The following is a 64,473-nucleotide window of genomic DNA, read 5'->3' as shown; positions in this document are numbered from 1 at the left end:
TTTCCCCTTTCCCCTTTTCCCGGGACGTGGGCCCTTGGGTCCCCCGTCCCCTTTGTCACGGAATCGGGCCTAACGCCCGTAAACCGTCGACATACCCTTAACAAATTTTAATGTTTTTATTTCACATTTTGTAATTACAGATATTGGGGATATTTTTGCATCTTGAAAAGTTAATTTAAAAACATTCAGCTTGTGACTGAGAAATTAAATTCTTTCGTTTCGCATATTCCACTTTGATATTTTAAAATTCTTCTCAAATACCATTCAGTACAATCTAAATACTCTTCTATGGAAAGCCAGCTTTTGAGTTTATGTTCAGACAAGCTTATATAAAAGATGAAACATGAAAAGAGGATATCATGATCAGACACCTTAAGAAAAGACAGAGTTAAAATGGTCAGCTTTGAAACATGTGCGTGTAAGTGTATGTGATTTTAAGGTAGTTTTATCCCACTACAACTGAAGAATTTATTTTACTTCTTATTAAAATTGTGAAATGTGACAAATGAAACACTGATGAACAATGACATCAAATGGTACCAAATAAAAAATGACAGCTTCCTCTTCATTACTTTCCAGACGCTCCCTCCAAACACTGTTCTCCCAAAACATTCTGTAGCTAACAGCTGTTTGGACACTCCTTGTTTGTTTTATATATTGTACTGCTAAGTGGTCTGTTTCCAAAAAGAATCAAACCTCAGAATACAACTTTTTAACGCCCTTGGTTTCCTAAGGCCCATCTTATACTTCACACATTGCACCTTGTCTTTCTAGAGATATTGTCCCAGATTAAGGCGACATCTTAACAATGAAGTTGACTGGTGGTCTGTCAGTTTGAGGCATGCGTGTATGTATAGGAAAAGTAGGAGTACAGCATTAGTTAAATGCTTCAATTTACAGCTCTAGGTAAATATCATACATAGGTAAACACACATAAAACATTTAATTTGGAGAAGAGCTTTGTATTTAGGTTTGTCGTCTATTATTCCAGTGTCTGCAGTCAACTTATGATTTCTATATAAAAACTGTGGTGACCTGTAACAGAGTTCCACACAGAGGATAAAATACACATCATGAGTGCTTGCACACTAGCAAGTAAAGAGTTCTAGAGGATGCTAGGATCTGTCTTGACCTCCTGAACCATCCAAATGAGAGAACAGCCTAAGATGGTCTTGGCCTGTGTGAACTGGCACTCACCTCAATACCTCCTGGGCACAGGCTGAGAGCCAGCATGGGCATTCCCAGCAGACACTCTTACAAGGGACATCCTGCCTGGGACTTCAAGAGAAGTTAATGGGATGGGCATGGGCTGTTCCCTGCCAGTAGGTCTCAGTGGCAGAGAGAGTGGCCGTAGGATCATTTAATTGACTGGTGCAGATTTTGCCTCTACTGAGTTGCCCATGCAGCATGCTGCAGGTTGGCATGCCCTGCTTGAAGCTAGTGGAGCACAGGCCAACGCATGTACCCTGACATTCCTGAAGGCTTTTTAATGGGGGCTCAACCTTGTGGTGATACAGCCATGGCTTTAGGCTGTTTCCTAGAACGGTCAGAATTTGTCCAGATCAGTTTTCAACATGTCATGTACTATGCTTATTACCAGATCACTGTCCAAGCAGTGGGATGACCTGCAGACTCCTTAACTGTGTTTGATTATTAACAAAATTCAAATCACAGTTATTCTGCTCGTGCCATGTCCGATAGCAATTCCTAAACTCTGACCCTTCAAGAACAATATTCATTTCTCTGTAGAGACACATGCTTTGAATTTGTGCTAGTGTGTGTTCAAGTGATTTACTGTAGACTAATTAGGTAATTTAATTGACACAATTAGCTGTAATATTTGTGGAAATAGCACATAATGCCTCACTTTTTGTGTCCTTGTTTTTGTCATGTCAATTATCCTCAGTTTTCTAATCAAATGATTTTGTGGGAGACGCACAATGAGATACAGTGTGACATGAGACTTTATCATTAAAAAGGAAAACTCTACTCCTTGCTTTTCAAGGAGACATTTTGAGCCTATTCACCTTTTCATATGCAAATAATATACTACACCATCCTAGCACACAGACCCCCTTATGAGGTGTATTTTTGTTTAAAATAAAAAGCCTAGAGCTCATCAGAAAGAGAGATGCTGATTGTACTGAATAGAGAAACAATATTGCAGCAGGTACTGTGGAAGCTTCTCCTCAGAGCTCTGCCAACAGAGCTGAAGTTTGACCTGCAGTACCCTCTGTTATTTTATTGCCACTGGATGCCAATTAAGTTTATCGCTAAAACTGCAGCAACCTGTTAATCACAGTTTGATATCTCTGATGAACAAACAGTCTCATTCCCATGCTGAAGTTCATGAATGAGTGGACTGATATTCACCTGTTCAGCACAAAATAAAATTGATTTTGAAATCAAGTAACTCTACCTTTTATCAGAAAAGTCCATTTGTTCTACAAGAGGAAAGTAATACATCTGCTTAAACTGTTGTGACAGTCGGAACATGTTATCCCAAATGTTTGTGCACTTAATAGTTTTTCTAGGAGGTAGGTAGATGTCTGTGCATCTTGAGCCAGAAGCATCCCAGCTCGGCATGTAAGCCGGTGCCTGCTCCCTGTTTTATGGTTTTCAGAGTGCTCCTTTGCTATTAGCCTACACACACAGAAATGGCACTGGAAGTGGTGGGAGTACACACAGTTGGTCATATGATAATTCAGGCACCAATGGTTTTGGAAGATATCACGGAAGGGAATGTGCTGCATGTTTGCTCATAGTATGTCTGGCATGCACATATACACACCAGATCACAAGGCAAGGGTATGGCATATCACTGTGACAGTAATATATATACTGCATAGAACTGACAGCATGAGGCACTGACATTGTCTAATCACTGACTCTGTGGCTTGTACTGTCTGAAAGATTAAGCACCGCTGCTTTAAGTTGATTCTCACAAAGAGAGCACTGGGTAGACAATATGCAAATTCTTCCCTTACCACTATGATTTGATTCTTATGGGAAAATAGCTGAGATGAGGAAGCTAAATATCATATTTATGATCATAAATATCATATATATATATATATATTATATATATATAATATATATAATATATATAATATATATAATATATTAAATATATATAATATATATTATATTCATATTAAATATCATAATAGCAAAATATCATATTTTGTGCTACTGACTTGGTAATTTCAAACGTAACATTAAATCTTAGGATGCATCTCATAACACAACTGTAAAATAGAAACTCTAAGCTCTATATGATTCTGCAAGTGAAAAAAAAACATTGTATTTTTAAAAGTAAAAAAATTGTTTCTGTTCGGATGTTTTCTTTTCAATATCTGGACCTCGATTAGAAAGAAAAAATAATGCATTTGTAAGTTTGCAGTACTTTTCAGTTGTAGCAGTTCTTTCATGAACTCATGAGCTAAGCAATTCCAAATTGGAAAAGTACCAACCACTCCTACTATTCAGCAAAATGTTTTCAAAGCTGTTAAAAATTAAAAAAAAATCCAGCCCTTGTGCATCAGTTTCAAACTTGGTAGTAATAAAAATAATCTGTTTGTGATCCAACTTGTCAAATACTATCTTTAGCACTCTAAATCCACAGTCAAATCCATCTATTGTCACCATCATCTTTCATTTTTTCTCAGGCTTCTTCAGATGGCAGTAAAACGAAACCTGTTGAAAGAACTCTAGTCCTGAGCATAGTGGTTTTCCAGCAAGCATGGCAGTTGATTAAACTAGACAAACTAGTCAACTGGCTCATGCATGATTTCCAGATCAAACGCAAGGACAGCAACTTGCAGGTGAGGTCAGTGGTAGCATCAGCTGTTCTTGGAGATACAAAACTGTAGTGACACACGTGAAATCTCAGTAGGTGTCAGACACCTGTGCCTGACAAGACCTTTAGGTAACAAGATATTTTACTGTGGTACTACTCCATGTTTAATAGTGAGCCACACAAAACTAAAAGCAATTCAGTAGCTCCTTACAGAAGACCCTTAATAGATAGAGACAGTAGAAGAGAACTGAGGTAGGATACTGTTTTAACATTCTGGTCTCTCACATCTGTCTCCATCTGAGGATCGAATTGATACAGCTAATTTTAACACATTCATTCTTTCAAGTTCATAGCATCTTTGTGCTGTGAGTAACTATTACTTCAACCATAGAATGCCTGCTCACATCTGGAGGGAGAGAATAGCATATGAATATCAGAACTGTGTTGTTCTTTTCCCACTTCTTCCTTCTCTGTAAATTTTCCCAGCTTCAGAAATTCACAGTAGAATTCATATGCAAATGAAATTGGTGTCCTATTTAAATTCATTAACAGTAATAAACAATAAAGTCATAGCCCAAGGTCCAATATAAGGCTTAGATGCCTATAAAAAGAGATACAGCAGTTTTCTAAGCATTGTCATTCATAGTGGTATACACAAGGATTTATGCAGTATACTGTGTAATGTGATCTCTCCAAAAAAGCCAAGCTGCACTGAAAGACACCAAGCAAGGGTGATCTCAGCTCCCATCTGTCACTGGAAAAGGGGAAACCTGAGTCTGTGGAATATTTGCTTTCATGTACCCTTGTTAAGAGCAGAGTTCAATGCATTGCTTATAGAACTCAGATGATTTATGGAACCTGTGCCCACTATTTACAGAACAGTTTACTTGTTAGAGAATTGAACTGGAAATTCAGAGCTGAGCTAAGGTTTGAGTAAGAAAAGGTAGAAGAAGAACTGAGGTTTTCTTCACTCAAACACCCTAAGCTATAGGATGACACCTGTGAGTGCTGTGTAGAAATGGGATCAGAAATATAATGTATAAAAGCAGGTATCACACTCAAATGTGGGACCCAAAGTTCCTCCTTCCTAAATTAATCTCCAAACAGCTAAACCAGGAATGACGAGCTGTAGCGGAAATGCTAAGTCATGGCCTGAAACAGTGGTTGAGCACCTGGTGGTGGCAGGACCAACCCAGGGGAGCTCAGGTGCATGCAATGCATCTGAGTGACTGGAAGGGGTGGACTCAAGATCCGCCCCTTCCAAGATCTCATTTAAGGGTTGGCAGTGGAAGTAAGAGCATTTTGATGGAGGTCTCTGCCTTCTTGAGACCTTCAAAAGGTAAGCTGCTTTTTCTCCTTCATTTCTGTATCCACAGCTGCTGCTTTTGGGCTTGTTCTCATTTGCTCTAGTCTAGGATTGTGCTGTTCTGCTCTTATTGCTGTATTTTCTGTCACATTACAGCATGATACTATTCTTCTTAGCTTTGTGTTAAAAATACATTCAGTCAGTCAACAGTTGTATGACACCTAGAGAGCTAAGGAGCAGCTATCTTAAGAGTGGCAGTAAGCAGGAGATGACGAGGACTCTTCAGGAGTGATGCTGTCCCACTATCAAACAGAACTGAAATTTGCTGGAACTCCTCAAATGCACTTAATATGACACCACTAAAATTCCATTCTTGTTATGGTTATATGTTGCCAGCAGATAGAGACACTATCTCTTAGCAGTGTTATTGCACTTAATAACTAAAGCAAAGATAAGTGCTCTGTTAAGATCTCTGATCCTGTTGATGCAAATCGTCTGTACTGATGTAAGCTGGCCAAATCAGGCTTTCTGGAGGATTTAATACAGTACTTTGATTGTGTTGGGTCCTAGTGTGTTTTAGGCAGCAATTTCTTAATTAAGTCCTGAAGTCAAAACAACGCCAGTAATCATCTGGAGAACTGAACAGAGGAGTGATCTGGACTTGCAAAGCCCCTGTTCTTGGTATGCATTTGCAATATAATATTTAAGGTAGCAGCTTTATGTTTAGGAATGATTTTAGATTCTGCTTAAATCAGAACTTGTTTAGCACTTGTGTTCATCTTTTCTTTCTTCTTATCTTCCATCAATTCATTTCAGCCAGTGAAGTCATTCTGTTTAAATAGGTCTTTCTATGCCTCAGTATTTCTAGAGGTAGAAAACCTGAAGAGGATTATCCCTGTCCTCTCTCCCCTTCCAGAAAACTCCTTTTCTAACATGCCTTTTAGGAACAAATATGCCAGGGCAAAATCTGTTCTTATTGAAATCTGAGAGGTTTGCACCGACTTCACTAGCAACTGTATTGAGTCTTTAACATGATTTAACCCAGAAAGGACAACCTTGTGAATCTGATTAAACACATACTGTAATAATTATTCTGACAACTTGTATCTTCCTTTCCACAAGCTGACACTGAGCTCTGGGGTAACGTGGATCCCAGTTAGATGGAGATTAAGTGATGCAGGAGATGGTATCTCATCTTTGACCTTCAGTACCACCTCCATAGTGAGATGCATTACTCTGATCTCTGGAAGGGGAACTCACTCATGCTTTGCCGAATAAAACTGTCTTTTTTCATTGCAAAATTAGACAAAAATCTCAAGGAAAAACCACACATCATTACCTTACACAAGAGCAGGCAAAGCAGCACATTTTGCCTGTTTGGATTGGAGATTTAACACTCATCTCTGCACAACCCTCCCCCTCCTCAGTGTTCTTCTGAACAGAATATCAATGTCACCAGAGAGGAGTCATCTTTCTTTTTTTTTCTCTTTTCCTTTTCTCCCGTTGCTCCTCGGTGAGTTTAAATTTCATTTACTTTGGTAAGAGAGCTTTTTCTTTGCCTTAAAAGTTTTAATCCACCTTGTAACACTACCTAAAAAGAAGTGAAATTAAGCTGCAGTGTGTACTAGCAGCGAAAACCTACTTTATTTATCACTCAGTCCTACTTTACCATAGACTGACCTAATTACAGCTCACACCACCAGGGTATGAGGAGGAGCAGAAGGAGCGCTTCTGCCACCTAGCGACACGCGCCGTCCCTTAGCAACCAGCAGCAGCCCTTTGTGAGCTTCGCATTTTTGTGTCCCTAGCGCTTAGGAGCGAATGTCCTTCTTCAGCCTGCCCGCATGGATGCTGGGCTTATCTGCGCGCCGCACTCCTCTTCTTTCACTGATTCCGAACAGCTTTCATGGGTGAGTTCTGCTCTTGCAGCCTGCTCTAGAGCTGGTAACCTGCAACAAGGCAGGTAGGATTGAAAAAAAATCTCTTGAAAAGATGTAAAGTAGGGCAGATAAACAAACAGGGCTAATACATGTCTAAAAACAGAAAATGTTTTGTATGCACGGATTTTAAGCTGAGGTTTTCAAAGGCAGCACAGAGCTGTGTGTCTGTGCCTGCCACAGCAGTCGGATGCACAAAAGATTTGTGTCTTAAGCACTTCTACAAGATTTTGCTTCTCCCTCTCCTGCAATTATAATTTAGGTAATCTTGCTCCTATTAAATGACAGGTGATCAAGCACCAATTAACCTATTTCTCCATGATACCATTTTCAGCATGAGCTTCTAGGACTGAAAATTATATATTTACCTTTTGCCACAGACATACAAACTTTACAGAGCAGAACAGAAATTGACTTTTTGAAAATTAAGGTCGTCTTATTTTCCAGGACATGCCTACAGATTCCAGTTATTCCATTTCAAAGTATTTCGATAGCTTTCTCCTCAAGTGCTCTGAAGGTCACTTTTTTAATTGAGATTCTGTTGCTAAATTAAATGTACATCACTGGCATCACTTGCTGTACATAAGTGAAAGGATTTGGGCTCTTAAGGATTCCTGCAAGCAAATCTTAACATTCTTATCCAATGTATGCACACTGAGAGAAACGTCAACTGTGAGCGCTGCTCCTAAAATAATGCACCCTGTTTTATTTTGTCCCTTGACATCGAAAGCAGATGTTAGTGGTATGACAGTAGAGGTTGAACTTTCCCACCAATGTAATAGAACATTTTATTACCATGTGATAGATGGCATAAGGGGGTGGGGGGGAATGGCAGCCATTGACATTCATCAATACTTGCTAAACATTTATGGAGACCAAACAGTAGATGTTAGCACACTGAGGCAGTGGGTGGTGTATTTTGCAATTATGCTGTCATAGCAGCTGTGGGTCACCTTCGATACAGATACTTGCAAGTTAACCATGCAGGCTTTTGTTCATCACTGACAAAAATGAATGCCTAACAGTGGTGACTGTTGAAAAATAGTGTTTTGTGGCTGAGAATTCGCTTTATCAAGTAGTATTGTTATGTTCTTCATATCTATTGTAATTTGCACAGAAATAAATAGGAGGCATTACTTAAAGTTGTAGAACCCTTGGAGTTGGAAGGGACCTCTGAAAGCCTTCTAGTCCAACTCCCCTGCAATGAACAGGAACATCCTTGGCTAAATCAGGTTGCTCAGGGCCTTATCCAGCCTTGCCTTGCAAGTTTCCAGGGATGGGGCATCAACCACACCTCTGGGCAACCTGTTTCAGTGCCTCTCCACCCTTGCTATAAAACATCTTTCCCTAATATCTACCCTCTTTGAGCTTGAAACCATTTCCCCTTGTTTTTAGCCACCAGACTCTTTAGCTGCTAAAGAGTCTGTCCCCTTCTTTCCTGTATCTCCCCTTTAGATACTGAAAGGCCACTCTCAGGTCACCTCACAGCCTTCTCTTCTCCAGGCTGGACAGCCCTAGCTTTCTCTGTCTCTCCTTGTAGGAGAGGTGTTCCATCCCTTGGATCATTTTTGTGGCCCTCCTCTGGACATGCTCCAACAGGTCCATGTCTCTTCTGTACTGAGGACTCCACACCTGGACACAGTACTCTAGGTGAGGCCTCACCAGTGCAGAGTAGAGGGGCGGGATTATCTCCCTCACTCTGCTGGCTGTGCTTTTTTTGATGCAGCCTATGGTATGTTTGGCTTTCTGGGCTGCAAGGGTACACTGCTTTCACAGTAACCTACCTATTTTAAACTGTGTGTGCTAAAACCTTTCATTTTCCTTCTATTTTTAGTATTTTAGTGAAGTAGTCCAGTGCAACTAATATTTGTATTTGCTTTCATATAAATGTATTGTAAGAATGAAAATTCACGTTTCAGGATGCAATGTTATATAATCAAGAATTACTCTGATAACTGCCTCCGCGTTTTCCAATAATTTCCATGACTTTTCATTGGCGACTAGGGTGCTACGTCCAAAGGCCTTACAAAAATTGTGAACTTTATTCTGCAAATCTGCCTTCTGACAGTAAAGAACTCTGTCACTATTTTTCACAGATATTTTCTAGTGAGTCACTAGTAAAACTTCCTCTGTCATCATAGATGCTCAGGTTTTCCAGAAACATGCCTGGTATGTATGACAGTTTCCTTCCAGACCACATTCCCCAGTTGCTTCTCCAGGGTGCTGAGGCAAGAAGGGGAAAAAACAAAGCTAGTTTTTCGGGTCAACAAGTTCCATTCTGTAAGGCTTCATTCTATCTAGTTGAGTTAACGAGCCCCTTTCAGTTTTTGGCACCACCTGTGGTTCAGATAAGTAGCTGACAACAGGGTGTGTAAAAATGGTGGAAAACCAGTATCTGAGTGAGGGTCCACTTTGGGTTGGAGTGATTGGAACAGTTCAGAAGTCTGGTCCACAATTTCTCTCCTCTTCACACAAGTTTCTCCTATGGCGGTGGCAGTACTATGAATAGTAATACAACATTTTCCCTCAGATTAGCATACTTCATACCCCGTTTCTTTAAGTAATAGTATATCGCATGCTAATGGATTTTTGCAGTGTAATACACATGATGCAATTTCACATCTTTAGGGAGTGAAAATGTTTGTAAAAGTTTGGGAAGTGTGGTGTAAAAAGTTGTGCGTGAGAGAGATAATTTGTTTTTCCAAGTCCACTATAACTTAAGAAATTCCATCCTGTGCTGCAATAGAGACTGGATATTGTGACACATTAGTAATTTTTTGCATTAAAAGAGTGTAAGGGCTGTGCAAAATACACACTTTATAGCTTCCCTGTGTCTATGGGGATTTGAACCAAAGTATCTGGCACCAAGGTCGACTGCTTAAAACTGTAACCCAAAATATTTCTGAGAACAATTTATGCCTCCAGAGTGAGCAGTTGACATACATTTTTCACCTCAGAGCCAGAAATTAGCTTTGGCAGTTTGGAGCACGAAATTGTTTCATTTCCATTGGTAATCTTAACTCTTTTCTGTCTGGTTTGTATGCTCAGCTTCTCAATTATTTATGAAGCTTTCATATATATCAGTGATAAACAGTAGAAAAAAATCACATTTTAGAAATACACACAATGATGAAAAGAGGTTGAAAACTGCTGGCTAAGCGAGTGTTGCCTCTTCTGTACATTGACTGGAACAGGGGTCCTACAGAAAGATGCAGTGTAAATGAAGCTTGTACAAAAAAGTTACTCTAGTTGATGAACAGATAGCCTTACTTTGATCCACACATGATCACAGATCTTAGCATAATTCTAGGACATTGACTGTCTCTTATGTTGCAGCTCATGCCATGTTCACTACTGTGATCTTTCGGGTGAAGTAGAATGAAACACTTCTTGTACCTTCCACCAGTCAGTGGATAGAGAGTGTTTGTTGCTGAAACTTAACAATGTTCTTTAGATACAATTTGTAATGTAATATTACACAAATTCTGATGCTGCTTCTTTCCCTGGAATCATGGCTCTTCTTAGACCATGAAGGAAATGTATTAAACAGCCCATTTGCTTTACCTGCCAAGACATTAGGCACTATCTCATCTATGATATCAGACACATTATAAACATATCCAAAAAAACCCTAAAGCTTTCCCTCTCGTCTATTCATCTAGATAGAATTTTCACTCATTAGTTCTTCAGTATGCAGTTATTAAAGAAGGGCGTGGTGATAGGTGAAAGAGATTATATTTCTTGTTCTGTTAGGAAAGGAATGATGAGTTAGCTTACTATAAACCACTCTGAAGACCACCCATGGCTCTTAATTCATTACCATGCTTCATCTTTGGATTCTCCTATATGCATACTCTCCCAAAGCTAGGCATGATTGTCAACATTTGCCGTTTTGGATCCGTGTTTTGATTCTTATGAAACTTGTGCAGTGGTCTTGGAGAGGTTTCAGAATCCATATACTGAATGCTTTTCAGGTTTCTGTCAGGAAGGAACACTCAAGGTGTGCACCTAGTATGATTCAATCTAAAATGAAAACTCAGTAAATGGGAACAGATTGGAAAAATTACAAAAATATTAACTTCTGAAATGGATCTAGGTTTGTTATTACATCCTTGGCACAAAGTATTTTACTTGCTGTTGTGGACAGACTTTTCCAAGAACATAGCTGTATAATTTTTTTCTATTCCTGTTATGAGTGCATTGGGGGGGGGGGGGGGAAGTATAATTCTCCAAGTACACAGATATTTTCAGAAGATCAGGAAAGGCTTCAAATGTAATTTGATGCTAAGCATAAATACATGCAGGGAACAGAGTGAATGTAGTTTTTGAAACTTCTATTATGTCATGGTATAAAGCAAATATTTGAGAGGGAAATTAAATCTGAATTTCTATGATAGATAATCTTCGTATCTTAAGTTATTGTTAAAATCTATTAATGGTTGTGTTCTTTCTACGTCCCAAGTGAGTATTCTGTTTGGCAAATTATAGGTAACTTGGGCATTAACAAAAATGTTCTTTTCTGTTGGGGGTCATTGCATTGTACAAATATGTACTTATTTGGGAAAGGCAATTTTCCTTATCCCAAACGAATGTTGAGTGTAATCAATAGAAGACTTAAGTGCTTACAAGTCAGGCACAGCAGAGCCTTTCAGAACACCTGCTGATGGCCATCAGCACCTGAGTATGTCTTGCTCAAAGAAATACAGTGACAGTATCCTGAGCAAAAGCAATTTTCTCTAGTTCCTCCGCAGAGAACTAACTCCTTAGAGATTAAAAATATCCTAAACAGAAACAAAGAAAAAACAGTGCCAGGTGTCTGAAAATAGAACATCTGCGAATAGGAATTAGTAGATGAATTCACTGGAGAATGCTTGATGTGTAAGAACAGGTCTGTTGTTTGCTGGCCCAGATGTGCTGAAGGAAGTCTCTTAAAGTTTGTATCTCCTTTCTTCCGATAACATGGACTTATTGACAAGTGGGGGGAAAAAGATCATGCTGGCATTCATAGGGAGTTTTAAGATATGTCTAGAGTACAAAAATATCTACACTGACCTTAGTATGAGCATGTCAAGACACAGGAATGAACGTGGGAGCTAAGATTTTTCAGAATATAGATGTACCCTTAGGGGACTTAGTGTTGTTTTTATAGCTTGAGATCCATTTTCAAAAAGTGATAGTGGACAGAGATCCTCTATCCTGGAAATGCATTCTGTAAGCTGGAGCCAAGGAATGTGACAGGAGAATCTTAGTGAAACCAGATGGGCTTGGCACATTAGTCTAAACAGCAAAGTCTGGTTGTGTCCAGAAGGAAGGGTGTACTGTGACAGTGCTCCATGGAGTAGGAGCAGAGGCTGCATTTCTTTCTTGCTGCAGACTGCTCTGCGGAATCCTCTTGGGAAATTGTTCTGACACAATGAGGTAGACTTGAGTTCCCTGCTTTAATTGGCAGATGGAGAAATAAATCTTCCTTCTAAAGTCACTTATCCTATAGACTCATGCATTACAGATTGTATGGTGAGGGCACCTCTTGTCTCCAGCCAGATCCGGTCTAACATGACTGGTACTGTACAGAGTAATCAATTTGTTTGACTTAAGTCTTTAGAATGGAACAGATTGTACTCAGTATGAGTAAGAACAGCAGTCTCAGGGAAAATGTTGCTAGCTACACTTAAAGTCCTAATCAGGTTATCCTAGAATCCTACCTCACAAACATTCTAAATAGTACAGCTTGAGAACTATGTTGTGTTATCAAGATATTCAATACATTTATGGAGCAGAGCACAAATGTTTCCACTTGAGTGCAGCTGCCATAAATTATGTTGCCAAGTGATAACAGATATTAGCTTGCTTGTGACTATAAGAAAGTGATTGTTCTTACATGGAAAAGGGGAACACATTTCTCATGATTTCACTTTCCTCTGCTGCACAGTCTTGCAAAGAGGGTGGACGGTAGATGAGGCAGTAGTACTCTTTTGTTGTGGAATTTATTTTTACTACATCTTGGTTCTAAAATGCTATGCGGAGCAGTATTGTATTTTTTTATTCTATTTTAATCTGCAGGTGGCTTTGTGAAGAATTATCCTCTCCAGGGAAATACATCTTTTATTCTTCTGATTTTTAAGAGGGAATATGGTCTGAGGCAAAGTTCCAGCAACAGAGGAAACTTTCTTCAATCAACAATAAGGTAGTGTGAGGAGCAATGTCAGAACCACTAAAGCAGAGTGACACACAGATAAAATGTAAATACCAAGATCACTGAACAAATCTGGTTATTGTTCACAGAATCTGCAATGTGCTGCTCCACATTTCTGTGAACTACAGAGTGACTCTGCTGCCTTCCATTGTGTCCCTGCATGCTCCAAGTCCTTTATCTGTTCCCATAGCCTTTACGCAAGTATATATGCAGCCTAGCTGTAGAAAAGAACAATGGGGCAGAACAGAGTTTCTGGTACAGAAACATACTAATAATAATTCTAATTTTGGCTGACACAAAATCAAATGCAAGCAATTCTTATATTTCTATTACATGCTACACAAAGGAACATTAAAATTTTCCAAGGATGCCGAACTACAGTTCCCTTAATTTTGTGTTTGGACATTCTTAATCATTAGAGAATCTTGTAGTCATACATATGACTCTTAAAATCCCAAGTAACATGTCACATCTCCTTTGTCACATCTTGCTGGAGAGTTTTGCTTTTTCCCCCTGTTGGAAATAAACTATTTGATATCTCACAATATCTGTTTCATTCATTGACTGAAGAGACATTCTGATGAAATGACCATAATTTCATCCCTATAGCACTTCCAATTTCAGACAAATGGGGAAATGAGAAGGCTTATCCCTTTTTCCTCTACCAGTTTACTGTATTTTGTGGATGATTTGGCTTACATTTTGATCTGAAAGGTCTTTCTGCATAAAATTCTGTGATCTGAAGCCTACAGAATACATGCTTTTAAAATGTCTTCAGATCTGTCTAAATAGTGCTGAATGTTGCATCTATTTTAATGTTTTATCATTTTGGAATGACAATGATAGATAATGATTTACTTTAAAGAATGCCCGCAATTAAACTAAGATCTACATTGGCAACATACAGCTGGGACAACTGAAACAAACATCTTACTTAGGCATTGGCTTTCTGGCATTCAAATTACACTTTATAAAAATGCTCTTGTTTCTTTTTTTCCTTTTGCCTCTTGCTAGCAGATGTAGGCTGAAAAATATCACAAGAACTGCACAATAGATCTATCCTAATACATTTTACATATTTCCTGTTTCTTAATGTTTCTTAATAGTATTGAAAAAATTTTAAGACTCCAGTGATTAATGGGGAGACTTTGTATTCTTTTTTTTTTCCATGTTCTGGGGGAAGAACAAATATTTGGACACTTTGTAATTTTCAGTGTGTTCAAGGCTTCCAAAATGTCCCTTAAGTGTACAATTTGAGTTAGTGTAGATGGACTAAAGTCATATAGAATGCATAGCGGGCTCTCTAAACCACTCCTGGCCAGAGTATGATGCATATAATCCTTCCTTCTTGCTTTCCTGTGAATTACCATTTTACTGCATCCACATACAGAAAAATTTTTATACTGCATTTTATTATCCTACTGTCTGAGAAGCATTGTATTTTAGTTCTTCTTAGTTTGTACAGAGCCCCAAGAAGCAGCACTATTCCAATTGGTGTGTATCCTAATAAATGGCTATTTTATCAATTATTTGAGCCAGTCAAATAATTCCCATTTAAAATAATTTTCCTATTGTTCCACAGGCAAGACTGCCATGAAGTAGTAACAGCCTGAAAGGACACTAAAAATGAGATCAAGACCCATCAGTCTGGATGAGTCTTATTCAGTGAATGACTGATAAAGTTAGTCAAAATATATTAATGGAAATAATTTCCTATCATAGAATTCTGCTTTGGAAAAGTATTCTACATATCAAAAATTGTTTTATTTTTGTATCACTGCATTTTTTATCTTGGAAAAATAATGGAATTTTAAGAATAATTTGTTAGCATAGGATGTAAATATAGGAAATACATCATTACCTTGCACTATGGGACACAACATTGTAGCTCTGAACCTCAAATGTTTGAAGTGTTCCTAATCAATTTTAGGGTTTTTTGACTCAGAAGGGAATGATGTTCTTTAGAACTGATGGAGACATTACTTCTTACTTTGTCAAACTGTTTTATTAAAAAATAACACACAACAATCATTTAAATAAGTTTTCTGATTCAAAGGAAACACTCTCCTCCTTATTCAGAGTAAAACAAGCTAGCAGTCATAAAACTTGTATAATCTTTGCATGAATAATAATATATCAGGGGTTTGTTTCATTTCAAACGTTTCCCTTGCAAGGACTGTAGGGATTGTGGGGGATGGATTTCTGAAGCACATCTATAGTTTTTCCCTTTCTTAGACCTTCATCATTTTGATTGTTACCTGTTGCTGAGATGAGAAGATACAGCTATTCCCAGAAAGCCGGGTACTTAAATCTTATTGGATATAAAGAATAAGCTTTCAGATCAAGAAGGTCTTCTTGAGTGAGGTGTACTAAAGCATAAACAGGTAAGTGTTTTTTGTCTTAGTGGGAAACAAAGGTTTAAACCCCAAACAGAAGAAACAAAGGTGTAGTAGCAGATATGTACAATAAATCAGCCATCCAGGAGAATGAGAATGGCTGAAACGTACTAAGGGAAATCATATCAGGACTGAAGGATGTAAAAAAATGTACATTCATTTACCTGACATGCAGAGGTAAATTAACTCACTAACACATAGCAGGAGAAATACACATTTAGACAATTGACACATGTTATGTTACCACAAGTAAATTCTGAGGAAAAGGAGAGAGTGCTGAGCTTGATTCAAAATCTTACAATCAATGCATTCTTGAGTATAGTGTATTTACACTGTGTTCTCATCAAGGAAACAAAACCCAAAAATCCAATGATAGTTTTATGCCGAAGAGTGAAATTACGAAGAAGTGATGAAACTTGGTGAGATATCAAATGGTTAAAAAGAGAGAGAGAGTAAAATTGTTACAGGTATCATGCAGGCTAGTTAAGCACATATGAATTGATGTCTCAGAACAAATGCATAAAACCTGAACAAAAAGACCTAAGGAAAGCTAAAATTAAAGATCTTTCTTAAAAGAAGGAATGAATGGAGTCTATTTCAGCTGAGAATGCATCCTCTAGAATACTGAAGTTTTGGCCACCTAGGAAAACTAAAAAGCAACAATAATAATAACTCAAAAAACCTTACTTCAGTAATGCAACAGCATCTCAGGAGCAGAAATCCTGAAACAGAGACATTAATGTCAAGACAATTGAGAGAAACATTTAGAAAACACAGCAATGCAGCAGAAAACTTAAAATACCTTGGATACGTATTCACCAATTTGGGAATTTTCTTCTTAGAGTTGACGCAGAAGAAGCATCTTGTATTGAAGTAGCAGTGGCTGTAAATATCTTGAAAATTCACAAAATGTGCAATACAGGATGAGACAGCATTTGTATAAAGGAACTTAGGATAAGATGTTGGAACTATTTTAATATATAAACTGATTTAAAAGGAGCAGATAAAATAAAGTTACTCAAAAATCTGAAATGTTTTCCCAGCAAGGAATCTAGCCTATCACTCGCACCAAAGATAAGTGTGGTAAGATTTTACTGAAATCCATATAAGATCAGGAATGGTATGTAGAATACGAGCATGGAGTGTTTCCCTTATTTCTCTGTTTGTAACAGAGGAGCACCAAACACAATCTGCATGAAACATGGTTCAGAACAAACAAAAGGAGGTACTGTTTCCTGCAGCAAATTAAATAGTTGAGCTCCTTGTCATAGGTGGTTGTAGTTTCTAAAAAATAAGGTCTTATGATTATTATAAAATCTTGGCATGAGGATACATAGTACTGCCTGGGGTCTGAGATCATAAAGAATAAACAGCTTCAGGTTTTTGAGATGTGCTCTGCCTGACCCATGACCGTTTTTGGCTATAACTTTTGTTACGTGCAAAGAAACACGTTTACAAGCTCCACGCAATACAGGAGTAATAACATTGCTCTCATTTCATCTTTAATAAAGTGTTATTTAATGTATACACTAGATATGTAAGCTAAATGCATTTATCAGGCTTATTATGTATTAATGTATTTTATATTCATTATTCACAGTTAAAAATGTAATCTATATACAGTTAAGTTTATTGAATTCCTCTACGTTAATTACAGTAATTATATTTGTGTGACATTTAACACATTTCAAGGTGTTATTAATAAACTTGTCCATGAACATAAGGAAATTAAAACAAAACACTCTATCAGCATGTGTGATTTAGAAGTGGAGAATATTTCATAAAAATTTGGTGTAATTCTGCATAATTTGTTGTCCTTCTTGAACAAAACAATATTTAAATATTTTCAGGGTGATAAATATAATCATCCATTGCGGATTTATTCATTCTTTCCCTATTGAGGGAAAGAGCGTTTTGAATTGGAAGATACCTCCCACAGAGTTTGAACTTCCTATCTCTAAATGCTATGGTACTATCAGTGCAATTTTCTCATTTGATCTAAACCATTACAATGAGACTCAGTATTTTTCAAGTATCTGTAATTGCTAAATGAAGATAGAACACTTAAAAATAGAATTTGAAAGAAGCAGTTTAAAATAATGACTCTTATTTGTTATGAACTGATGAAAATTGAAAGACAAGTTAAAGTAGATAAATATTCCTCTGCTTTAAAAGAGAAGGGAAATCCTAAATCTTTTAGATGGCTGCAGAGAGGGATGCAGGACTTACAACAGTTTCATGAAGAGAGACTCAAATTCCCTTGGTCTTATTTTGAGTACCTTAGAATGTAAATCTACCATTGGGTTTCTCTCCCTTTGTTCCTCTGAAACATCTGGTCAGTGACGTTACCATTCTAGATGGATAACAGTTCTGATCTGAGACTCCAGTTTTTTCTTTTCTGATCCCAAGTAGTTTGTTTGATTGATCCTAGAGCTATCCTGCATAAAGACTAATATTCTCTTTGTTAGGTAACAGACAGCAGTAACTGATATCCAGCAGGCATCACATGAACTGGGGAGCATCCTCAATCTCTAGCTGACAAGTTGTGCATGCAGCACTCTTCTTGCAGGATGGTGAGAAACAAAATGCAGGAGAAAAGAACTGAAGAAAAATAACCAAAGGGAACTGATGTCCTATATAAAGTGCTGTCCAGTGGGATAGGCAGCTATCTGAAATGTCATCTCACTTCCAAATTAGATTTGCGAAACCCCAATGCTAGCAAAACTGACTCACCTATTTATCACATTCCTACCCTTACTAAGAACTTTTAACCTAGTGCTCCTTCTTTATTTGTTTGGGCCTAAAATACTCCCTCAGCCTAAATAAAGATTTATAATTGGTTGATTTCTAGTTAGGGCTGTTTGAGCAGAATAAAGTTACTCACCATTCATACTGCACACTGGACTTTGTTCACTGAGTAAATTAATACAGTGTTAATAATAATGCAGTACTTTGTAGTACATCTGCATAAGCCAAGCTAGCAAAAACTAAAAAATGAAAGCTAATAGCAAGTTTTTTAATCTCTGAAGAATCTATAGTGTTTTGATCCTTGGATTTCTTTCAAGTGATATACAGCTTGTATAGTTGTTTCTCAGATTGAGAAGCCCCTTTCATTCTGAAAGTACTCTGATTCCTTTGCAAATGAAGTTTACTTGTTCTGAACTGTGCTTTTGTTGGTGTTGATAGAGTTTCAACACAATAAACACTTTCATAGCACTTAAATTTCTCCTGGCACTGGAGACATTAATCCCCCATCAATATTAATGATTTCCCACAATACCGTTTATTTTAGAATTAAAAAAAATAGAACACAATCTAAAACAAAGTTTCAGCTGGAAAGCAGATTTTACAAGAAAATGTGTTTAGACTGATTTCTGTCTTCCAAGAAAAAAAAACGATTTTTTTCTAATCCTATGGGTGGAGTTGGGAAGATTAGAAAGTAATAGTAGCTCTCTTCTAACCTGAGCACTCAGAATAGTAATGCTGGGCAACAGGTTGGAATTCTTTAATTAGCTGTGCATGGAGAATCATGGAATCATAATATGGCGTGGGTTGTAGGGGACTCAAGGATCATTGAGTTCCTGCCCCCCTGCCCCTGGCAGGGCCACCAACCTCCAGATCTGGTACTAAACCAGGTTGCCGAGGGCCAAATCCAGCTTGGTCTTGAACACCTCCAGGGACAGAACATCCGCAACCTCTCTGGGCAGCCTGTTCCAGCACCTCACTACTCTCTCTGTGAAGAACTTCCTTATGACATCCAATCTAAACCTTCCTTCCTTGAGCTTAAAACCATTTCTCCTTGTCCTATCATCGTCTACCCTTGTAAGAAGTTGATTCCCCTCCTTTTTATAATCCTCTTTTAAATATTGGAAGGCAATAATGTGGCATCCTGGCATCCTCACAGCATTCTGATTATGATCGAGTGACCCGCCTGGTGGATGAGGGAAAGGCTGTTGATGTGGTCTACCTAGATTTCAGCAAAGCCTTTGACACTGTCTCCCACAGTATTCTCCTGGAGAAACTGGCAGCCCGTGGCTTGGACAGGTACACCCTTTGCTGGGTAAGGAGCTGGCTGGAGGGCCGGGCCCAGAGAGTGGTGGTGAATGGAGTTAAATCCAGCAGGCGACTGGTCACAAGTGGTGTTCCCCAGGGGTCGGTGCTGGGGCCTGTCCTCTTCAATATCTTTATTAATGACCTGGATGAGGGCACTGAGAGCACCCTCAGTAAGTTTGCAGACGACACCAAGCTGGCAGGAAGTGTCGATCTGCCTGGGGGTAGAGAGGCCCTACAGAGAGATCTGGACAGGCTGGATCTCTGGGCTGAAGCCAACGGGATGAGGTTCAACAAGACCAAGTGCCGGGTCCTGCACTTCGGCCACAACAACCCCAGGCAACGCTACAGGCTTGGGGCAGAGTGGCTGGAAGACTGTATAGACAAAACGGACCTGGGGGTGTTGGTCAATGCTTGGCTGAGCATGAGCCAGCAGTGTGCCCAGGTGGCCAAGAAGGCCAATGGCATACTGGCTTGTATCAGAAATAGTGCTGCCAGTAGGAGTAGGGAAGTCATTCTCCCTCTGTACTCAGTTCTGGTGAGGCCCCACCTCGAGTACTGTGTCCAGTTTTGGGCCCCTCCCTGCAAAAAAGACACTGAGGCCCTGGAGCGTGTTCAGAGGAGGGCAACGAAGCTGGTGAGGGGTCTGGAGCACAGGCCTTATGAGGAGCGGCTGAGGGAGCTGGGATTGTTCAGTCTGGAGAAGAGGAGGCTCAGGGGGGACCTTATTGCTCTCTATAACTACCTGAAGGGAGGTTGTAGTGAGCTGGGGGTCGGCCTCTTCTCTCTTGTAACTAGTGACAGGATGAGGGGGAATGGCCTCAAATTGCACCACGGGAGATTTAGGCTGGACGTTAGGAAATACTACTTTTCTGAGAGAGTGGTCAGGCACTGGAATGGGCTGCCCGGGGAGGTGGTTGAGTCACCATCCCTGGAGGTGTTCAAGAAACATCTAGATATAGCATTGAGAGACATGGTTTAGTGGGGTTATTGGTGGTAGGTGGATGGTTGGACTATGTGATCTTGTAGGTTTTTTCCAACCTAGCTAATTCTGTGATTCTATGATTCTATGATTCTCTTATCCAGGCTGAATGAGTCCAGCTCTCTCAGCCTGTCTTTGTACGGTAGGTGTTCCAGCCCTCTGACTATTTTCATGGCCCTCCCCTGAACCCTCTCCAACAGCTCCGCATCTTTCCTGTACTAGGGGCCCCAGACCAGGACACAGTACTGCAGATGGGGCCTCATGAGAGCAGAGTAGAGTAGGGACAATCACCTCCCTCTCCCTGCTGGCCACCCCTCTTCTGATGGAGCCTAGGATGCCACTGGCCTTCCAAGCTACAAGAGCACACTTGCTGGCTCACATTCAGTTTTTCATCCACCAGGGCTCCCAAGTCCTTCTCAGCAGGGCTAATCCCAAGGATTCCTTCTCCCAGTCTGTATATGTATCAGGGATTACTCCAATCCAAGTGCAAAACCTTGCATTTTGCTGTATTGAACCTATGTGAACTGTGTCTCTCTCTCTCTAGCGGTTTTAGCATTCTGTTCAAAGCATTCAGGCAAATACTGTTTTTTGTACTCTGACTTAATTCTTCCCAGCCCACAACTTTCTCTTCCTTACTTATTCATTAAATGTCTGGTAATTTGGTAATATTTGGATGAAACAGATAAATGACTGTGATCTAGCTGTTTAAAATATAAAATGACAACTTTATGAAGATGGCAGGAAGTCTACCCTACCAGTATGGTTTGGCACTATTGTTAGTACTGTCAAATAAAACTTTCTGATACTGTCATTTAAGTGACTGTAATCTTTTCTTTGAGATACTGTAAACTTTTAATCTTTCCAACATAGTTACTATTAATTATACTGTCACACTGAGTCCTTCCCTTTGATGAATGAATCACAGATCAGTGTCTTGATCAGATCTTGCTGCCTTGGTCAGGTTCCCACTTCATGTGCATGTACTTATTCCTGCGTGACTTCTCACAGACATTCTTGGCAACCCACTGTCTCAAACCCTGCTCTGTTCCTTTGGCTCTGACTTTCCAGTTGCATGACTGAACTGCTGAATATCTAACATGACCTTTTCAGCACAATGTATGTTGCAATACAACTCCAAGATCAGACTGGGAGAAGAGTGGAGGATAGAGAATGTAATGTTGGTGTTTACAAACAGATTCTAGAGTTACGTGGAAATGCAAACTATTACTTCATTTTGTTAAAAGGGATAAAACTGGTATTATGAAACATTTGTGGTTAAACACAGAATAATAGGGAAGAGTCAAAGTGTGGATTTTTTTTTTATTTTTTTTTTTTGTAAACAGAAACCATCCCTCAAAAAAAAAAAGATATTTCTTATCCCCAAGAATCTGTTAGATTTTCTTGAAGGATTCAATAAGCCTGTGTATTATGTTACTTACAGACATATGCCTTTCAAAAGATTTTGAAAACTTTCAGATTCTGTGATGAATTTATGAGGCATAAAAACATAAGTGTTATAGAGGAAAAAACTGTACATTGGTTCAAAAAGTTACAGACAATTTTATGGAGTAAGATTGATATGATTATTAACATGATAAATGGTAAGCATCTATTAAATACAGTGATTCACTACAATGATTCCTGAAAATGTGAATTACTGGATCTCAAAGACTATGGAAATTCTGCTTAGAATTTGCTACTAGTTGTTGTTGGAGATGCACAAGGTTGGAAAAGACCTCCAAGACCATCCAGTCCAAACATTCACCTACTACCAAAATAATCCTACTAAATTATGTCCCTCAGTACCACATCTGAACATTTCTTCAATACTTCCAAGAGCAGTGACTCAACCTGGGCAGCCTGTTCTAGTGCCTGACCACTGTTTCAGAGAAGAAATTTTTCCTAACATCCAACCTGAATCTCCTCTGGTCTAACTTCAGTCCATTCCCTCAAGTCCTATCGCTGACCCCCCACCTTGCCACAACCCCCTTCCAGGCAGCTGTAGAGAGTGGAAATATCTTCCCTGAGTCTCCTCCAGACTAAACAATCCCAGTTTCCCCAGCTGTGCCTCATAAGGCTTGTGTTCCAGACCGCTCACCTGCTTCAGTGCCCTTCTCTGAAAATGCTCCAGTGTCTCAATGTCTTTCTTGCAGTGAGAGGTCTGAAACTTAACACAGTACTCCAGGTGTGGCCTCACCAGAGCTGAGTACAGGGACATGATTGCTTCCCTGCTCCTGCTGGCAACACTATTTCTGATACAAGTCAGGATGCCATTGGCCATGTTGGCTACCTGGGCACACTGCTGGCTCATGTTCAGCCAAGCATTGCCCAGCATCCTCAGGTCCATTTCCTCTGCACAGACTTCCAGCCACTCTGGCCCAAGTCTGTAGCGTTGCCTGGGGTTGTTGTGGATAAAGTGTAGAACCTGGCACTCAGTCTTGTTAAACTTCATCCCATTGGCTTCAACCCAGTGATCCAACCCATCCAGATCCCTCTGAAGGGCCTTCCTACCCCCAGGCAGATTGACACTTCCTGCCAGCTTGGTGTCATCTGCGAACTTACTGAGGGTGCACTCGATCCGTTCATCTGGATCATCAGTCAAGATATTAAACAGGACAGGCCCTAATACCAACCCCTGGGGAACACCACTCATGACTGGGCACCAGCTGGATTTAACTCCATTTACAACGATATTTACCCAGTCCTCCAGCCTGTCCTATACTCAGCAAAGGGTACTTGTCCAAGTCACGGGCTGCCAGCTTCTCCAGGAGAATACTGTGAGAGACATCCTGGTTGAAGTCTAGGTAGACTACATCAACAGCCTTTCCCTCATCCACCAGTTTGGACACTTAGAAGGAGATCAGGCTGGCCAAGCAGGACCTGTCTTTCATGAACCCATGCTGACTAGGCCTGATCCCCATGTTGTCCGGACATGCTGTGTGATCTTACTCAAGATGATCTGCTCCATAACCTTTCCTGGCACTGAGGTCAGGCTGACAGGCCTGCAGTTCTGCCGATCCTCCTTACAACCCTTCTTGTAGGTGGGAGTCACACTGGCAAACTTCCAATTCTCTGGGGCCTCTTCGGTTGAACAGGAAAGCTGATAGATAGTGAAAAGCAACTTGGCTATCACATCCATCAGCTCTCTCAGCACCCTCAGGCGGATCCCATCCGGCCCCAGGGACTTGTGGCAGTCCAGGTAGAGCAGTAGGTCTCTATGGTGATACATATGATGATAGGTTTTCTCTGGAACTGTTCCTCAACATGATCCACAGACAACAGATGCTTTTGCAGCAGCCAGCATGTCACTCCCCAGTCAGAACTTCTTGAAGGAAGAACTTGGTACTATGAAATATGTACTAGCTTTCTGACTGCTGGTGTATAATTGGATCTAAATATCCTTGAAGATGTTGTGAATTGCTTTGTTCTCTTCAGCCACTGTTACAAAGCGTCTTCAGCTGATGCTCACTCAGTCCAAAGTAGAGAGCAAACACAGTACTTTCCAGGGTGTGTATTAGCTAGGGCCTCTATTTTAATACATACAGATGCACACACTTCTTATTTTGAAACCACCTAATTCTGCCAGTCCCTGGGCACACTGCAAATCCTGGGCTTTTGAGATGGAAGGCTGATAGAGCAGCAAAGTCATTGACCTGGAACCTGCAGTAGACTGAAAAGTACTGACGATTTAATCCTGAATTTCATTCTGTTTGATAAAGTCTAGGACAGAGAGCTGTTGGGACTTTAAGGGCCTGTTTATTTCACATAAAATAGCATTGCTCTACAGAATTCAACTATCTAACTCAAAATGTACTCTCCTTGCATAGATAAGCCACAGAATCTTATTTGGTTCAAGTGCAAATCCGGTTACCGAGCAGATTTTAATTGTGTGAATTTTCTGCTGTTTATTCATTTACTCCAAATAATATTTTGCAGGATTTATCCACCCTTATCCCAAGTCCTCTCTTCTTTGGAGCAGTTTTAGCTTTGATATGCTGATAGAAATGCATGTACATTTGTTTAGGCCAGTCTCCCTTTGCAGAGCGTACATATGGTTTCCTTTAATCTTCTGTAGCAGTATATTTGTAGATTTGATTTTTAGTATTTTCCTTTCCAGCATGAACAACTATGTATTTATTATAAGGACATTCCCGCTGAATTAATTCATTTTGTCTGACTGAATATTTTTAACACTTCCCTGAACAAGCCACCAATTAATATGTGGATCATAATTGGTCACAATTTTGTTGAAGCACACCTCTTTTATTTGGTTAATGATTAATTCACACTGGTGACCTCCCTGAATTCTTGGGAATACAGGTTTTGATTTTATCTTATTAGAGAATAAACACTATACAAATAATACATTTAGATCTGTGAAGTATAGCAAGATTAATGGAGGACAGGCTGATCATCTCTCTTACATGGTTTGCATTTTGAAGCAATCTCTTCTTCACAAGTCATCTCTGCTTATTATCTTTATTATTTAGAAAATAAATATTATCCCTAGCATAGGAAATGCTCTTGGACTTTTCACATCCTACTAATAATACTTCAGAGAGTGGCATGCATCAGTAACATTCAGTAAACTATCCAAAATATGAGACCAGAGGATATTCTTTGTTTGGATCTCTTTTTTTCTTGGATGGAGAAGATAGTGCTATTTTTAAACTCAGGTCGCTTTTTAGCTTTCTCTGGATATCTGCTGCTTTTCTGTCTGCACTGTATATTCACATGTTGCCCCTTTCCCACATCAAAGTCCCCAGTTTGATAGGTTAGTTTCACCAGACATATGTGAGTGCCGATGCTGAGCAGGAGTTTTGATTTTCATGCTGTTATGCAGTCTGTACACTAGATCCTGAGGTACTGAACATTTCAATTTGAATTTTATATATTGCACTCTGCTCTAAACACTTGAACTAGTGCATTGCTCATATATTTCACTGTGTGCCAGAATTTTTCTTTCATCTAAAGGATGTGCTTTATTTCCAGATTTTCACCTAGCTGAAATGGCAAGAGTTTCACATAGCACATCTGAGAGCAATTAACCACTGCAGCAGCCTTTGAAATGACTCTGCAATAATTGAGGCTTTGAGAAAACTGCAAGATTTTGTGTAAACTTTAACCAACGCGTGTATGAGGTTCAACAGATGAGATATGAACCACGTATTTTCATGGTAACCACTTATCATTAAATCTCTCCCTCAGGCTCCACCTCTGGTGCTTTTTCCCTCAGACAGGCACCTGACAAGATCACTAATTCTGTTCATCTGCTCACAGTAGCTGTTACTATTGTGACCCTTCTGTCCCTGAACTGAGTCCACATCTGCAGATGCTTTTAGCTGCTACTGGCTTTTTCTGCTGCTTGCAAAACTCACTTGGAATATAAGTAGAAGATACTATCAGACCAAGGTTGCAAACTAACAGTGGAAGATACCAGGAATTAATTGAAGGAGTATCAGTAAAGTTTTAATTGCACGTACAACTGCAATTGTACTTTCTAAGTTAAACTAAATTTCCTGTACTACATCTGGGACCCAGGGTCAGGTATCTTATATTTTGGATAATTCCCATTTCCACAAGACTCTTAAAAACACAACCACTAGAGATTGTACATGCATCAACACGTCTGCTTATCCAGTTTGCTTCATTCTCTTATTTCCAAAAATATTTTTATTTCCTTTCTTACACTCTATAATTCTTCTTTCCTGTGGATGAAAAAGATTTTGGTAGGGTGAAACAGCATGCCAAAAAAAAGGCTTGGGCTTCTGCGTATCCACTAGATGCAAGTTTGGAATAAATCATTAACACTTCTCACTGAGTGATTCACTCTGTTAATACTGTAAGACAGTACTAGCAGCGAGGCCCCAGCTGATCCAGGTGGAAACAAGACTAGCCTATCTCTGGCTATGGCTTGGAACAATGGTTTGTTCCCATTGCACAGTACAAGCTAGCATCATTCAACAGTGGTCTAAGGCTCTCAAGGATCAACTCACACCTGAGCTGAGACAAGGACCTCCCTTTAGGAAAAGTGCCTGCCAGCTCCATTCATCTGAGGCTGAACTAGACCTTGAAGAGGAACTATGCTTTGAAATGACAAATATCTTCCTGGCTGCAGAGGGTACTAAATGTCCAGTACAAAGATGTCTAGGCTTAGCTTTAGTGAGAGTTGTGCCCCAGCTAGCCCCACCCCACTAGCAATGCAGTGTCTCACCATCCACTAGCCAGCACCCACCACCTCCACTGCCACTGCCACCATCTGTGATTAGTTTGGTGCTTCGGGTTGCTGTTTCCCACAGTGCCACTCCAGTTCTGCACAGTGCCCAGAATGAGGAGCTCCATAAGCTCCCTCTGAGCACTTCAAGAAGGCTGAAGGGTGGGCTGATCTACCTCAGCCTACAAACAGAAACAGTAACTAAAAGACATAGTCTCTGATACATAACAGGTATAACTTCATCTATAAATATTTGTATTCAGTTGCAGGGGAGACTTCAGCCCACTTGTCAGAATTGTCTTGCATTGCAACTAAAAGTCCATGCACATTTAAAGATATCACATCTCTCAGTTGTTTATATGAACTCATTAGAAAGCTTAGCAGGGCTCAAGTGCATTAAAAATTCTTAATTATTAAATCATGAACTATATGTAATCATTATGAGAAATACAATCACTCAGCAATACTAAACATAATTCCAGGGACTAACATAACTATTTCGAGTCTCTCAATATGAGAATAGGCATTTGTTAAGAGAAAGCAGTTCCAGTCTCCTCCCTCTGCCCATGAAAACTATTTTTTCTCCACTTTCTGCTCCATGCTCCTTTCCTCTTCCCTACTCTTCATTCCAAATACTCAATTTGTCAAAATTTTGCTTCCAAATATATGATTTTTTTTGGTCAGATATATTTGCTTATCACAGTCATGAATTTGTGAAATGTAACCAATGTCAGATCCATTTGGACAGCTACCAGCAGGTTGTAGTATGATGATAAACTGTCACAGCATAAGGAAAACATCCCACAAACAGAGTGTGTCACATAGCCATAAGCAATGCAGCTCTAGCTTCACTTTTCCTAAAGGGAGGTCCTTGTCTCAGCTCAGGTGTGAGTTGATCCTTGAGAGCCTTAGACCACTGTTGAATGCTGCTAGCTTGTACTGCGCAATGGAACTGGATTCTTTCACTAATAAATTTTCAATGAGAATTTATACCTGGCGCAGCTTTAAAATGACTTTAAGAGAACTGTATCAGGTACTTGTTTTGCCTCTTTTGCATTTTAGAGTCTTTTAAATTTCCACAAAATGTATAGATATCTCAGCAAGAAACCAAAGGCTAAAAAACATAATTGTTTAAATAAGTAAACTTCAATATTAAGGGTCATGTTTACCATCTATGTAATTTGTTGGGCTTCATTGCACTTGATGGAGCGATGCCAGCTTATACCAATAAAATATATTTTTTCTGGCTAGCTAGCAGATAGCAAGATTGTAGCATACAATATAGGATCCTGAGTTACGGGGAAGGAATGCACTGTGAACAAATGGAGGACAAAAAAAATGGCCTTTTTGAAAGATCTTTACTGCCTAAATATTAAACAAAAGACAACAGACTGCTGACAAGCAGGCAGAAAAAAAGTCTTCAGGAACCAACAGTGTAATAATCTAAAAAAAATGTGAATCAGTTCTGAAGTATCATAAAGGCTTGCTATTTGTGTTGAACTGATGAAAATATTCATTTATTTTTGAAATATCAGGAGTGAAATTCAGTCTTACTGATATTACAAGAGGCTTTCCATTGATTTCTGTGGCAAAAATTTCCTTTTTCTGTATGAAGCTCAACCTACACTATCTCTAGATAGAGTATAGCTATCTTTAAATAATAATAAATAGTCAATTTCATATTTTTGGTGATTCTTCTTTCTCTCTTTATTTAAAAGAAGACTAATTTGAATAATAGCCTTATAAAAATGCATGTTTTCTTTTCTCTCCCTCTGGCTTTCTTATTCTTTCTTTGTTCAGAATAAGATGTTCATTATTTGTCCAGTAAATGAGTAATGTGCTAATTAACTGCACTTCTTATGTGATGAATATTCAATTACTGCAATGAGAAGAGGAAGATGATGTATCATACCTAAGTAAATTAATTTATTGTTGGGCAATGAATTTGCATCCACCTGGTTGCAATTGCTCACTTAAAAAAGCTCTCTAGGTTTGCAGTATTTGAGAATTAAAGGAGTGCTATAAAAAGTGAATACCTTTCTTTTCTTCTTTCATCTCTCTGTCTCTTTTAACGGTATTATTCAAACAAATTGGGTTTGGAGATAACTCGTGTTCTGGCTAGTGATAAGAAAAAGAAATTACCAAGGAAATTACATTTATTTCCTGTCTTTGAAAAATGGTAGCCCTCTCATATCATGTTAACAGTGAAGTGAGAGCATCCCCTATGGAAAAGAAGGCCACTCACTTCCTACACAAAACAATGCAAGATGTATTTAACATCCAAGCCCCATTGTTTCACTTGGCTTGGTGATCTCAAAAACAATACCAAATGTATCCAGTGTGAAATGCTACAAATTCAGGATAATGGTTTGTACTCAAATTGTCATAATTTTCCAATTTGTCCAACTAACACATCAAGAGACAGAAGGGAATGGAGTCAGTTTCACAGAAAAGAGTGGTCTCAGTTCTGTCCAGTACTGGAACTACCTGTCTGATATTCGTGCCCATCATCTTCCTTCAAATAATACATGGAGTTATTATTAGTTTAATACATGAAAAGTCAAAGTCCTCCATTCAAGCTAGCTGTGACCTGAAACCCTCCTACCACAGCCTCCAAACCCATTATACTGCATATTCATAGAGCAGCTGCTTTCTGAGGATGACTGCTTTTTCCCTATTTACAACCAATTAAGGATAATTGTGATACTTAGGATGGCATACAACACCAAGACTGGAAATGATCCAAATGAAACAGATAACACTTCTCTCACCTAAAAAGAAAAAAGAAATCATAACAAAAAAATATACAGTGTTAGGGTAAAGAATGGAATTACTAATGCTACATATCATCAAGCTTTATGGCCATGTGCTGAGGAGGAAATAGGTTTTCTGTTCCTTGGGAGAGCAAGGAGGAGAAGCCTAAAAAAGAAAAAAGAAAAAACAAACAAATGAAAAAAAACAACAACAAACCAATTGAACAAGTAAAAACTACTGACGTAATTTGCACAAAAATCCTATTCAATAAGCTGTAGAGCATCCCTTCACAGGCTTAGATTTTTAAGTGGTAAGCAGAGAGGATTAGAAGATGAAGGGACATGAAGAGAGAAGTTGAGTTTTATGACAAAAATTTATTCATTGACAAATGTAATTCAGTGCAACGGTTTCCAGGGCTCCTGACTGTGGGAGATTTATCGTGAGATGAAATACTGGTGGAGACTTATGCCATACAGTAGAAATCTAGAGGGCATCTTCAGGAAGTAGAGAGGAGACCTCGATGTCAGCCAACACCTCTGATGTGACCAACACCTTCCTGGTCCAAGTCAGTGTGGGGTAGCATGCAGATTAGTGGCAGCACCTCTCAGCAGATTAGAAAATAGTTGTGCTAAGGCAGGAGAATTTGAGAGACAAATGAACTTGTAGAACATTGGCTTCATGAGGAACTGGAATTAAATGGGCAAGTTATTTTGTTCCCTCATACTTCTATCTTAATTTTGATGTTTTATATTTTCAAGTTCATGTCCGTGGTTTATTTCCATCTCTACTTGCTACAAAAATAGATTTTGATTTGTCACTGTAGTTACTCTCCTAGCCTCAAAGTCCAAAGTTTATGTACAAGTGAGCAATCAGTAACGGTTGCAGACACAATCTGCAGACACTCATGCTGTCGCAGACAGCAAGCTACTACTCCTAATCCTCTCTCCCAAAAAGGAAGGAGAACAGATAAGCTCAATGTGAGGAAGTCAGTATTTAGCAGCAGTGCCAATGCATGCATTATGTCATCATTTCTACTTCTTCCCACGAATATCTTTCTTGCTTTGTCATGGATTGACACGGCCATGTTCCTGTGTTGTAGCCTTCATAGAATAACAACAACAACAAGTTGTCTTATAAAGGCAAGAGTTCTGCAGGGAAATGTACTTAGTCTATATCACTCTTACTTTCTACTGCCACAAAGGGGAGGATGACCAGTGAGGAAATGCCAATAGTTTTCTGAAGCACTGATGAGGACAGGGACAAACTGTCAATACAGCAGAAAAGGAAGAAGGACCAAAGAGACGTTTCTGCAGCCCAGGTCCTAAAAGCACAAAAGATCTAATGAATTACATAAATGGATGTGAATCTGGAAATAGTGCAAGTCTCCTTCTAGGGACAGAGAATGTCACCAATGACAAGTATTCCCCTATTCACTGGTAGCTGTCAACAGCTGACAACAAAGATTTGTTGTGGTTGCGCTGACCAGAAGTTTTTGATCAGGTGTTTTGTTAGCTTGATGAAAACAAGGCTCAGATTAAGACAAAACGTGAGGGAAGACAGTTGATTCTGAAGCATTTCTGACTTAAAAATATAGTTGAAAATAGTTTCAGTTGCTGAATACATATTTTTTTACCTTACTTATCCAATAAAATATGTTAGCAAAAGATTTGGAGCTACCTCTCTCACCTTGTTTATGTCTTTACAAACATAACTTGTGAATTTATTTCATTTCTGGTTTTATTCTATAAAAAAGAAATTTAAGGAAAAATATTTATATTTTAAACATAATATTAAAATAAAAAACACTATTAATGTTCAAAAGTTTTCTCAAGAAGGATACAGAATATTGAATGATTTTCCCTTCCTTTATCATTAAGAAAGACAGAAAAGGCAAACATTTTAATTTAATGAAAGAAATGTCTGCCAGCTATAATGGAAATATATTCCTCTTCCTGCCATTGACAGAGAAATGTAAAAATCCTTTAGATAGTTCTGACTGTGTACAGACAGAGGTTAAATCCTTTGTCAAGAAGTCATTGCATTTATTTGCTGTTAAAGCATCACTGCCCAGCCTGTTTCGGTGTATGTTATGTATGTTAGTATGAAGGAGATAAAGCAGTTGTAGACTACAACATAAGGCGATTTTCTTTACTGCACAATTACAGTTTATGTTACCATAAAGCTCTTGCCAAGGATGAAAAGTTAGGGAGGATTAAACAAAATGTTATAAAATATATCAAAGTGGATTTCATAAACAATTACCATGCTCTGGGAAATGTCTGATTAACTGACTGAAGTGAGACATCTGCAGGATGTAGGCATTGTGGATATATCAAAGGATCTAAACTGCTTCATTTGTTTTAATAAAAGTGGCTTAATTTGTTGCAATAGTATAAAGCCTCCTGTTACACCTGTGTTTGTTGTCTTCATTAGTAACAGAAAGGGCATCTCTGAATACACAAGTCTTCTCAATCCAGTTCTGCTTGCACATTCTCCAGTACAACAGTGAAAGGAAGGGATTTTATCAGATTTCATAAATTAAAAAGAAGCCTCATGTAGGGAACAAAACAGGTACGTGAAGATGCTTGGAAAAAAATTTACCTGCCTCTCTGACTTCTGGCTCTTCCTTGATCAATATTAGGGGAAAAAAAAGTCTGCTATTGTCCTTTCATTTATCTTCCAAACTAATCAAGCATTCAAGACAGCAGTGCTTTACAACCTTAAGTGAACATTTCCAGATAGGCACTGTGATACAATCTCCTTGAGAGAAAAGTTAGATGCAACAGAAGCACATAATGCAAAGTCAAAACAATGATCTCCTCTGTAGGTGCCTAGCTCTTTCTGAAACCATACAGATTAGATATTTTAAAAATCTAGACCTTAATTATTTGTCCATATCACACAAGCATTCTGTGATAACGCAGACAACTAAATCAAAATTTTTGACTCACAACACATCTAATAGCACAAAACATCAAGACTAAATGTTTCTCCTGGCTTGAGTCCAGTTGTTATAGGGACATCCCACAAGAAGATTTTCCAGACCTGCTGAACTTGCAGCTAGCACTGCTCAGCTCAGCTCACATTCTGTACTGGGTGAACATTTCTGTAAGCCCGCCATAAACTTTAAAAGCTAAAAATAAAATAGACTGTGTAAAGCACATTGGCTTTCTCCTTGACAGTCTGAACACCTGCAAACCTTCAGTGTAATCAAAAAGTTAGCCTTTCTCCTCAAAATTCTCCTTATCTTTCCCTTCTAATTCCCTTTTCAAAATAAACTTTTCTTCCTGACTGGATGCTAAGGGAAAGCCAGGAAAAAACTGCTTCTCCCTAGAGGAGTTTGAGTTGAAAATTAGATATCTACATGTCACTCTTTTGACAGTCATCTTTGAGCTATAAGAAAGACGCTTGATCACCTGAGAGGGCTTGTCTGAACATTTTGTCCACAGATAAATGTGGACAATATGCTATTTAAATAATATGCTATTTAAAATTCCCTCCAAGCCTAAGTACAGAAACATAAATACAAATGTAAAGATACAGGAGTTAACATTAATGAGAATGCACACTTCTTCGTAGTAACTGCATGCTTCAATCTTCTGCTTTCCTTCTTTGGTGAATACTCTCCCTTTACAAAAGACAAATACAATTTTATATTAGTCTTTTATGGCTTACTGTCCATTGAACTTCATTTTAAGAAGTCAAAATTTAGGGTTACCCCAAAATTAGCTTATCAAGACCAAATGGTTCTCTCTGCAACTTCAGTTCTTTATTAGTCTTGCATGATTCAATCCTTCAGGTTTTCAGCACGACAGACTTCTCAGCACCCTTATCCAAACCATGCAGACTACTCTTTTCAACTCCTTTTGCTCATAACATTGTCTAAAATTCTTGGCTTTTTTGAAAGTTTATGCTTAAAGAATGCCTTTTAACCCAATTTTGTGATTGCGTTTGTTTCAAACAATCCTTGCCCACAGAGCTAAGTAACATTTTGTCAGTGAGACATGGTCAGCATCAATTAGTAAATGTTTGTCTTGTGAGTTGTTCAACTTGATCTCTTGCATACAGTGAGCTGCAGAAAAATCCTTCAGTCAAGTCTAAAAATTTGAAAAGAAATAGCATATTTTATTATCAGGAAATTAAATTTCTTTCTCAAAATAACAAATAAGATTTTAATATTTTATAATATCAATGACAATTAATGACCTACTTTGCAACTTCTTAAAATATAACGGATACTTTTGAAAAACCAACTTATTCCATTAGTTTGCTTTCTGTTCTTCTAATGACTTATTACACACAATGTGTTAACAAACTGGAACTATTATCTTATTCTCGTCACTTACTCTCTTCCAATTTTATATGTATTGATTTATGTATAAACATGAGACAGAAAGGGAAATGCACAAGGATTGCCTACTCACGTCAGCATCACTAGGAGGGTTAGATGGCTTGATACTGTAGATGAAAATGTTGCGTGTGTTTTCCTGGTTAGCAAAAGAAAAGTTCTTCACCAGATTTCTGTGGAATTATTTAAGAAATCATTTTGAATAATGCAAAATAACAAATAGACATGTATACAGTCATGGGAAATGAATAATTGGGTTACCCTTTCCAAGGCCCTTCTCATGTCCCAGTTTTCACTTAGCTCTTTCTTTGCAGAAAAATAAAAGAATTCAAAGTCTTCTTTACTCACAATGTCTAAGTAACCTGTGTTCAGAAAAATACTAGTTTCCCTAGTACTTCCCTTCTTCCAGCTGCTATTTTTAAAACTATTTTTAAAAATGGAACGAATATGTTTTCATAACATATTCATTTTCATAACTTGATAATTGAGTGATGTCACTGAAAATATTTCTAAATACTTCATAAATTACAAGGAACTGTGAAGGAAATTTAAAATTTTAGAAATTAATCAGTGAATGTGGCATATTCTAAACAATAATCATGGATTTAAATCACTGACCTAGAACACCAACTCCTAGTGATTTATACTGGAGTAGTATGAGTTCTCCAGAGAGAGAGGAAAAAAAGACACCAACAAAAATATCACCAAAAAGACAATTTATTCTGTATTTTAGAAATAAGATGTTGGTAATAGGCAAATTTTGAATGTAGTTAAGTAAGGATTCATAGTAGGTTAAGATAGCCATGATTATTTTTTCTCTACCATGACTGAATTCCTTTGGACAGTGCACAAGATGCAGAAGTTGTCCATATTGCAGACCTAACGATGTTAATATATCCATGCCAGTTTAGCTGTAGCAGAAAAATCCCTTTCTTTAGAGACAGAGCCTGTTGACAGAAGGAGTTTTTCTGCCTGCATAGTTATATAACTTCCCCAAGCACCCAGAGGTCAGCCCATAAAGCTCTCTTTTGTCAGCATAGCATGGGGTTTTTGGCTGGTACAACTATTTTGGCAAAGAATATGTGATTTTTCACACTCTTCACTGACATAGCTATGCGGGTAAAACACTGTAGAGCAGAAGAAGCATGCACACACAATATGTCTCACTCCTCAGCTTGCCTTTGCTTTTCACCTCACCACAAATTAATAACTTGCAATAATGTTTGCTAAAGAGAATAGTCACAAGTTTAAATTAGTGCATCACTGTTATTCCTCATTAATATGATGACTATGAGGCAGAAGAAATAGAAGAATGGACTAGGAAAATAAAATATTTCATGGTAATTTCATATATTTTTTCTGTGATTATGTGTTAGTAAGAAAAGAGTATGCAAAAGATTGGAAACGGGAAGTTCTGAGGATAAGATCATGATGTCAAACATGCACAAATCGGATAAAACACCACTGGGGTACTAATGGCATACCTAATTGTGTTGGAGGGCCCAGTTTTTAAATAACAGGAGCCCTGCTACTGGGTTCACAAAACCCGGGCTCAGTTTGGGCTTTTCTGCCATCATTCAGAAAACTAACCAAAGGAAAAACAGAAATGTGTAAGCATCACGTCGGGGTATCCTGCCAGCCGTAGTTGGCTTCTAGCATCAGATAGCCAGGCTGGCACTCAGAGATTTTCAAAGCACTGCTTCTTAGATCCAGCACTGAGATTTGATACTTTCATGCAGAGCCAAGAAGAAGGGGCAGTGGAAAATATAGCAGGCATGTCTTCAACTCCCATTTACCCATGAGAGAATGGTAAAAGAATGTACTATTCCATCTTTTTTGATCCACGCACCACATAAGCACTATCCCAAGTGTTCAGCTGTTAAAAGATCTAAGTATTATATTTGTCTATTTTTATGTTCTTCTGGTCACTTTTATGTCATGCTGAGTGCCCCCTTTTCCAGTGTATGTGGTCTGAGCCACAGAGAGTATCCGAAATGTTTCAACAGAGTGACAGAAAATCATAGATACTAGTTTCTAGGACAAGGTACACGTCTCTAGGGACATTTCTATTTTATCCAACCTGTTTCTAAATAACAACTGGTAGTTAGAAATAAAAAAGCTGTGCTGCGTGCATGCTGCTAGAAACATTCTTCTCTAATTTTTGATTTTCTCTCTCTCATTCTTTAATATCATACTTGAATTTCTCTCAGGTGAGTCAAAGAAGTCACAGCATCAATAAAGGGGGGCTGAACTCCAGATGGAAAAAGAAGAAAAAAATAAGAACAGAAATGTTCAGGAACATTCCAATATTAATCCAGCTGGAGTGATCTAGAGGAATCACTTGCAGAGTTTTCTGAGGAAAGCTGAACAATAAATATTCACATGTATTACATTTCTGTGCAAACCAGACAGTTAGGAAATCACTTAAATCAATGCCAACAGTTGTTCTGTGTAAATCTTTCTGTTTGGACTAGCTGACCTGCCTGGGGCAGAAGGAAGAAGGAACGTTCATTATCATATTTATTCATTAGAGTTAATCTACCTCCCAATAAAGGCCAGTTATAAATGCATGTGTCATGAGCAAAATAGGTTATAAAACTGGAAGCAAAAATAGAACATAATGAAACAGATTTTACAGTGTTTTGTTTTGCATATTAGTTGCAGCTCTTGCAAAATTTACAGTATAACAAACACGAAAAGAAAAGAATAGTCTAGGATTCAAAGATAATCTTTTACCACGATGGAACAACTTCTAAGAAAGGAATGGAGGAAAAAGAAAATAAAGCAGGCCTACTAGTGTAAAAAGAAATATTTTTTTTCAAGTGATGACTATTTGCATTCTCCTAATCATATAGTGATAACTGAAGTCAAAATCCAGTGTATTATTGGAGTTATCTAACTCTGATGTAATTACTGTAATGCTGATGTTTGATGGCCATTGGATTGGACTTGAGCAAAGACTAATACTGAAAATAAAAATGGCTGAAGCTGTTTTCCTTTTTGCCACATGTGATCTGCCTAGACAAGTTTGATTAGACAGGCAGTGGGACTATTTGTCCTACAGGACATAAGAAGTGTGCAATGTTTCTGTGACATATGTAGTAGTGGCTTCATCATCACAAAAGACAATGGTTGCTTTCCAAGCTGATAGTGGCATGGGCTGGTAGCTGCATGAGGAACAATTATCTGCCAGTTAACAATGTTAGTGACAAAACTGAAAAAAAATTGAATTGTTTTAAAATGAGACAATGTAAAATGAGTAAATAATAATAGAGGACCACTAGTTTGCTGCATTCAGGCCCTTCAGGTATTTTTGCAACATACTTAAGAATGGCAACATGATACCTTTCGTGATTATGAAGAGAAGGAAAAAAGTGACTAATCAGAGTGAAGTAGACAATTATCCAAAATTAAAATGAACTTCAGTCAGTAAAGAACCCAGAATATGTGACTTTATCCACTATTCTAATACAAAGTGCTATTTGGAAAGGCTCCTTTTCATTTAACTGCAACAGCAGTTTATTTATTTTGTACTCTGGCACAAAACTTGTAAAATATTTGGTCTCTTGCTCACAGTAAATAGATATATATGTATTTCCTGAAGTTCTGATCCTAGAAATGATGCTTCCTTCAACTATCGGAAGAGTATTTTGGTTGAGGTTAGGAACAGGTTTTTACCTACTATCATATTTGTTTTGTTTGTTCTTAATAATTGATGTCAGGAGTGGGAAAAGTATCTGAGTGATAGTACTTGGCAAGAAATACCTCTTTTTCTGCACAGAAGGAAGCGGCATGGGCATCATGTCTGGCAATCTTCCCTGTTTTGCCTGGGTAAAACAATCATAATTCTTAGGGGGATTATTCCGTGCATAGATCCTTTCCTTCTTTGGATTCTCTGAACACCAATACAGCTAATTGCCAGTTTCATTGGTAACTTTTACTCTAAAAATAACTGCTCCTTAGGGACAACCATAACATTCATTTCATGTGAATTACTAGACAAGTGGGAATGATTTCAGGTACCCACCTACTAGCCTGCAATGTACCCAGTCGCTGACTTGGTCCTGAATTTTTGCACACCAGCCCACTGACTTTTCACACAGCTGTCCAAGTCTTTCCTTGATCTTGGTATTATTACTTTATGCTTCCTTTTCAGCCTGTTCTTTAATTTAACATGAAGTATGTATTTATATTTAAGGATTATCCATGTGTAATACATTGGTGTTTATGTTACAGGTAACATTTCCAAATTCTTCAAATAAAGTGATTAGAACTAAGAAATAGGTCACAACCTTGGCAACCATCAGATGTAAGACAATGTAATCTGCTAGCACGCTGGTTGTCATGGAAACTGACAATATTGGATTTTTCTTTCAATGCAACCTGTGTTTTATGCATAAATTATTAGCATATTAAATCTAAGGGACTGACACTTCAAAGCAGACCACCTATATGTTTTATAGGTGTTCATGAGTAACTTAAATTCATTCCTATTGGGATTCAGTAGATAGTTCAGCAGTTGATCACCCTAATAGAGGAAGAATTTTTTTTTTTGGATTGGACAGCACAGTCTTGTGCTTTTAAATCGAAGAGATTTCAGGCTCTATCCTTTTTAGTTTATGACCCACCCAAGTGTGCTCTATCACTGTGCCCATTTGTTTTGCTTTTAGGAGCCATACTCTCAATTATTTCAACGAAAAATTTGTCAGATGCAGAAACAGCTTTGTGAAAAATGTAGAAAATTTATACGTTGCTTTTCTTTCATCTCAGCTGTGAAGAGAATAAGATCTTCTGGGTTCTCTGAGATAAAGTAAAGAATTATTACTCCTGCCTAGGCTTTTATTCCTCCCCCAAATCCTTCCCTCTGAGCCAGGAGTTAAACTTTCTTTCTTGAGATCAAAAACTAGTGGTTGGGTCTCTCCCATCTCCTGAATTCCCAAATTACCAAACCATAGTCCCTTTCCATCCTTCATCTATTCTATATTATTCTACGGTACATATTAGTTGCAAAGAAATGACATTTCTGAATGGTAGCTGTATAATTAGTAACTGCAGAAATGTAAGAAACATCCAGAGGGACAAAATGAGACTGTTAATCCATTGCCAAAGAACTTCTGACATACAACATATAATCTAAGCTGACATGTCTTTGTCTTCTGGGAAGAGCATCTTGCCTTTCTCTGAAGTATTACAAAAGTTTGAAAATTGAGAACATGGGACTGAAAAATGTATAGAATTTCATCTGTAAACTTCTGAAAAGTGATAGGGTGACAGGTCATAACCTTCTTCTACCTGCAAACCCTTGGCATGGAAAAGAATATCTCATGATCTGTAGCTCTTTTCTTCCCAGTAAGAAGAATCCCTTCAATTTATCATGGGATACAGATTTGTAAGGGAAACAACTGTACGATTTTAAGTTGGGAGTTAGAGGAAGAATCACTCTGTCTCTCAAAGCAACATGAATGTCTTTCTTGCGAGCTGTAGGGAGTGCTCATCCTAAACGTGGAGATTCATAAGTAACACAAATTATTTTTTCAGTATAACTGGAAAGTCAGAATTTCCCAGCTGTTTGGATGATAATCTAATAACAAATCATGCAAAGTCAGAACATAAAATAAAGAATGTCTTCCTTCCTCAAATGTTGCCCCTTTTCTGAAATATTTAGGAAGTCTGCAAAATCAGCTGCATGAATTCTTTTCTTGAATTATATGTCCTTTGGACATAGCTAATTAACAAAAAATTATTATATTGTGGTAGTTACATATGTCCTTTCATGCCATCCACTTGGGACAGATGATCCCAAACTTTTGCCCTGAGCAGATCATGTCTAGGACAACTTCTCAATTTGAGACCAGATCCATTGGGAACTCTCACCAAGACAGAGATCTGCAACCTGGCTGCTTTTTGGGTTACAGTGCCCTGGATTACTAGCCTTTCTAAACCATATTCTCTGTGTGATTAGCAGTAACTGTCACTCTGATCCAGTGTGCCACCTTTCCATGTTCCTACCCAGCCCACAGCTCACACTCAGGAGCCAGACTCAAGAGTGGGTGTTAGCAGCTATCTGTTATGTGTTTTGATCTGTTCCCTGGGCTTTGGACAACATTCCCTTCATGGCCCTGGTTTTCTTAGGAACTAGTAAGTAGTTTTCAAACTCTGACCTCTTATCCGAGTCATTCTGGAAAGTCCCTCATGGGGCAGAATTTTTTAGATGATAGAGAGGATTTAGAGGTTTTATCATTTCCAGATCTCTATCTTGGCAAAACAACTACAGACTTATTAACCATACTACTGTACTTTAGTACTTGTTAAGATGTCTCTTAGCTGGATTATTATGTAGCTTCCCAAATGTAACTCCCTTTAGATCTAATCTCCATAGCAAATAATCATTATAAACAAACACACAGAGGCAAAAACCATAGCCATAACAAAAGAGCACAGCTTTGTTTTGTTTTGTTTTGTTTTGTTTTGTTTTGTTTTCCCCACAGTTCTCCACAGTAGCTTTAAAATCTTTCTTTATTGTCATTTTGTTTTATCAGCATTGATCAGAGACCCTGGTGGCAAGCAGGAACAAAGAGGATTGATCTCAAGTTCACATGTGGAGAGATTTAGAAATGAGTAAAGCACATTGTATTAATGGGGATTTTTACTAAATCCTATTCCCAAGTTTTATTCAAGGTTTTGTATGTTATTGTAAATTACTTCGTTAAATGCATTTTGAAAAAGGAAAATACAGTTTCAATTTGGTGCATTAATTTGAGACCGTAGTGTACTCCAGAGGGAAATATGCTCCTGTCCTTTTACATGTAGCTGCTTATAGATACTTGTATTTTTCATAGGTATGCTTAGATCTGTTTAGAAGTAAAATAAAAGGAACAGGGAATGGGGTTTAGATATTTTGCTTGTCAAACCCTGAACTTCCTTCACCTGAATGCCAGGCTGGACTGACAGCTGTAGAAAGATTCTTGGAGCTATTTGGAGGAGAGGTATTTTCTGAGACAAAATTGTTCTTTTTCCTCTATAGTGAATTTTGTTTTGTTTTGTTTTTGATCTGTGTGTTTGTATAAAGTTCATACAAGATACACAGGTCCTCTCAATGTGTGTTCAGTACTGAAGAGATCCATGCAAACACAAACTAATGACCCAACTTAAGTTGCTCAAACTGGAGAATTTAGGCTACCTCTTGTGAGTTTATCTTATTTTCAAGATTCTTTTGCTCTAGAGACACAAACACTGACATTGAAATACAGGAAATTCCCCTAGTAGTCAAGCCTCCCAGTGCAGTGCCAGTTACCAAAACTAATCAGTGCCTTTAAACAAAGGTAGAGGGATGAGATCTTGTATGGTTTGCTGTTTCTGAAGTTGACATCCTTGGTGAACTCATTCACTAAACTTCAGAACTTGCCAATAAAATATTGCCTTAGTCATCTATCCTTTTTTAATGCTATTGCATTCTTTTTCCACCAGATGGTAGGCAATAAAAGCAGGAAACAAAAGCTTATCTGCTACTGTATACTTAAAAGAAATCAAACAAAATTAAATAAAGTGCAACTCTGAAAAAATTATCCATATGCCAGACTCCTGTTTATGTACGCAACTAGAAGACAGCATTAGAAGAGATCTAGCCAATGTTTGCAGGTAGTTGATTAATAGCAAAAGTAAGGCCTGCACAGGCACATGGTACATATGTTATCACTTATTGAAAAGATGCTATTGTGTCTCCTGTTCTGTTGTTCTGTAGCAACAAAACTAATTATTTTCACAATATGCATTTTTCTGTCAATTCCTTTAAAGGAAACCATTTATTCCACTTATTATTCTCTAACCAGATAAATGAAATTGTCTCCCCAATGTGTAAATTTCTTCTTCTTCCTTGTTAGTGCTGTCTTGTACATGAAGTACTCATTTAGTTGCAAAAACCAATTATCATCCCTGTCTAGATACATTAAGAATTTTCCTACAAGTCTTTTTCTCTCTATCACATTTTAAGCAACATGGTACATGAATTATTCATATTGCTCATCTTGCAGGCAGGTTTTTTTATTATTAAATTTGATCATAATAATAGTTATTACCACAGTCATGGCAGTTTTATGAGTATTCTTCAATGCCATTACCTGGAAAGATTTCAATCAAGACATATAAAAGATGCAAATCAATTTCCATAATAAAATTAAACTGTACCATCTCCTCTTTCATCCTCGCAATAGAGTTGATTGACAACTTCTCCCTGATAGGTGCAGCTGATAACTTGCAGGTATAGTAATAGAGAATGGCAGATTCTCTTGCTCTACTTTTCTAAGAAATTCAGTATTTTTCTTGCCTTGTCAGTATATAATGATCATGTCTTCATGCAAACAAAGTGTTTAAGATGCAAACATTCAGTTTACAAATTTTCCTTCTGAACAGGACAATTATTTTTTTCTGGCTGTACCAAATTTGCCTCTTACTAAGCAAAGGTAGTATGGAATATATGAAATCCTTGAATGAATGTTCTTTTTCTGATGATGATGCTTTTAATAATACTGCCTTCTGCAAAGAGAGATTTTCTCAAGGAAGAGTTTTCCCAGATGATCCCCTAACTTCATCCTATACCTTTATTTTAAATCTTACTCTCTTCTTTCATTTAGTATTACATCTGATGGTTCTCCTTTGCTACCTTTCTTTGCAAGAACTTCCTACCTTGTTCCAACTTCCTTGTCTGATTAATGCTTCTGTTTCATTGTTATGATTCTGATTTATCAGTTCCTGGTGCTTTAGATCCCTGATTCTGTCTAAATAAAAACTTAAATGTAATGCCTACTGGTGCTGGAATTATCTTCTTCATAATTTTGTCTTTTCTCTGGGGGACTATAAAGTCAATCTCAATGAAAGTTTACACTTACCTTCAGGTCTGCTTTTAAAAATTGAAAAGCAGATCAATGCATTTGTCTTAGAGGAGCTACTCTGGAATGATATCAGAGTAATTAAAATGAGAAAATATGTAGCATTAAGAGGGTCTTCTCTCTTCAAGTAAGGCCAAAAACTACTAGCTCCCAGTCAACATTAATACCTTCGGAAGTTAAGTGATCACCATTTTCAATCAAGAAGAAATTTATTTTCATGATATTGAATTGGACAATCCTACATATATGTAAAGGTTAATGTTCTCCTTGAAGTTTTAGCGTAACATCTGTTCACAGTCGACTCCTGGTGCAGCAACAGGCTTGTTTCATTCCAGCATAAAATTCTTACACTCTTAAGAACTTCCTCTTTCATGTTCAAAAACACTTAAAAAGATAGATTACATCACACTTCAAGAAACTAACCCATGCAAGACTGAACTGATGTCTGTTATGTAATTCAATTTATTACAGCAAGGTTTCAGAATTAATGAGGGAATTACAATTTTTCCCATAAGCAATTTTTTATATCTTCTAAGGTCACATTAAGACTATTACTGTTATTTTCAAGGATGCATGATGAAAAATGAAATAAGCCATACATTTTTCTATATATATTTCCTATTTTTAAATGTATTTAGAGGTATTCTAGATTGTCATTTAAATTATTCACTAAACGTTAATGCTATCTGTATCTATGGCATCTACCAAAATTGCTGTCTGCTAAGAATTAATTGCTTTCTTTACCTGCAACATATCCTGAAAACTTTGTTGATGTTTATTCCAACCTAGTGAATACCTAAATGTTAACAATCTGTATGAGAGCCTTAATTTCTACGTTCATAACTCTCCTTCCCAAAGATAGTTGTTTAGCTAGGGTCAAAGTTTATTCCATCATGTTTTCAAAAGTATTCTATTTCTTAATATGACATTTGGGACTGATGACAGCCCAATAGTCCGTATGTAAAATATGCCGCTAATGTACAATGCAACACTGAGAACAAATTTTGTCATCATTTTGAGATAACTGATGCTTTGTATGCCACAGATCACTAGAAATTCCAAGAAGTGTAGGATGGCATTTTCCAAAAGGCTGAAAGTCCATTTTGGATCCTGGTTATTGTCTTCAAAAGAAAAATGTCCCTGACAAATGAGCTATGACTGATCTTGTGTTATTTTAAGATAACTACTGGAGAAAGTCTTCTCCATAATAGAGCTGACAAAATAAAATGCATGTACTAGACATTTTGGTCTAAAGGCCAGTGCATTAACTTAGGAGCAAGTGGAGAGTGGGGAAAAGTGCCAGGATACATACTGAATTCGTTGGGGTACAGGGATGCACTGCATTTGATGAAGTCTGCCAGAGGACTGGTAACCTCTGGCAGACTGCTAGTATTACAGATTTAGGCTGCTCATCTCTTAAACTCTTACAGTATCTTACTCAACCATTGAGATAGAACCTTCCAGCTTAGGCTTTGGAAAACCCGGTAGACTATGATCAGAGAGAAACTTTCTAGGTGAAAGACATAAATATGAAAGATCTATCAAGCTGCCACTGTGCTTTCAACCTGACTTTGCTATGCCTGCATTAGGAAGCCTAACAAGTCTGAGATCTATCTTGTTCCCTGGTCATGACAGCAAGTGGTGCAGCATGACCTCTGTCCACTCTGGCAGCTGGGAAGAGTTTCAGGTCTGAGGCCCTTAGGCTCTCTCTGGAAGTGTTTTACTTGGCACAGACTGTTATGCCAAGGAAAATAATTAGCCTATACAGATAATGATGGGTCAGTGTTGTCCTGATTAAATTACCATTGAACATAAAGCGACAGGTCATACAACTTTAGAAGTAGTAGCAGAAGTATTTAATGAACATCTTGGTCATCCACTATAGAGATAACCCAGAAACCTTAATGACATTTTTCATGTGACTGCTATAAATAAAGGACAGTACCTTTTTCTCTTGGTAGAAAATGAACTAAGCAGGAATGAGGAAACAATGCCGTAGAGTCCATGGGAACACCACAAACTGACCTTCCAAATTCTGCCTTTTCCTGTCTCCCCCAGTCAAATAGGACTACAGCCAATTTATTGTGAGATGACATGACAAAGAGTTTGGCGTCCCTCATCACCATATTCACAGAATCAGAGAATTACAGAATTATTGAGGTTGACCTGCTGGAAGGTGTCTTTGCAGAGCAAGACCTACGACTGCTGATGGGTGACAAGTTGATCACAAGCCAATAATGTGCCTGTCCTTGTGGCCAAGAAGACCAATGATATCTTGGGCAACACTAGGAAGATCACTGCCAGCAGGTCAAGGGAGGTAATCTTCACTCTCAGTCCTGTTGAATATTGGTGTATATTCTTTCCAATGGCAGGACTCCGCACTTGCGTGTGTTAAATTTCAAGAGGGTACTCTGCCCACCTCTCCAGCCTGTCGATGTCCTTCTGAATGGCAGCACAGCAACCTGGGATACATCTCCTAATTTTCTGTCATCTGCAGATTTGCTGAGGAGGTGAAGAGATAGAGACTCTTCATCCAAATCACTGATGTGTAAATTAAACAATACTGGACCCCATATTGACCCCTAAATACAGGCCTCCAGCCTAACTCTGTTCCACTGATCGCACCCCTCTGAGCTGTGCCAGTCAGCCAGTTCTCAATCCACCTCACTATCCACTCAATCAGCTCTCCCTTCCTGAGCTTGCCTATGAAGGTATTATGGGAGATAGCGTCAAAAGCCTTGCTGTAGTCCAGGTAGACAACATCCACTGCACTCACTTAATGTATCCAGCCAGTTGTTCCATCATAGAAATAGATCAGTTTGGTTAAGAATAATTTCCCTTTGCTGAATCTATGTTTACTACTACTGATCACTTTGTCTTCCACATGCTTATAGATGGATATTATTCAATTTTAGAAGTGTTCAGCTTTCTGCACTTGGAAAGTGAAGGGAAAAATTTGTCATAAAGAAAAAGTACTTCAATCTTTGACAGCCTGTTTGTAATTTTTTTTTTTAATTCTCATCACAGGATCACAGGAGCATTAAGGTTAGAAGCGACTTTTTAAAATCATCTAGTTCAGCCTCCCAACTCAATTGGGGTCATGTCCACAAGGTTTCCCAGGAGTGTATTCACTCAAATTTTGAGTATTTCCACAAATCAAGACTTAAAAACTTCTTTGGACAATCTATTCCAGCATTTTACAGATTTCACAGAAAAAAATAATAATCTCATGTTCGGATAAAGTTTCATGTATTCTTTGTCCATTGCCTCCTGTACCGTCTCTAGGTACAACCAAGAAGATTCTGTCTCCCTCTTCTTGGTTCCCTCCCAGTAGATATTTACTCACTCTGATAAGATCTTCCTGAACCTTCAGTACTCTGGGCTGAGTAGTCATAGCTCTTTCATTCTCTCCTCATATGAGAGATGCTCCAGCACCCTAATCGTCTTCATAGGCATTCAACAGACTCATTCAGTAAGTATCTTTCCGATGCTGGGGAGCTGAGAAGTGGACAGAGTACTACTACTACTGTAGATATTGCTTCATCAGGGCTGTTGGCAACGCTCTCTTTACAGTGGCTTAAGATGCTGTTCTTTGCTGCAGAGGCACATCACTGGTTCATGGTCAGCTTGTTGCCCACTTGTACCCCAAGCTCTCCAGCTGCCCAGCCCCAGCATGTTCTTGTGCATTTTTTGTACTCTTAATATTCTCACAGCTTCTGCTCAGGTATGACTCATACGCATTTATTTCACTTTCTCCTTCATTTAATGTTCCATGATTTTTTTTTTCAATCAGATATTAAAAGCAGCTCAAAAACTTTCTTCTGATATATGATACATATTTACTTTCCAAAAAATACTCTTTCTAGGAGCACTTTCACCTCATATACACGGTTTCTTCTAAATTTCTCCTTCCACTCTATGTTTATTATTCATTAATACTAGTTTTGATTTTGGTGCCAATAGGTGCCAATGAAAATTAATGAGGTCTTTAATATGCTATGCAGTATTGTACAGCACAACAAAGAGAAGAGGAATGGAACATAATTTGTAAGCAAGAAAATATTCTCTTTGGACACTATCACAAGGCTCATGACATTTGCACCATGATGTAGCCATATCACATCGGCAAGAATTCTGAGAAGCACTCCTTGAGAGTTTCATGTGGATTTGTGCACCAGTATTTGAAAGTACACAATTTTTTAGCAGAATGTTCATGGTATATAAAGAGATGTAAATATAAATACATATATGTATGTATACAAATACATAAATATAAATGAATGTTGTGTTGTTCAGAGCCTGCTTTGTTTTGTTTTGTTTTGCAGGTACAATTACAGGGACAATACCAGTTTAGTGGACAGAAAGAGAAGTTATGAGCTTAGTGGTTTTCAGATGAGTACTGTTAATGATTTTCATATCCACTTTTGGTTCTTCATATCTACATGAAATGTTGAGGCAGGCATGAAAAAGGGCAGAATTATAAAACTCCATTGTGCATCCATAGAAGACTGGATGACCTTTGGACATTGCCTTAATTCTTCAGTGTCACGTAGCTGTTGCCAAGGAATTTGAGGCCATAACCTAATGGAGTTGTAATGGTATTTTCCAAGGTAAACAGTTTTTACTTCCTTCTCCTCTTTAATTCTGCTAGATTTATAAATTCAGACTGCTGAGGTCAGTAAAGCTAGAAACTAAACAATAAATCCAACTTGCAGATCATCTTTGGAATAAGGGATCTGAACAGAAAATTGCTGTATATTATGGAGGAAAACTTACAGTACTAGTACTACTACAGAAGAAATTTAACAAGACAAGATTGCACTCTATTTATTAGCAGACCATTTTCCTTAAGTTAAAATTTCAAACGTACTTTCTTTTGTTGCCTGAATGAAATGTATAAAAAGAAAATTCAATAGGTATTTCTTCATACTCTTTCTCCCAATTTGGTATATTCTGACTACTTCTTCAAATACTATAATCTGATGTATATTAAACCTACTCTTCACTGCTTCATCTGGAACAAGCAGACTTTCCAGGTTGTGCCGCAGTCCATCTAAAAGGAAGTTATCAATAGTAAGTATTCACAGCTCAACCAAATTCTACTCCATATTACTGCAGCTCCATTGGAAATCTGTCAGGTCCATATTTGTTACTGAGAGCTTCTTTAAAAAAAGTCAGTCGGAAATCACTGGTAATTTACTTTTCTTCTTAAATGAATTTATTCATTTCCTGCCAGGAAAGCTAAATTTAAATAAAATCAATTATTTTCCCAGCACTCATTCTTAACTGCTCTGTCAGCAGAGAGAAAACTCTAGCCAAAGATGATGTTCCTATAAGAGCCCATGATTCTAGCATTTGTGTTGTCGTTACACATCCCAACCTAATTTCAATAGTTACTGCACATTACTGTCTTAAATTTCAGTTCTCATGAAGACTATTTATATCTACTTTTATCGCGCTGTTTGCCAGAGACAAGTTTATATCTCTGTCTATGTATCTACCTCCTTATCCATCTATCTTTGTAACTATCTGAAGCCTGAAGGTACCTAGAATAGAGGCTGAGTTTGCTGCTATCTAAAAATCCAACACAGTAGAATTTGATTGATTTCTTTTCTTTTGAAAAGTAAGAAGTGGAAAGAATCTAACCATATTGGTAGCACTGGATTCTAATGAAATAATTCAAATACCATTTTGGTTTGTCAAAACAACATAATCAGGGAAAGAATGTTCCTGTAAATTGAACTGCATTGAGTTCAAAACTGTATTATAAATTGTATTATTCTAATGTAACATTTTTATTTATTGCTTGCTGAAAGACAACTTGATATCACACATCTTTCCTGAGGCTCTGACTTATTTTTTAAAACCAGTGCACCTTACCCATGGCACAATTTCTATCTACTACCTTATAAATTCTTATATGCCAGCTAGTGAAAGAAAAAGAATAAGAAGGAGGCTAAATAGCCTACTCATGAGCTTATGACTGAATTGTGGTTTACCTATATGAGCTTTTTCTTCCATATACCATTGAATATATTCATATTATATTTCATGTTTGCAGCTGAGCTCCCTTTGCCTGACCTACTGTAATTGAGATTCTAAGCAGACAGAGACCTCCTGCACTTGCACATCTGAGCTACTCCTTCTGATCCTGGTTCCCACTACTTTCAAATCATTATTTCACCATTTCTGTTAAAACTTGACACGACTAATAATATCATTTTCAGAACTAGACTCATTTCTCAGGAACGACAGATATCTCTTTATTTCTGCTGTGAATATCATGAAAGAGGAAAAAATTAGAGATCTGGAAGGAGCTGCATAGTATCAAAAATTGCACTTTGCTTTATAATAGCAATGCTTTGTAGTTATCCATCAGCCTTCAAACACTAATCAATTTTAAGTTATTACAAGGTTTATAATGAAATATATCATTTGTACTTCTCTTATCTTCACTGGAATTCATTCAAGCAGATTTTTTTTTTAATTTATCATCTATTCTTCCACTCTGACTTAATAATCAGAAAGGTCTGCCCTCATCTTAAAATAGAATGACAATGGTTATGCCTTCCTGCTCTTACCATCCATTTCAGTGCTCCATTTTTTAAGCAGAATAGACCACACCTTTTGACAGATGTCAAAGGAAAGCCTCAGAGAAATATTTTTTTGAAGGTTAAAGGAATGGAACTATAAATGAGCAAGTGTAGTTTGATTTAATAAACCTTTTCGAGTAGCAAGGTACAGAAGTCCCATTACATGTAGTATACTAACAAAACCCTTACAACCAGTTGAGACAAAGCAAAAGAAGTTGTTGAGTTTTAGCTGAATTTAATGTAGATGTTACAACTTCAAGAATTCATCTCAAACCAGTCTCAAAGTAGATCTAATACAGAAGTGAGAGGACGTGTTCATCTAGGGGTTGAGATTGGTGTTAGCCTGTTGGTTGTATGCTATTCAGTTGTGGAGCTAAAAGCAAGAAAGAAGTGGAAAGCTTAAAGATCTGGGTAGAATAGGAAAGCAAGGTGTATTAATCTGTATATTTTGCTATAACAAACACTCCAGCAATGTATAAACAGACTGCATTTTAGCAAAGCTCTGGACTAGGTTTCAGAAGGTTGTTTATTATTATTACTGTATCAGGCTGGATTTTATATTTTTGACTGCTGAGGAAGAATAACTCTTGGTCATAGCACAAATTTTGTTATTGTCAGACAATCAGTTGTGGCTACCAGGGGAATTCCAAACCTGTCACCTCAATACTACATTGAATTATCTCAGCCACAAGGGTACAACTACTTAAACACAGATCTTCAAAGCTTACACATACCTATTCCTAAGCTTAAAGCCATTGGTGTTTCTGCTGCTAAAGTTGCTCAAGACAGCTTCTAAGACTAAGCAGGTTGGCGCCTGAGCCCTGACAAGTCTCACTCTTGCTTTCCTGCATACTCTCTGTGGATTTTGATCCAGCAGGAGTGAGCAGAGTACAACAGCTAGAATTCAAGCTGCAGAAAATAAAGCCAAGATGAGATGTTTCAGGGTTGCATGGTTTATGAACGTGTTTCATACCGGATCCTCTGTGTGGATCACTTACCTGAAGGATGGTGTTCGTTTCTAAATCTCCTCTTACTTTATTGAAACTGAATAACTTAGCCTCTAAGTGAGTTGTTTATGGGGATGGTATGATCCCTCTCTCTCTGATAAACATTTAATTATCTCAAATGAAGTGCAAGAGCTCTGACAAGATGAACTGGAAATAGCTCATATTGAAATTCTTCATGGCTGGTCAGCTGGGATTTTTTTCTCACTAAAATAAACATGTAGAAGAACATTTCTCCCAGCTCAGGCAGAAAAAAATTGTCTTCAATACTTATTAGATGAATTTGTTATTATAATTATTACTTTTTTTTTTTTTTTTGCCTTTTGTTAAAGAAAAACAACCCAGCAACAAGAAAACCTTGACAATTTTATTTTATTAGTGCTCCTTTATTTATTGCCTTCATTGCAGGTAGCAAGCAACCAAAATACTATCAGGTCTATCTTAAAATACCAGTGAACCTGGGGCAGACATCTGAACAAACCAGCCCCCAAACTTTCAAATCCTTCAACTATTTCAAGGTTAAGAAAAAAGGCCCAATTTATTATTAATGGAACTCTGAGGTATCTGTCCCTTGTTCTCTCACTCAGAAAGTATGAGAGAACTGCTGCTGGTCTCATAGGAGATGAGAGAATGACAAAATTCCTACAATTATTAAATGGCTCCAGAAGACATCATATTCTTACCAATGAGAAAGAAAGGGTAACTAAGAGGGTGAGTCATGGTGACTAATAGGCAGACTGTGCTATGAATCTCCATGTACTTTCTCAGAGAAAGGGATTGTACATGTCTGAGATTGTATTTCCATAGTTATGTCTCTCCTAAACTTAGATTAAAACCTTTTTTATTACAAAATGAGTTGGTAACCTTTAGCAGCTTTTCAGTTTTCTGAGACTTTTTACTTCCTATTTTAGTCAAGTCCCAATAGACTTGGATTTTTTTGTTTGTTTGTTTGTTTCTCTTTAATATTAATTGGTTTCATACTAGAAAAGCAATGTGTGCTACAAATTGGGTAAGAGAATGTATTCTCATGAGATCCCTCACCAAGATCTGTAAAACTCAAAAGATTTGACTCAAGTTTGTGCAGTGTAAATAAAAATCCCATGTGTGTTCTAGGAAATCGAATAAACCTCTGATACTCACAGTTTGTACTTTTGCAGTGAAGCTTCCAATGAATATGTTACAAGGTAAGCTGACAATGCTTGATCACTGGACTCTGTTTAAGGGAAAATTTCTGGTTACTTGGCAAGATTGGTGATCAGTAAGCTACTCTATTACATACTGCTTAGTGACTAATCTAAAGCAGAATATTAATAATACTATTTTCAGTTCAATTCATTTTAGGTTTCAGCCTTGGTAAACCTAGGTATTTAGTGGCTGTTGTGTCAAGACAGCATGAGAAACTATGGAATAAAAAATTTCTTTTTCAGATAATCCCATTGGAAACCTCTTACTCTTTAGTTTACTACCATTTCATTTGTTAAATGTGTTTACTATCCCAATCACCCAAACTATAGATTAGGTATTAAGTGGAAATTCTTTACTCGGATGATGGCACTGGGACAGCTTGCCCAGAGAAGCTGAGGATGTCCCATACCTGAATGCATTCAAGTCCAGATCAGATGGGGCACTGGGCAGCTTGACCTGGTGGGTGGCAGTCCTGCCCACAGTAGGGGTTGGGATTGTGAGGGCTTGAAGCTCACTTCCAACTCAAGCCATTCTATGATTTTATAGATTCACTGGACAATGTCAATATGTCAAAAGCAAAAAACTGTAAAGTATTTACTGAGTTTTCATGTAGACCTAAGCTGGAAACTCAGTTTGCTTTTTGATCTTACTGAGGTTGAAAATTAAGTTACAAATTTCTTGAGTTTGCTTGGAATACAGAGTTTCTTGAGCCATTTTTAGACTTGTATTTCTATAAAGGAACTTTCATTGGAAACTTTATTTTCCTAAACAGAAAAAAAGGGATGGTAGTAGGGAACTAATGGAAAAACATTCCAAACCTTTTTGGAATCTGGGGGTACAGTTTTTGTTTCTCTGTTTAGCTGTGAGTCATTACCGCACCTTTTTTGAAGACCAATTTAAGATTTTCTAAGGTTTGCATTTTTCATTTCTTTTGAATTCTACCCAGTTATTTAGAATTGGCTTGGGATTATTGAGATAAACAACTGCTTAGCAAAATCCTAACGACAGTTGGAGAAAATGAAGTAAAATGAACCAGAAGTGTAACACACACATTAGCCAGAGTAGATCAGGCTTACAAGCAGAAAATGGCCCAAGTTTGCCCCCTGCAGGAAGCTCTATCCATCCAGTCACAGCTGCCGATTCCTCATCACCATCTCAGAGAGAATCTCCATTTATTTTAAATAATACCATTATCATATCTATCACCAAATAGATTATTACATTTTTAATTTAGGTCATAATGACAAAAAAAATTCTGCTCAGCTACAGAAATATTTGTATAAAAAATCATCATTCTTTTTCAAATCTTGTTTCTTTGACTACAATATTAACCTTAAACTTCCATATATTTTACTGTTTTTTCTTTCCTAGATAATTTAATTTGAACTGATATAGCTTTTTATCTCTAGTAAAATGTTAGTAAAATTTTCTATGAATTTTCATGAAGTGAGGATTTTCTTCATATGTTTTATTAGGCAATTTTAAGAAAATGTGCTCTGAACCATCTGTGTCTTTATCAGCTCTCTAGTCATTTTACAGGAGTCATAAGAGCCATCTTATGCCTCTTGACAAGTAAGAACTGGAGATAATGTGCTTTGTTTTTTTTAAAGAGTGTTTTTGGTTTTTCTCTCTTTGTCTTACTGCCCTCTACCCTCAGCTTTAGTACATTACTTTAAGCTGTGAAGGGAGATAGTGATGAAATAATGGCAGTGTTTATTTTTTCAACACAGGAGAAGGCAACTAATTCTCCATTAATACATATACTCTTCTAGCTCTCTGCAAATATACATCTATCAAAAGCAGTCATGCAGTGCCTTATTTGAACATATTCTTATGTTCTGTTTTCTAAACACCTCTGTAAAGTCAAATGATGTAAGTATTTTCATTTCTAACTTTTTTCACCCAGAAATTATTTACTGTACATCTTCACTCTCTATAACTACCTGAAGGGAGGTTGTAGTGAGCTGGGGGTCGGCCTCTTCTCTCTTGTAACTAGTGACAGGACGAGGGGGAATGGCTTCAAGTTGTGCCAGGGGAGATTTAGGCTGGACATTAGGAAATTCTACTTTTCTGAAAGAGTGGTCAGGCACTGGAATGGGCTGCCCAGGGAGGTGGTGGAGTCACCGTCCCTGGAGATGTTCAAGAAACATTTAGATATAGCGTTGAGAGACATAGTTTAGTGGGGTTGTTGGTGGTAGGTGGATGGTTGGACTATGTGATCTTGTAGGTCTTTTCCAACCTAGCTAATTCTATGATTCTATGATTCTATACATGTAATAAGTACATCACACAAACACTAATGATTGTGAAAGATGAAGCCATTGTGTTTCCTGAGTCAGTGATTAATTATTTGATTTAACTTCAAGAAAGGACTCGTGTAAATTTGCTGGTGACTCCCTCCCCTCACCAAAAAAAAAGAGCTGCACAGATGGACTTATACATATGTGATGGTGTGTTTTACAGATATACTTTAGAAATTTACAGATATACTTTAGAAATTTAGAAATACATGCCGTCTTCTACTTACTGTTCCTATCTGCTCTGCATTCAGGCCTGCTCAAAAGTTATGCAATTTTTTAGTCTGGTCAGTTGTTTTGTTTTGTTCTAAATGTGAAATCAGGTAGGAGATCACGAAGCAGGCAGTTGGACTTGATGATCTCCATAAGTCCCTTCCAGGCACCATGATTCTGTGATTCTGTGAAACATTCAGAAATTCTACATAATCACAGAATATCCTCCATTGGAAGGAGGACTGGTGCTCTGTCCACTTAACACTGCACCCTTCTGAGGAGCTTAAAACATGGATATTCTCTTATGCCAGCTGTTGCTGCTCTTTCGCTGGGGATAATGTAAATTATCTCTCTAAAATAATGTATTTAGTCCTTCTACATTTCACCCATATACTCTTTTACAGAAGTAAAAAAAACCATCAGTTTCCCCATAAATTCTTATTTGTCAGGATGAACACTCAATGTCCCAGTAATGTTCCTTTGAGTCACTACTCCCATAACACTTGTCCCTTAGCTGGGATCTAGTTGATCAGCAAGATTTGCTCTGTAACACATTTTCCTATGTTTTCATCTTTTTTTCTACTTTCTGCTTAAAAGTATAAATCTCACATTTTAAATTTTTTATGTTGGATGGTGAATGTCTTTGATAGCTGCCTAGTCAGCATGCTTTAGCATAAGTAAGGAAGAAACTGTATTTCATCCAGGTCTCTGAAAAACTTGCTCTCTGTACCACAATTACCTCCTGATTTTTCTTTCTGCTGTGCTCCCTAGTTAGGAATACAGGGTGAAATGGTTCAAACTTCTCTCTTTAATTTTATCTGTACCAGAGTTCTGTTTTTCCACCTGGAGGATTGCCACTGATGCTTTTTATGTCACTTACCATATATGTTTCAAATATTGTCAGAGGCTTAGATGTTTCATGAGAGTGCCTCTTCACAGTATGGGAAGTTACACTGTGGAGATGGAGAAAATGATGTTTCAGAAGTTTAAACAGTCACTAATATAAGGAATAAGCTTTATTCAATGCTGGATAATGAATAAATTACTCACTTTTTCTGTAAGATGACCAACAATGAGATCTGCCTATCTTTTTATGGAATTGTGATGTATCAAAGAATATGTTACAATTTTCAGCCACAAGGTGGCTCAATAGGAAAGGGAAATGGGCTTTCATAATATCAGAAGGAACGCCATTTCTGCATTTTAAAACTGGACAGAAGTCCTGGCCCTTTCCATAATAGAAAAAAAACCCACACATTCAGTTAAATCCATGACTAAAAAAGAAAAACACTGTACTGTTAATTCAGTTTAGATAGAAGGCAAACATTAGTTTTTATTTCCTTCCTACAAAGTTAAAAATCTTGAGATTTGGTGTGCTTTGGTGTTGGTTATTTAGTTGTTTATTTTCCCCCAGATCTGTGGGAAAACAGAGAAAAAATAATGAAAGGAACTGAATTTTTGTTGAAAAAATTCTGCATTTTCCACAGAATGGATGAATCTGTAGTTGTCATTAATAAAATATTTGATTTACTCTATGTTAATCAGGCTTATATCTTAGTGATGGGACATGGATTGCTAATTCTAGTGCATATCGTGCAAACAATTTGGTTGCCAATGTTAAGACATAGACACGCTTATCTTCCTTTCTCTTGTTTTTGTAGCTGCAGTTGTACTACAGAACCACCAGGAATTCCAAGGCACTTTGCAATGAAAAAAAATGAAAAAATAAAATAAAATCTTATTTTGACAAAAAAAAAAAAAAAGAGGGGGGGGGAATACTTTAAGATTTTACCATTTTTCCAGGAATGTTTCCTCACACATTTCTTAATGGCTTGAACAAAACCATGACTATCACAAAGAAAATAAAACTACCTTGTCTGAAATACTGCGCTCCTGTAAAACACAGATCCCTGAGAATCAGCTCCTGTACTTTTGCTCTATAGCAAGCTTCTGGTTCAAATCTTTATAATTATTGCTGTATTTAACTTCATTCATGTGACAGGAATTTCACAGAATTATCCACTTGACACTCACCCATTAAATGTTTATAAGCATAAGATGTTTATAAGCATTATAAGGTCTCCTCCCACTTATCTCTTCTCCAGGCTGAACAGTCTTAGGACTGTCAGCCTTTCTCCATACGGGAGATGACCCAGGCCCTTAATCACCTTTGTTGTGCTCTGATGGACTGCTTCTGGAAGTTCTCTGTCTTGAACTGAGGAGCCCAGAACTGAACTCAGTACTCCAAATGAGGCCGCACCAAGGCAGAGCGCAGAGGAGGAGTCTGCACCCTGCGGACTCCAAGATCCTCTGATTCTATGATACATTTTCCTCCTTTGCAAATTTTTTAGTACACTATTGAAAGAAGTTCTCTAGGAAAAGATAAATTTTAAATGACAATTTGCAAATTTTAAAACAGCATAGACAATAAGTTCTTTTAAAAACATCCAATATTAGTGTGTAAGCAGCAAAATATTTGTTAATTTCTTTTAATTTTGCAATTTCCAGTCTGGATTTTAGTGAAAATTTATTACTTACTGATTCGTGAAGATTGAAGGACAATAATTAAACCCTTCTGTAATTCAATTAGACACCAATTCAAGAGAAAAAGATGAGTTTATTTATTTTATATACAGAATATTTCATTTCTTATGCAGAAAAAAATGTGCTAAGCTTTAATTGGTATAAATCTACTAATTCCTAGTGTTAGGAATTCCTAGGAATTTACAGATTCCTACTGTTAGAATGGTTAGTAATTGTAAATGTTCTGAAGTAGATTTAACTAGAAGCTTTACAGGTATTAGCTACTGGTGTTTTTTTATTATTATTATTTCATTTTAATTTTATTTGCTCAGTTGTTTGTTTTCTCCTTTGTTTAAATACTTCAACAATTCAGTTTTATTTCTAATATCTTGAACTCCTGTGCATGGTCTACAGAGTATATTGTATGATTAAAATTTACTTGTAAACCTGAAAATCAAATGGATTCCACATGATGGTAACAGCAACTTTTCTGTGATTTCACAAGAGCTAATTCTGTTTGTTTTCTTTTTCCTATTGCAATACTTACCATACTACCAGCAGCTTTTTACTGAATCATGATTAGCATATTCCCAGTTGAAACACATTTATCAACCACACGGACACTGAGGTATGCGTTCTAGTCTAGTTTAACAGTTACCAGTTTTCAAAGACTATGAGCTTCAATGCATTAAAAAATTGTAAAACTTAATAATTGAACTTCATTTGAAGTATTCACCTATGAATTCTTAATTGCCTTGACTTTTTGATGGTAGAAAGAATATTTGTCCTTTCAGGTGGAGGGTTTCTGACAGCATATAGTGTTAGCATGAAGAAAGAAAGGATTTTTGGAATTTCTACTTTGACATTCTCTGGTTTTCAAAGGATTACCAAAAGTAATCTCTGAAAATTTTAAACATTTTTATTTCAATTAAAATAAATCCTGAATTTTTACAAGTATACAGATGATACAGATGATATTTCCTCTGGGTTTGAGACTGCCCACGCTTAAAAACAAACAAACAAACAAACAAAAGAAAGCTTAATATTATTGATAATTTGCCTACCTAACCCCTCAAAAAATGGTGATAAAACTCCCCAGAATCTCTCCTAGCAAAGCTCAAACTTGATAACTAGAAAATAAGCTCCTTACACTGTATCCCCATTAAAGATACTGCACTCTTCCCTTATCCCTGTTTCAACTTATTTCTGAATTAATATTATCCACTAAACTGCCTTGGGGGATAAAAGCCATCAGCGTGCGAAGTTTCATCCTCTCCTCACTTACTGCCACTTTCAGAGACATCTTCAAAGTATAACAATGTATTGGGCTTAAGTGGCAAGGTTTTGGTAAAGGGAAACTTCAGGGGGGCCTCAGTGAGCAGAGCCCAGCACTGCCCCATGTCACATCACAGCAAGCTCCAGCTGCTCCAGCACGGACCTGCCGCTGGCAGAGCTCAGCCATGAGTGATGCTGGTTATGCTTTTGAGGGAGTAGATTTAAGAAAGCAAAAAGCAAAAAACAAAAACAGTGCAACATCAGCTGGGAGATGAGAGTTCGAAATGTGAGGAAACAGCTCTGCAGCCCCCAAGATCAGCGCAGAAGGAGGGCAGGAGATGCTCCAGGAGGAGAGCAGCAGCTCCCTGCAGCCGAGGAGAGGCCCACAGAGGAGCAGGCTGTCCCCTGCAGCCCATGGGCACCACGCAAAGCAGATCTCCATGTGCAGCCATGCAGGAGCCCGTGGCGCAGCAGTGGATGTGGCCTGAAGGAGGCACAGCCCATGGATACCCCCACAGGAGCAGCCCGGGCCGGAGCTGCAGCCCGTAGAAAGAAGCCCACAGTGGGGAAGAGCTGGGGAAACTGCTGCCCGTGGGGACCTGTGCTGGAACAGTGCCTGAAGGGTGGGCCCTTTAGTACGGAGCTGTGTTGGAGCAGTGCTTGGGGAGCTGCGGCCTGTGGGAAATCCACGTGGGATCAGTTCAGGAAGGAAAGTACACCATGGAAGGGACCCCACTGGAGCAGGGGAGCTATCTGTTTTGCCTGTGACAGTAACTGGTGAGTGATCTCCCTGCCCTTGTCTCAACTCATAACCTTTTTGCCGTCTTGTTTTCTCCCGTGCTCTTTTTAGGAGTGGTTGTGAGACAGCAGTGTAGTGGTGGTTAGCTTGCTACCAGTGTTAAACCAGCACAAAAGAGCATGAGAGACAACTATTTTCTTTGCCTTGGAAGGACTCACATCGTGTGTGAAGAGGTTTAGAACTAGGAAGATTTAAGAATTAGGAAAAAATTTTTCATAGAAAGAGTGATCAAGGTTTGCAGTGGGCTGCCCAGGGAAGTGGGGCAGGAAAGACAGTGCCCATCCCTGGAACTATTTAAGAGGCACAAGGCTGTGGCATTAAAAGACAAGGTTTGGGGATAAAACTCAGTAGGTCAGGTTGATGTTTGAGTTTGCTGATCTTGAAAGCTTTTTTCAACCCAGATGATTCTATGATGCTATTTCTTTAATGCCTCTTTAGTTCAAAGCTCTGCTCTTTTGGAGATACAATTGTTTTAAAAACGAACTAAAAATTTTTAGCACAGATTAAAACTGTGCCACTTCCAGCATCTTTCAAGTGCACCTAAATTTTATTTAGGTGTATTATTATTATTAAGCGTGTGTAGCCTTAATCAAGATACACCCTAGAGTAACTTAAATGACACTAGTGGACAAGTCAGAAAGAATGTTATCTAGGTTAATGGATAGGGCTGAAGCACAGTTTGTTCTAAGCAAGTTTATGTGAAATAAGTGTAAATTAATAGTTTTGTAAGAAAAGGTTCACTGCCAGGCTCACAATTTCTTTATTCAGCATAACTGTATGAGGAGCAGAATTGAACAGAAAGTTCTTTTGTCCAAGTGCACTTTTCTGTTTTAGCACTATGTCATACTACCAGAACAAAAATATTCCAGTCCCATTTTAAATGTGATGGACAGAATAAATGTGCAATAGATTCCAGTCTACTCCACAGATGTTGAAAGTGCTCTCCAGGCTATTCTTATGCAAACTATGCCCTGCAAACTTTGTTTTTCCATTCTTAACCATAAAATTTTTCTGAAAAAATTTTACTGAAAGTAATTTTCCACATATTTTAATTTGACCATAGTAAAACATTCCTTAAGAGAATCTGTCATCAGCTGTAAACCAAGCAATCTCTGAAATATTGACGTCACTGTGTTTCTGCTCTGCATAATGAATCACAGACTGAAGTACTAGTTACACAATTTTTTAAATCATGACCCTGGAGTGTCTTGCATTCAGTGCCCTGTTGTTGCTGCCATTACATTCATATATGTACATTTTTTTTCCTTTTCTGATATTTCTGGGTTTTTTTGTGTATAATAACAGGGAAAAATACTATGTCTTTTGTCATGGACGATAGCCTGAATACTTGACCAGCCAGCATGTCAGCAGAACAGAAAGCATCTGATAGTACTTTGTAGCTTTGCTCACTGTTCAGAGCACAAATTTTGGTCTATCTATCTTCTCTTTCATTTCTGACAGTTTTCCTAAGAACTAAAGATATTTTTTAAGAGTATGATCTATTTGTTATATTAGATTGAAATTGTGCAGTGAGTTAATAAGTACACAAGGAGAGGCTGGCAAATAAGTAGCGACTGAAGTTTCATGTCTTTCAGAAACTTGGAAAAAAAATTGCATGAGTCTATGAAACTGTTTTGTAGAGAACCTGGGGCAAGAGGAGAGGATAGGTTTTCCGGTGGTAAATTTTTCTCTTTTTTATGGGCTGTTTCCTTTTCAAATATGAGGGGCAATGCTGCCTTGTGTACACACAAGTTTTAATGTTAGTTCAGTTGGCACAAATTTAAAGTCTTTGCATCCCCATTTTCATTATGACTTTGATTCTATTCTGGACAAGAAGATAAGAGGAAAGAAAGTCAGACAAGTTGGCATACACTACAAGTTCAAGATATTCAGTTTTGGGTATCCTTACAATTTCTTTATCTTGTCAAATACACTGAGGCCTCACCAAGGTGTCTCATACTTAGTTCTTTGTACTTCCACAAGTGCAAAGTGCTTATAATCAATCCTCAATATACAGGTGAAAAATGTAGTCTGAATCAAACTGTAATTTAATCCCCTATCCTGCTCTTTTCTTTATTTTGCTATGCCTCACAGCTCTATCGCTGTTGGTTTTTTTTGTTCATGTTTTTTCTTTCTTTTTTTTTTTTTTTTTTGAGCTATTCCTTAAAATAAGAAAAGAAAACACAGAAAAAGCAAAGTGTTGTAAAGGGAGTGTGTATCAAAAGAATAACTGCCTTTTAAACTGGTTTTGCATAATTTTGTTTAGGATATCAGTACCGATCAACACAGATAACTGAAGTTGGTGAAATAGCAGCAAGGAGTAGAGACCAAAATGAAGTGAGAGTTAAAATTTTAACTTAAGAATCACTCAGTTTATGAAGTGGATAACAGATAACAAATAAAAAATTAAGACTGGGGAAAAAAAAAACAACAGAATTAGTCTTAACATTTTAATTGACTAATTAATGTATTCAAAATCCTGTTATCCTTATATAATTAATTCAGATTTCTAAGAGCCAGAGGGAAACTTATACAGAACTCAGCAGTAGCATAAGTAACATCTAACTTTTTTTTTAGGTTAACCTTTTTTTTTTTTTTGTAGGTTTTTCTTCATAATTCTGTTTGTTTATCTTTTCAAAAGAAAAGTTTCCTTGAGGAAATACATTTGATGTTGCTGAATTTGGTATTATCTTTGTAAGAACAGGACTTTCTGTACCTTCTTACTGAACATTAGTACATTTCATTGTAAAAAATGATTACAGTTTTATTATTATAATTATTATTCATGTTGAATCCCACATTTCAAAATATCAATTTAGAAAAATATATAGACCATCTCAAATTAGATAAGTAATGAGTGGTAAAAATGACTAGTTAATCTGTTTGAAGAAAATAGGTATAAGTGAGATATTAAGATCACAGCAGTCCTGTTATGTTAATTGGGAGATTGACAATGTTTATTTTTAATTCTTCATTTTGAATAGTGGAAAGTTCTTGGATTTCCTCTGTGGTTTCACACACTTCTAGTTTAATTGCTGTGATAGTTTCTAAGGGTCTTGTACTACTGAAATTACTTTCTGGAGAGGAAAAACAAGTGACAGTGAAATGAAGTAAGAATTTGTACAGCAGGAACATAAAATTGCCTGAAGTGATGCTGTGAGAGGACTGCATCTGCTAGGCTGAACAAGTGGTTAGGTCAGTATTCATCTAAAAATTCTTTGGAGAATAAGAGTTGGAAATTTGTATTGGGTAAGGAAAACTTTGTTTGACAATGAAGAGTGTCTGGTGTCCTCCCTTTGAAGCTAGCTAACATTTTTGAATGTTTATTATTTTTTAAAATAGCAGTCTTTATCTAACCTATTGCATGTATTCTAAACTCTTCCATTTATAGCTTTTGATTGCTTCTTTGTTTTTAGAAACTGGTTGTATCTAATCTATTCTTTAAATATCTGAAAATAAGAAATGTTCACTAACTGATAGTAATACAAAACTAGTAAGAATAAAACAAAATAATTTCTACTGCAAGTCAGTAGTTCATAACTATTGAGCCCTATCGAATGTGAATACAGTTTCAAAGCATGTAAGTTACTCTGGTGTTAAGAATGTAGTGTTTGATATTTCTAGTTTGGCACCCAGTGAGGTCTGGCCCTATGAAGGAAAGAATGATTAGCTTTAAAATGGCATGACTGTTTGCTTTGTTAGAGAAGATATTCAAAGGCAATGCTGGCTCACTAGTTCATTGGAGGATGAGCCAATAAGACATTTATTTCTATCTGCTTTTGAAAGTTCACTTGCAGTGAAAAATTGCTGTGAATGCAGGAATCCAGTACGTGATGCTGGCGCAAGTAAGGGCTGCTCCAAAAGTAATGCCTCTTATTTTATTATGTTGGCCCATGACATCAGACATGGATGTTGGTGATATGGCTGTAGGAGATAATCTTTTCACCAGTGTTCTGTTACATTTTGTTGTCATGCAATAGGTGGCAGCATAGTGCAGTTTGGAAAAATGGCATCTTACATGGAAGTACGAATGAAGAAGCAAAGGTGTGTCACTGAATTCCTCAGTGCGTAAAAAATGGCACCCACTGATATTCATTGATGCTTGCTCAACTTTATGGAGACCAAACAGTAGATGTTAGCATAATTAGATGGTCAGTGGTGTTTTTTACAAAGGTGCTGTGATAGGAGCTATGAAATGTGGGTCATCTCCACCAGAGCAGATTTTTATAAGCATAGCATGCAGGCTCTTTTTCATCACTGGCAAAAATGCATGGCTAAGGGCAATGACTACATTGAAAAATAGTATTTTGTAGCCAAGAAGGTACTCTATTAAATAGTGTTATTGCGCTCTTTGTATCTGTTGTTGTTTCCATTGAAATAAATAAGAGGCTGTCAACGGTTTACGGGCGTTTGGCCCAGTTCCGTGACAAATGGGACGGGGGACCCACGGGCCCACACCCTGGGAAAAGGGAAAAAGGGTAAGGAAATGGCCCTGAGAGCAAAGAACAGCGGCAACAATCTGAGGAGAAACGAACTAATTTACTAAATAAGATATCGGAATGCAAAACAACACACTATAGTACAATATAATTACAATTGAAGCTGATAAATCCAATACAGAGAGAGAGAATGTCCCAAAATCAAGGTAGGCCTTACTCTACTACCGACGATAAGACGGCTGGAGAGCAAGGTGCTCCCAGGACGAGACACGGGAGGAAAAAGAGACGAGGTCTCGTGATCTGGAAGTTTTTATCTTTTCCCTCCGGCTGGAAAATGGTAACAGAGGAGCAAAGTACCATGGGGACTGTAGTAGTCCTTCTCTTCTGAGAACCAGGTACATTCACTACATGATGTTATGATGTGGAACACCAATAACCGAGAATCATAAAAGCATAACAGAGGCATTACTATCAGAGGAATCTATGTAAAATGAAAGTTGTTGACAAGCGCTCGCCTAAAATTCACCTTCAAAATGGATGTGAAAAAAAATATTAAAAATAAATATAAAGGATTCATCCAGAAGTTTTATCTTCTGAGAAGCAACAAGCAACAATAAAATGAAAAGAAAGGGCAAGCTATTTGTAGTGGATTTGATTGAACACCTGACGGGAAGGCAGGGCCAAACCAGGGGAGCTCAGGTGTATGCAGTGCACCTGAGTGACCAGACCTCATTTAAGGGTTGACAGTGGAGGCAAGGGTACCTTGCTGGAGATTCCTGTGTATCCTGAAGGTGAGCAGCTTCTTTCATTTATTTCTGTGCTCGTGGTTATTGCGTTTGATCAAGTCTTCATTTGCTGAAGGCTGGGACCCTGCTGCTCTGCTGTCATTGCTGTGCTTTCCATAGTGTTACAATATTTAATGGAGTAAAAAGGACACCATTAAAAATGGAGGGTGTGTAGAGCCAAAGCTTTACTCAACTCCAAAACTTGATTTAGTTGTATGATTTCATGATTTCTCAGAAAGCCAACTATCTCTGTTGAGGTTTACTTAGCACTTGTTACAAAAGCATTGAATTTTCACGTCCCTTGGAATCCCATCCAGTGGTTCCCAGTTTGTGGCTGAAACTCAATATACTGCTTGCAGGAGTCTGATATCGCTCAGTGTTACATTTAACATCTTTGGGTTGTTAAGTACAAAATACAATGTACAATGTTATATTTAGTCACTACAGGTGCTGCTAGGCTACGAAAGTTGGGAACTTCTAAGTTAACTTCTTGATG

The 64,473-nt window shown here is 37.7% G+C and overlaps 1 long non-coding RNA gene across 1 annotated transcript; it reads left to right on the top strand.

Annotated features, from left to right (window-relative positions):
* LOC110396829 lies at positions 6,920-18,603 on the top strand. Its single transcript, XR_002437291.1, has 4 exons — positions 6,920-7,015; positions 13,103-13,226; positions 15,471-15,619; positions 18,100-18,603. It is a non-coding gene; the product is annotated as an uncharacterized LOC110396829 (long non-coding RNA).

The sequence above is a fragment of the Numida meleagris genome, chromosome 3 (assembly GCF_002078875.1).
Source record: "Numida meleagris isolate 19003 breed g44 Domestic line chromosome 3, NumMel1.0, whole genome shotgun sequence".
Lineage (NCBI taxonomy): Eukaryota > Metazoa > Chordata > Aves > Galliformes > Numididae > Numida > Numida meleagris.
The sequence above is the reverse complement of the archived record's forward strand: the minus strand, read 5'-3'. Positions and strand labels throughout refer to the sequence as shown.